General features: G+C 53.6%; 1 protein-coding gene and 2 long non-coding RNA genes across 6 annotated transcripts; 2 read left to right on the forward strand and 1 right to left on the reverse strand.

The window, feature by feature from the left end:
* The first annotated feature begins 34,795 nt into the window (after positions 1-34,795).
* Positions 34,796-36,426, forward strand: LOC129160842 (spectrin alpha chain, non-erythrocytic 1-like). 4 transcript variants are annotated; one of them, XM_054737910.2, is made up of 5 exons: positions 34,796-35,015; positions 35,439-35,531; positions 35,642-35,746; positions 35,822-35,854; positions 36,180-36,426. In XM_054737910.2, the coding sequence occupies exons 2-5, from the start codon at positions 35,466-35,468 to the stop codon at positions 36,255-36,257; spliced, it is 282 nt and encodes a 93-aa protein (XP_054593885.1). In that variant the 5' UTR covers positions 34,796-35,015; positions 35,439-35,465; the 3' UTR covers positions 36,258-36,426. The 4 variants fall into 4 exon arrangements, with proteins under 4 accessions (XP_054593885.1, XP_054593883.2, XP_070406745.1 ...); XM_054737908.2 differs by lacking the exon at positions 36,180-36,426 and having other exon boundaries at positions 35,822-36,077; XM_070550644.1 differs by lacking the exon at positions 36,180-36,426 and adding an exon at positions 35,935-36,048 and having other exon boundaries at positions 35,642-35,854.
* A 262-nt stretch (positions 36,427-36,688) lies between these two features.
* On the reverse strand, positions 36,689-37,811 carry LOC129160843 (uncharacterized). Its single transcript, XR_008561326.2, has 2 exons — positions 37,581-37,811; positions 36,689-36,872 (listed from the first exon to the last, which is right to left on the reverse strand). It is a non-coding gene; the product is annotated as an uncharacterized lncRNA (long non-coding RNA).
* Positions 37,812-39,122: 1,311 nt separating this feature from the next.
* LOC139069616 (uncharacterized) lies at positions 39,123-40,897 on the forward strand. The gene is made up of 3 exons (XR_011520290.1): positions 39,123-39,169; positions 39,954-40,045; positions 40,841-40,897. It is a non-coding gene; the product is annotated as an uncharacterized lncRNA (long non-coding RNA).
* Positions 40,898-70,500: the final 29,603 nt, after the last annotated feature.

Below are 70,500 nucleotides of genomic sequence, written 5' to 3' on the forward strand. Positions count from 1 at the left end.
GGGCATTCAGGAGAGAGGCCCAAGCAATACGCGCCCCGAGGAGCGTCTTGCCACATGTCACCACTGGGTCTGAATGAGCGCCTCCAGGAGAGAGGCCCAACCAAGACGCGCCCCGAGGAGCGTCTTGCCACATGCCAACACTGGGTCTGACTGAGCGCCTCCAGGAGAGCGGCCCAAGCAAGACGCGCCCCGAGGAGCGTCTTGCCACGTGTCAACACTGGGTCTGACTGAGCGCCTCCAGGAGAGAGGCCCAAGCAAGACGTGCCCCGAGGAGCGTCTTTCCACGTGTCACCACTGGGTCTGACTGAGCGCCTCCAGGAGAGAGGCCCAAGCAAGACGCGCCCCGAGGAGCGTCTTGCCACATGTCAACACTGGGTCTGACTGAGCGCCTCCAGGAGAGAGGCCCAAGCAAGACGCGCCCCGAGGAGCGTCTTGCCACATGTCAACACTGGGTCTGACTGAGCGCCTCCAGGAGAGAGGCCCAAGCAAGACGCGCCCCGAGGAGCGTCTTGCCACATGTCAACAATGTGTCTGACTGAGGGCCTCCAGGAGAGAGGCCCAAGCAAGATGCGCCCGAAGGAGCGTCTTGCCACATGTCAACACTGGGTCTGACAGAGGGCCTCCAGGAGAGAGGCCCAAGCAAGACGCGCCCCGAGGAGCGTCTTGCCACATGTCACCTCTGGTTCTGACTGAGCGCCTCCAGGAGTGAGGCCCAAGCAAGACGCGCCCCGAGGAGCGTCTTGTCACATGTCAACACTGGGTCTGTCTGAGCGCCTCCAGGAGAGAAGCCCAAGCAAGACGCGCCCCGAGGAGCGTCTTGCCACATGTCAACAATGGGTCTGACTGAGGGCCTCCAGGAGAGAAGCCCAAGCAAGACGCGCCCCGAGGAGCATCTTGACACATGTCAACACTGTGTCTGACAGAGGGTCTCCACGAGAGAGGCCCAAGCAAGACGCGCCCCGAGGAGTGTCTTGCCACATGTCACCACTGGGTCTGACTGAGCGCCTCCAGGAGAGAGGCCCAAGCAAGACGTGCCCCGAGGATCGTCAGGCCACATGTCACTACTCAGTCTGACTGAGCGCCTCCAGGAGAGAGGCCCAAGCAAGACGCGCCCCGAGGAGCGTCTTGCCACATGCCAACAATGGGTCTGACTGAGGGCCTCCAGGAGAGAAGCCCAAGCAAGACGCGCCCCGAGGAGCTTCTTGCCACATGTCAGCACTCGGTCTGACTGAGCGCCTCCAGGAGAGAGGCCAAAGCAAGACGCGCCCCGAGGAGCGTCTTGACACATGTCAACACTGGGTCTGACAGAGGGCCTCCATGAGAGAGGCCCAAGCTAGACGCGCCCCGAGGAGTGTCTTGCCACATGTCAACACTGGGTCTGACAGAGGGCCTCCAGGAGAGAGGCCCAAGCAAGACACGCCCCGAGGATTGTCTTGCCACATGTCACCACTTGGTCTGACTGAGCGCCTCCAGGAGAGAGGCCCAAGCAACACGCGCCCCGAGGAGCATCAGGCCACATGTCACTACTCAGTCTGACTGAGCGCCTCCAGGAGAGAGGCCCAAGCAAGACGCGCCCCGAGGAGCGTCTTGCCACGTGTCAACACTGGGTCTGATTGAGGGCCTTCTGGAGAGAGGCCCAAGCAAGACGCGACCCGAGGAGCGTCTTGCCACATGTCAACAATGGTTCTTACTGAGGGCCTCCGGGAGAGAAGTCCAAGCAAGACGCGCCCCGAGGAGCTTCTTGCCACATGTCAGCACTCGGTCTGACTGAGTGCCTCCAGGAGAGAGGCCAAAGCAAGACGCCCCCCGAGGAGCGTCTTGACACATGTCAACACTGGGTCTGACAGAGGGCCTCCATGAGAGAGGCCCAAGCAACACGCGCCCCGAGGAGCGTCAGGCCACATGTCACTACTCAGTCTGACTGAGCGCCTCCAGGAGAGAGGCCCAAGCAAGACGCGCCCCGAGGAGCGTCTTGCCACGTGTCAACACTGGGTCTGATTGAGGGCCTTCTGGAGAGAGGCCCAAGCAAGACGCGCCCCGAGGAGCGTCTTGCCACATGTCAACAATGGTTCTTACTGAGGGCCTCCGGGAGAGAAGTCCAAGCAAGACGCGCCCCGAGGAGCTTCTTGCCACATGTCAGCACTCGGTCTGACTGAGTGCCTCCAGGAGAGAGGCCAAAGCAAGACGCCCCCCGAGGAGCGTCTTGACACATGTCAACACTGGGTCTGACAGAGGGCCTCCATGAGAGAGGCCCAAGCAAGACGCGCCCCGAGGAGCGTCTTGCCACATGTCACTACTCGGTCTTACTGAGCGCCTCAGGGAGAGAGGTCCAAGCAAGACGCGCCCCGAGGAGCGTCTTGCCACATGTCAACACTGGGTCTGACTGAGTGCCTCCATGAGAGAAGCCCCAGCAAGACGCGCCCCGAGGAGCGTCTTGCCACATGTCACTACTCGGTCTGTTTGAGCGCCTCCAGGAGAGAGGCCCAAGCAAGACGTGCCCTGAGGAGCGTCTTGCCACATGTCAACAATGGGTCTGACTGAGGGTCTCCAGGAGAGAAGCCCAAGCAAGACGCGCCCCGAGGAGCATCTTGCCACGTGTCAACACTGGGTCTGATTGAGGTTCTTCTGGAGAGAGGCCCAAGCAAGACACGCCCCGAGGAGCGTCTTGACACATGTCAACACTGGGTCTGACAGAGGGCATCCAGGAGAGAGGCCCAAGCAATATGCGCCCCGAGGAGCGTCTTGCCACTTAAACCCACAACCTAGCAATGAGGACAGAGGGACTTTATTTAAATTAATACTTAATGGAAACGATACATAATGATACATAAGAGCCATGTCACACATTCAGCCTAGGAAAAGTAGCATTGTGCACTATTAAAAATATACACATCAATTGCTCGAATCCCATTGTTGCAAAGTAAAACTCTAATAAAACTCTAGTCTGACATCAACAGAGAAGACTTAGTGTATGTACTACAAATACAGCATTAGGATTTCGATTGGACCGTGCACCTTGTGAACCATCAGAGGCTTATGACGCAACATATATTCCAGTTGCTATTAGACAAGTTATAATTCTCGACCATTTTTCGGAACTGGTTTCTTGGGTCCGTGAGTAAATGCCATTAGTACTTAATGGAAACGATACATAATGATACATAAGAGCCATGTCACACATTCAGCCTAGGAATAGTAGCATTGTGCACTATTAAAAATATACACATCAATTGCTCGAATCCCATTGTTGCAAAGTAAAACTCTAATAAAACTCTAGTCTGACATCAACAGAGAAGACTTAGTGTATGTACTACAAATACAGCATTAGGATTTCGAGTGGACCGTGCACCTTGTGAACCATCAGAAGCTTATGACGCAACATATCTTCCAGTTGCTATTAGACAAGTTATAATTCTCGACCATTTTTCGGAACTGGTTTCTTGGGTCCGTGAGTAAATGCCAAATGAGATGATAGTCCTTAAATAAGTTCCTGGCGATCCCATGTCACGCTCTTGCCCATCAGCCGGTGAACGCTGAGACGGAACTCGATGAGAGCGATGTATTTTTTAAGTGCTCCGAATGTACTTCTAACAAGCGTGCGATTCACTTCGTCAGTAAACCGCAGCTGCAGCTGATTCAAACAGTCGAGCCAACTTTCTACATCACAATATTCGTTTTGTAGTTAGTCGAGTTACCTTTTGTGTGGCGCATGCACGGGTCATTAGCATCCAGCTCCCAGCTTAGAGAGTCCTGTATTGACTCAGACGTCAATACATCTCGATGTCATGCAACACACAAAGTCTGTTGCATACAGGTGGGTTAACACATGTACGATACCTTTTGTGTGGCGCATGCACGGGTCGTTAGCGTCCAGCTCCCGGCTTATAGAGAGTCCTGTATTGACACAGACGTCAATACATCTCGATGTCATGCAACACACAAAGTCTGTCGCATACAGGTGGGTTAACACACATGTACGATGTGTGCAATGGCGCGCCCGTTTACAATGGGACACGACGATGATCATTGTTAACCAAATTCTTGTTTCTCACGACAGGTGGTAGCGTTGTCTCCTGCACCTGGTCTTCGTGCACAGAGGGTGTTGTAATGTGCTCGTCATAGTCGCGATCGTTGTCACTCGAATCCGTTGTTCTCACGACAGGTGGTAGCGTTGTCTCCTGCATGTTGTCTTCGCGTGCGGCAAGCGTTGTGCTGTGCTCGTTATAATGGTTGTCTTCGTACAAAGGGGGTGTTGAATACTCCTTCGCAAGTAGTCTAGGAGGTGGTGTGATGGGACGTATCTCAGAGGCGTTATGTGAGCGTACCACCATGGCCTGAGCAACTGCGACTACTGAGAGTACACCCAGTACAGACAGCGAGATCATTTTTTTTCTTGGGTGTTGTAAGGGCGCAAGGGCCTGTGTGTGTGTGTGTGTGTGTGTGTGTGTGTGTGTGTGTGTGTGTGTGTGTGTGTGTGTGTGTGTGTGTGTGTGTGTGTGTGTGTGTGTGTGTGTGTGTGTGTGTGTGTGTGTGTGTGTGTGTGTGTGTGAAACAAATAAAGATAAATATAGCTAGTGCGGCCACGAGCGGTCGTGCAGGGTAGAGGCTGCGCGAAAACGCCTCTAAAAACAAGTGCGTGCCCACGCCCGATCCGTGGAAGCACGTAGACCTAGCAAACGTACTAGCAGAAATCAACGATCGCACACGGGTCATTGAGTGTGTACAGGGTTCGTCTGCGTGTGTGGCATTGGGCAATCTAGCGGCAACCGAGTGGCCTGAAGGCGGAACCGGCCAACCCGTCGCCCTCACCATCGTTGCGCTTCAAGATGAACTATTGCTAAAGATGATCGTCCTCATCAACCACGGCGCTACCAGAGTAGCTCGTAACGAAGACCCTCTCCGCGACCTCGCGGCCAGTGTGCGCAGTGTACAGCAAATGACAAACGATGTTGCGAGCGATATATCGGAAAAACTTTGCACTGACGCGACGGTCGCCACTGCAGGTTGTGTGAGTCTCGCGCAAAGTGCCATATCAAACGTGCGCAAGCTAGTGACAAGCAACTTCACCAGATCCGTAGATTCTGCATACGCTTGGATACGAATGAAAGTATCGAGAGATAACACCGACACAAGTTGCGTGACGGCGCTGGCTGCAGTCGCTCCAACACTGGATTTAATAATCAACGTAATTGTGATCGTAATGGCGTATCGAGTGTGCACCAGAAACTAAAACCAGTTCTACAGAAAACTGGCATGAGGGTCGCGGTCTAACGTTATGTTGGTGTCTCGCATCGACCGTCGACGGCCGTTTGCCAGTGGCTGAAAATGGCACAGTTGACGAAATGGAAACGCCGACCGTCGATAGTGCACTCTCGCAAGTTCCAACCGCACCACCTCAGGAGACAGACCACAGAGTCATATTAGCGGAGGGTAGATAGAAAATGCGCAAACCGCCACAACCGCCCATATACATACTATACGAGTTCAACATAGAGTGGAGTAAGAAGTTACTACCGATTGTAATTCCAACGTGCAAGCAGCTGGTGTGTGACGCTCGACTATACACGTCTTGGCCTACCACGAGTACATGAGCCCACAAGATCCTAAGCGAAGTCGAAGCCGTTGTGTCTACCCAACGCAAATTCAGCACAGCCGTGCGCGCTAAGACAAGTCCCTCTAGACTGCTGGAAACTTTGGAAACGTGGAAGGCTGGCGTGTACGCGCTTTCTACACATCTCAACGGTATGATTGCGATACTCTCGGCCGCACAACAACTAATGGTCATGTGTTCGGAAGGTCTGATCAGGTCTGACATGACCGGTTGTCAATCGACGTCGAGCGTGCACTCACACACGGATATCCTGGCGTACAGTAAAGCGACGGCGACCTCTACGCTCACGTTGATCGCCGATGTTTCGAAGTGCAATCGAGTGTGTTGGCTGACGAAAGCTATGGTGACCGACGGTCGCGTCGACTTTAATGTGCCTCATTGCGACTGGAGAGGCGTATGTGATCCTTTGCAAATCGACAACACCACCGCGGTCGAGTGCGAAGTCACGGTCGGCGGCGTGTTGTCCTTACTGTGCCCCACACAATGTGACGGTCCGTGTCACGGACCGGTGTGTTACGACCCGACTAACGAAACGTACCAGGTGATAACATTGCATCTGCCCATTACAGCGGAGCGAGCGTTTCGCCACACTCCCAAACCAAGGTTAATAGTTGTAGCGCACGCCCTTTCGGACCTCGGTGCACGCAAAACACTGGCGTACACTCACAACATCACGCTCGAGACAGCTCAAGCGTTACGCGAAACAAAGGACGTGTTCAAATCCATAGAGAATATACGGTCTTTAGCGTATGCGTATATAAAGAAGGTCGATGACATTTACAGACCCGGCGGCGTGGGCACCACAGTAGAACAACAAGGTGCTCTCAAGTGCACACAGATACTGACCGCATTATCACTCGCGATGTCTATCCTGACATGCCCGTTTCTGATTTCTATGTATATTAAATTATGACAAGAGCTACGGTGGTTACGATTACACTCTGACCACGTGCCTTAGTTTCTGCTAGTGACCTATAAATACATTTGACCACTTGCTCTCACTGCCATTAAAGCGGCTGTACCCACACGTACAACACCCAAGAAAAAAAATGATCTCGCTGTCTGTACTGGGTGTACTCTCAGTAGTCGCAGTTGCTCAGGCCATGGTGGTACGCTCACATAACGCCCCTGAGATACGTCCCATCACACCACCTCCTAGACTACTCGCGAAGGAGTATTCAACACCCCCTTTGTACGAAGACAACCATTATAACGAGCACAGCACAACGCTTGCCGCACGCGAAGACAACATGCAGGAGACAACGCTACCACCTGTCGTGAGAACAACGGATTCGAGTGACAACGATCGCGACTATGACGAGCACATTAAAACACCCTCTGTGCACGAAGACCAGGTGCAGCAGACAACGCTACCACCTGTCGTGAGAAACAAGAGTTTGGTTAACAATGATCATCGTCGTGTCCCATTGTAAACGGGCGCGCCATTGCACACATCGTACATGTGTGTTAACCCACCTGTATGCGACAGACTTTGTGTGTTGCATGACATCGAGATGTATTGACGTCTGTGTCAATACAGGACTCTCTATAAGCCGGGAGCTGGACGCTAACGACCCGTGCATGCGCCACACAAAAGGTATCGTACATGTGTTAACCCACCTGTATGCGACAGACTTTGTGTGTTGCATGACATCGAGATGTATTGACGTCTGTGTCAATACAGTACTCTCTAAGCTGGGAGCTGGACGCTAATGACCCGTGCATGCGCCACACAAAAGGTAACTCGACTAACTACAAAACGAATATTGTGATGTAGAAAGTTGGCTCGACTGTTTGAATCTGCTGCAGCTGCGGTTTACTCACGAAGTGAATCGCACGCTTGTTAGAAGTACATTCGGAGCACTTAAAAAATACATCGCTCTCATCGAGTTCCGTCTCAGCGTTCACCGGCTGATGGGCAAGAGCGTGACATGGGATCGCCAGGAACTTACTTAAGGACTATCATCTCATTTGGCATTTACTCACGGACCCAAGAAACCAGTTCCGAAAAATGGTCGAGAATTATAACTTGTCTAATAGCAACTGGAAGATATGTTGCGTCATAAGCCTCTGATGGTTCACAAGGTGCACGGTCCACTCGAAATCCTAATGCTGTATTTGTAGTACATACACTAAGTCTTCTCTGTTGATGTCGGACTAGAGTTTTATTAGAGTTTTACTTTGCAACAATGGGATTCGAGCAATTGATGTGTATATTTTTAATAGTGCACAATGCTACTATTCCTAGGCTGAATGTACGACATGGCTCTTATGTATCATTATGTATCGTTTCCATTAAGTACTAATGGCATTTACTCACGGACCCAAGAAACCAGTTCCGAAAAATGGCCGCGAATTATAACTTGTCTAATAGCAACTGGAAGATATGTTGCGTCATAAGCCTCTGATGGTTCACAAGGTGCACGGTCCACTCGAAATCCTAATGCTGTATTTGTAGTACATACACTAAGTCTTCTCTGTTGATGTCAGACTAGAGTTTTATTAGAGTTTTACTTTGCAACAATGGGATTCGAGCAATTGATGTGTATATTTTTAATAGTGCACAATGCTACTATTCCTAGGCTGAATGTGTGACATGGCTCTTATGTATCATTATGTATCGTTTCCATTAAGTACTAATTTAAATAAAGTCCCTCTGTCCTCAGTGCTAGGTTGTGGGTTTAAGTGGCAAGAAGCTCCTCGGGGCGCATATTGCTTGGGCCTCTCTCCTGGATGCCCTCTGTCAGACCGAGTGTTGACATGTGGCAAGACTGTCCTCAGGGCGCGTCTTGCTTGGGCTTCTCTCATGGAGACCCTCAGTCAGACCCAGTGTTGACATGTGTCAAGACGCTCCTCGGGGCGTGTCTTGCTTGGGCCTCTCTCCTGGAGGCGCTCAGTCAGACCCAGTGTTAACATGTGGCAAGACGCTCCTCGGGGCGCGTCTTGCTTGGGCTTCTCTCCTGGAGGCCCTCAGTCAGACCCATTTTTGACATGTGGCAAGACGCTCCTCGGGGCACGTCTTGCTTGGGCCTCTCTCCTGGAGGCGCTCAAACAGACTGAGTAGTGACATGTGGCAAGACGCTCCTCGGGGCGCGTCTTGCTGGGGCTTCTCTCATAGAGGCACTCAGTCAGACCTCAGTGTTGACATGTGGCAAGACGCTCCTCGGGGCGCGTCTTGCTTGGACCTCTCTCCCTGAGGCGCTCGGTAAGACCGAGTAGTGACATTTGGCAAGACGCTCCTCGGGGCGCGTCTTGCTTGGGCCTCTCTCATGGAGGCCCTCTGTCAGACCCAGTGTTGACATGTGTCAAGACGCTCCTCGGGGGGCGTCTTGCTTTGGCCTCTCTCCTGGAGGCACTCAGTCAGACCGAGTGCTGAAATGTGGCAAGAAGCTCCTCGGGGCGCGTCTTGCTTGGACTTCTCTCCCGGAGGCCCTCAGTAAGAACCATTGTTGACGTGTGGCAAGACGCTCCTCGGGGCGCGTCTTGCTTGGGCCTCTCTCCAGAAGGCCCTCAATCAGACCCAGTGTTGACACGTGGCAAGACGCTCCTCGGGGCGCGTCTTGCTTGGGCCTCTCTCCTGGAGGCGCTCAGTCAGACTGAGTAGTGACATGTGGCCTGACGTTCCTCGGGGCGCGTGTTGCTTGGGCCTCTCTCCTGGAGGCGCTCAGTCAGACCAAGTGGTGACATGTGGCAAGACAATCCTCGGGGCGCGTCTTGCTTGGGCCTCTCTCCTGGAGGCCCTCTGTCAGACCCAGTGTTGACATGTGGCAAGACACTCCTCGGGGCGCGTCTTGCTTGGGCCTCTCTCATGGAGGCCCTCTGTCAGACCCAGTGTTGACATGTGTCAAGACGCTCCTCGGGGCGCGTCTTGCTTTGGCCTCTCTCCTGGAGGCGCTCAGTCAGACCGAGTGCTGACATGTGGCAAGAATCTCCTCAGGGCGCGACTTGCTTGGGCTTCTCTCCTGGAGGCCCTCAGTAAGACCCATTGTTGACATGTGGCAAGACGCTCCTCGGGGCGCGTCTTGCTTGGGCCTCTCTCCTGGAGGCGCTCAGTCAGACTGAGTAGTGACATGTGGCCTGACGCTCCTCGGGGCGCGTGTTGCTTGGGCCTCTCTCCTGGAGGCGCTCAGTCAGACCAAGTGGTGACATGTGGCAAGACACTCCTCGGGGCGCGTCTTGCTTGGGCCTCTCTCCTGGAGGCCCTCAGTCAGACCCATTGTTGGCATGTGGCAAGACGCTCCTCGGGGCGCGTCTTGCTTGGGCCTCTCTCCTGGAGGCGCTCAGTCAGACCGAGTGCTGACATGTGGCAAGACGCTCCTCGGGCCGCGTATTGCTTGGGCTTCTCTCCTGGAGGCCCTCAGTCAGACCCATTGTTGACATGTGGCAAGACGCTCCTCGGGGCGCGTCTTGCTTGGGCCTCTCTCCTGGAGGCGCTCAGTCAGACCGAGTGCTGACATGTGGCAAGACGCTCCTCGGGGCGCGTCTTGCTTGGGCTTCTCTCCTGGAGGCGCTCAGAAAGACCCAGTGTTGACATGTGACAAGACGCTCCTCGGGGCACGTCTTGCTTGGGCCTCTCTCCTGGAGGCGCTCAGTCAGAACCAGAGGTGACATGTGGCAAGACGCTCCTCGGGGCGCGTCTTGCTTGGGCCTCTCTCCTGGAGGCCCTCTGTCAGACCCAGTGTTGACATGTGGAAAGACGCTCCTCCGGGCGCATCTTGCTTGGGCCTCTCTCCTGGAGGCGCTCAGTCAGACCCAGTGCTGACATGTGGCAAGACGCTCCACGGGGCGCGTCTTGCTTGGGCCTCTCTCCTGGAGGCGCTCAGTCAGACTGAGTAGTGACATTTGGCCTGGCGATCCTCGGGGCACGTCTTGCTTGGGGCTCTCTCCTGGAGGCGCTCAGTCAGACCCAGTGGTGACATGTGGCAAGACACTCCTCGGGGCGCGTCTTGCTTGGGCCTCTCTCGTGGAGGCCCTCTGTCAGACCCAGTGTTGACATGTGTCAATACGCTCCTCGGGGCGCGTCTTGCTTGGGCTTCTCTCCTGGAGGCCCTCAGTCAGACCCATTGTTGACATGTGGCAAGACGCTCCTCGGGGCGCGTCTTGCTTGGGCTTCTCTCCTGGAGGCGCTCAGACAGACCCAGTGTTGACATGTGACAAGACGCTCCTCGGGGCGCGTCTTGCTTGGGCCTCTCTCCTGGAGGCGCTCAGTCAGAACCAGAGGTGACATGTGGCAAGACGCTCCTCGGGGCGCGTCTTGCTTGGGCCTCTCTCCTATCGGCCCTCTGTCAGACCCAGTGTTGACATGTGGCAAGACGCTCTTCCGGGCGCATCTTGCTTGGGCCTCTCTCCTGGAGGGCCACAGTCAGACCCATTGTTGACATGTGGCAAGACGCTCCTCGGGGCGCGCCTTGCTTGGGCCTCTCTCCTGGAGGCGCTCAGTCAGACCCAGTGTTGACATGTGGCAAGACGCTCCTCGGGGCGCGTCTTGCTTGGGCCTCTCTCCTGGAGGCGCTCAGTCAGACCCAGTGGTGACACGTGGAAAGACGCTCCTCGGGGCGCATCTTGCTTGGGCCTCTCTCCTGGAGACGCTCAGTCAGACCCAGTGTTGGCATGTGGCAAGACACTCCTCGGGGCACGTCTTGGTTGGGCCTCTCTCCTGGAGGCGCTCATTCAGACCCAGTGGTGACATGTGGCAAGACGCTCCTCGGGGCGCGTATTGCTTGGGCCTCTCTCCTGACTGCCCTCTGTCAGACCGAGTGTTGACATGTGGCAAGACTCTCCTCGGGGCGCGTCTTGCTTGGGCTTCTCTAATGGAGGCCCTCAGTCCGACCCATTGTTGACATGTGTCAAGACGCTCCTCGGGGCGTGTCTTGCTTGGGCCTCTCTCCTGGAGGCGCTCAGTCAGACCCAGTGTTGACATGTGGCAAGACGCTCCTCTGGGCGCGTCTTGCTTGGGCTTCTCTCCTGGAGGCCCTCAGTCAGACCCATTGTTGACATGTGGCAAGACGCTCCTCGGGGCACGTCTTGCTTGGGCCTCTCTCCTGGAGGCGCTCAGTCAGACCGAGTAGTGACATGTGGCAAGACGCTCCTCGGGGCGCGTCTTGCTTGTACCTCCCTCCTGGAGGCGCTCAGTCAGACCGAGTAGTGACATTTGGCAAGACGCTCCTCGGGGCGCGTCTTGCTTGGACCTCTCTCCTGGAGGCGCTCAGTTAGACCGAGTAGTGACATGTGGCAAGACGCTCCTCGGGGCGCGTCTTGCTTGGGCCTCTCTCCTGGAGGCGCTCAGTCAGACCGAGTGCTGACATAAGGCAAGACGCTCCTCGGGGCGCGTCTTGCTGGGGCCTCTCTCCTGGAGGTGTTCAATCAGACCCAGTGGTGACACATGGCAAGACGCTCCTCTGGGCGCGTCTTGCTTGGGCCTCTCTCCTGGAGGAGCTCAGTCAGACCCAGTGGTGACACGTGGCAAGACGCTCCTCGGGGCGCATCTTGCTTGGGCCTCTCTCCTGGAGGCGATAAGTCAGACCCAGTGTTGACACGTGGCAAGACGCTCCTCGGGGCGCGTCTTGCTTGGGTCTCTCTCCTGGAGGCGCTCAGTCAGACACAGTTTTGACATGTGGTAAGAAACACTCCTCGGGGCACGTCTTGCTTGGGCTTCTCTCATGGAGGCCCACAGTAAGACCCATTGTTGACATGTGGAAAGAAGCTCCTCGGGGCGCGTCTTGCTTTGGCTTCTCTCCTGGAGGCCCTCAGTCAGACCCATTGTTGACATGTGGCAAGACGCTCCTCGGGGCGCATGTTGCTTGGGCCTCTCTCCTGGATGCCCTCTGTCAGACCCAGTGTTGACATGTGGCAAGACTCTCCTCGGGGCGCGTCTTGCTTGGGCTTCTCTCATGGAGGCCTTCAGTCAGACCCAGTGTTGACATGTGTCAAGACGCTCCTCGGGGCGTGTTTTGCTTGGGCCTCTCTCCTGGAGGCGCTCAGTCAGACCCAGTGTTGACATGTGGCAAGACGCTCCTCGGGGCGCTTCTTGCTTGGGCTTCTCTCCTGGAGGCCCTCAGTCAGACCCATTGTTGACATGTGGCAAGACGCTCCTCGGGGCACGTCTTGCTTGGGCCTCTCTCCTGGAGGCGCTCAGTCAGACCGAGTAGTGACATGTGGCAAGACGCTCCTCGGGGCGCGTCTTGCTGGGGCTTCTCTCATGGAGGCACTCAGTCAGACCCAGTGTTTACATGTGGCAAGACGCTCCTCGGGGCGCGTGTTGCTTGGACCTCTCTCCTGGAGGCGCACAGTCAGACCGAGTAGTGACATAAGGCAAGACGCTCCTCGGGGCGCGTCTTGCTGGGGCCTCTCTCCTGGAGGCGCTCAGTCAGACCCAGTGCTGACATGTGGCAAGACGCTCCTCGGGGCGCTTCTTGCTTGGGCTTCTCTCCTGCAGGCCCTCAGTCAGACCCATTGTTGACATGTGGCAAGACGCTCCTCGGGGCACGTCTTGCTTGGGCCTCTCTCCTGGAGGCGCTCAGTCAGACCGAGTAGTGACATGTGGCAAGACGCTCCTCGGGGCGCGTCTTGCTGGGGCTTCTCTCATGGAGGCACTCAGTCAGACCCAGTGTTGACATGTGGCAAGACGCTCCTCGGGGCGCGTGTTGCTTGGACCTCTCTCCTGGAGGCGCTCAGTCAGACCGAGTAGTGACATGTGGCAAGACGCTCCTCGGGGCGCGTCTTGCTGGGGCCTCTCCCCTAGGAGGCGCTTAGTCAGACCCAGTGTTGACATGTGTCAAGACGCTCCTCGGGCGTTTCTTGCTTGCGCCTCTCTCCTGGAGGCGCTCAGTCAGACCCAGAGGTGACATGTGGCAAGAAGCTCCTCGGGGCGCATCTTGCTTGGGCTTCTCTCCTGGAGGCGCTCAGTCAGACCCAGAGGTGACATGTGGCAAGACGCTCCTCGGGGCGCATCTTGCTTGGGCTTCTCTCCTGGAGGCCCTCAGTCAGACCCAGTGTTGACATGTGGCAAGACGCTCCTCGGGGCGCGTCTTATTTGGGCCTCTCTCCTGGAGGCGCTCAGTCAGAACTGGAAGATATATTGCGTCATAAGCCTCTGATGGTTCACCAGGTGCACGGTCCACTCGAAATCCTAATGCTGTATTTGTAGTACATACACTACGTCTTCTCTGTTTATGTCAGACTAGAGTTTTATTAGAGTTTTACTTTGCAACAATGGGATTCGAGCAATTCATGTGTATATTTTTAATAGTGCACAATGCTACTATTCCTAGGCTGAATGTATGACATGGCTCTTATGTATCATTATGTATCGTTTCCATTAAGTACTAATTTAAATAAAGTCCCTCTGTCCTCAGTGCTAGGTTGTGGGTTTAATACACATTATTATGATCAACCTGTTGAATAGTATAAGCCCCATACAATGTGACGGTCTGTGTGACGGACCGGTGTGTTACGACCCGACTAAGGAAACGTACCAGGTGATAACATTGCATCCGCCCATTACAGCGGAGCGAGCGTTTCGCCACACTCCCAAACCAAGGTTAATAGTTGTAGCGCACGCCCTTTCGGACCTCGGTGCACGTGAAACACTGGCGTACACTCACAACATCACGCTCGAGACAGCTCAAGCGTTACGCGAAACAAAGGACGTGTTCAAATCCATAGAGAATATACGGTCTTTAGCGTATGCGTATATAAAGGAGGTCGATGACATTTACAGACCTGGCGGCGTGGGCACCACAGTAGAACAACAAGGTGCTCTCAAGCGCACACAGATACTGGCCGCATTATCACTCGCGATGTCTATCCTGACATGCCCGTTTCTGATTTCTATGTATATTAAATTATGACAAGAGCTACGGTGGTTACGATTACACTCTGACCACTTGCCTTAGTTTCTGCTAGTGACCTATAAATACATTTGCCCACTTGCTCTCACTGCCATTAAAGCGGCTGTACCCACAAGTACAACGCCCAAGAAAAAAAAAGATCTCGCTGTCTGTACTGGGTGTACTCTCAGTAGTCGCAGTTGCTCAGGCCATGGTGGTACGCTCACATAACGCCTCTGAGATACGTCCCATCACACCACCTCCTACACTACTCGCGAAGGAGTATTCAACACCCCCTTTGTACGAAGACAACCATTATAACGAGCACAGCACAATGCTTGCCGCACGCGAAGACAACATGCAGGAGACAACGCTACCACCTGTCGTGAGAACAACGGATTCGAGTGACAACGATCGCGACTATGACGAGCACATTACAGCACCCTCTGTGCACGAAGACCAGGTGCAGGAGGCAACGCTACCACCTGTCGTGAGAAACAAGAGTTTGGTTAACAATGATCATCGTCGTGTCCCATTGTAAACTGGGCGTGCCATCGCACACATCGTACATGTGTGTTAACCCACCTGTATGCGACAGACTTTGTGTGTTGCATGACATCGAGATGTATTGACGTCTGTGTCAATACAGGACTCTCTATAAGCCGGGAGCTGGACGCTAACGACCCGTGCATGCGCCACACAAAAGGTATCGTACATGTGTTAACCCACCTGTATGCGACAGACTTTGTGTGTTGCATGACATCGAGATGTATTGACGTCTGTGTCAATACAGGACTCTCTAAGCTGGGAGCTGGACGCTAACAACCCGTGCATGCGCCACACAAAAGGTAACTCGACTAACTACAAAACGAATATTGTGATGTAGAAAGTTGGCTCGACTGTTTGAATCAGCTGCAGCTGCGGTTTACTCACGAAGTGAATGGCACGCTTGTTAGAAGTACATTCGGAGCACTTAAAAAATACATCGCTCTCATCGAGTTCCGTCTCAGCGTTCACCGGCTGATGGGCAAGAGCGTGACATGGGATCGCAAGGAACTTACTTAAGGACTATCATCTCATTTGGCATTTACTCACGGACCCAAGAAACCAGTTCCGAAAAATGGTCGAGAATTATAACTTGTCTAATAGCAACTGGAAGATATGTTGCGTCATAAGCCTCTGATGGTTCACAAGGTGCACGGTCCACTCGAAATCCTAATGCTGTATTTGTAGTGCATACACTAAGTCTTCTCTGTTGATGTCAGACTAGAGTTTTATTAGAGTTTTACTTTGCAACAATGGGATTCGAGCAATTGATGTGTATATTTTTAATAGTGCACAATGCTACTATTCCTAGGCTGAATGTATGACATGGCTCTTGTGTATCATTATGTATAGTTTCCATTAAGTACTAATTTAAATAATGTCCCTCTGTCCTCAGTTCTAGGTTGTGGGTTTAATACACATTATTATGATCAACCTGTTGAATAGTATAATAACAATATTCCTGTAAAAGTCATTTAGTAATGAACAACCTCAGTTCTGTGAAAGAACATCATGTCTCTGATGTGTACACAGCAGGCCTGACCGGTCTTGCTTGGGCCTCTCTCCTGGAGGCGCTCAGTCAGACCCAGTGTTGACATGTGGCAAGAAGCTCCTCGGGGCGCGTGTTGCTTGGACCTCTCTCCTGGAGGCGCTCAGTCAGACCGAGTAGTGACATAAGGCAAGACGCTCCTCGGGGCGCGTCTTGCTTGGGCTTCTCTCCTGGAGGCCCTCAGTAAGACCCATTGTTGACATGTGGCAAGACTCTCCTCGGGGCGCGTCTTGCTTGGGCTTCTCTCATGGAGGCCTTCAGTCAGACCCAGTGTTGACATGTGTCAAGACGCTCCTCGGGGCGTGTTTTGCTTGGGCCTCTCTCCTGGAGGCGCTCAGTCAGACCCAGTGTTGACATGTGGCAAGACGCTCCTCGGGGCGCTTCTTGCTTGGGCTTCTCTCCTGGAGGCCCTCAGTCAGACCCATTGTTGACATGTGGCAAGACGCTCCTCGGGGCACGTCTTGCTTGGGCCTCTCTCCTGGAGGCGCTCAGTCAGACCGAGTAGTGACATGTGGCAAGACGCTCCTCGGGGCGCGTCTTGCTGGGGCTTCTCTCATGGAGGCACTCAGTCAGACCCAGTGTTTACATGTGGCAAGACGCTCCTCGGGGCGCGTGTTGCTTGGACCTCTCTCCTGGAGGCGCACAGTCAGACCGAGTAGTGACATAAGGCAAGACGCTCCTCGGGGCGCGTCTTGCTGGGGCCTCTCTCCTGGAGGCGCTCAGTCAGACCCAGTGCTGACATGTGGCAAGACGCTCCTCGGGGCGCTTCTTGCTTGGGCTTCTCTCCTGCAGGCCCTCAGTCAGACCCATTGTTGACATGTGGCAAGACGCTCCTCGGGGCACGTCTTGCTTGGGCCTCTCTCCTGGAGGCGCTCAGTCAGACCGAGTAGTGACATGTGGCAAGACGCTCCTCGGGGCGCGTCTTGCTGGGGCTTCTCTCATGGAGGCACTCAGTCAGACCCAGTGTTGACATGTGGCAAGACGCTCCTCGGGGCGCGTGTTGCTTGGACCTCTCTCCTGGAGGCGCTCAGTCAGACCGAGTAGTGACATGTGGCAAGACGCTCCTCGGGGCGCGTCTTGCTGGGGCCTCTCCCCTAGGAGGCGCTTAGTCAGACCCAGTGTTGACATGTGTCAAGACGCTCCTCGGGCGTTTCTTGCTTGCGCCTCTCTCCTGGAGGCGCTCAGTCAGACCCAGAGGTGACATGTGGCAAGAAGCTCCTCGGGGCGCATCTTGCTTGGGCTTCTCTCCTGGAGGCGCTCAGTCAGACCCAGAGGTGACATGTGGCAAGACGCTCCTCGGGGCGCATCTTGCTTGGGCTTCTCTCCTGGAGGCCCTCAGTCAGACCCAGTGTTGACATGTGGCAAGACGCTCCTCGGGGCGCGTCTTATTTGGGCCTCTCTCCTGGAGGCGCTCAGTCAGTACTGGAAGATATATTGCGTCATAAGCCTCTGATGGTTCACCAGGTGCACGGTCCACTCGAAATCCTAATGCTGTATTTGTAGTACATACACTACGTCTTCTCTGTTTATGTCAGACTAGAGTTTTATTAGAGTTTTACTTTGCAACAATGGGATTCGAGCAATTCATGTGTATATTTTTAATAGTGCACAATGCTACTATTCCTAGGCTGAATGTATGACATGGCTCTTATGTATCATTATGTATCGTTTCCATTAAGTACTAATTTAAATAAAGTCCCTCTGTCCTCAGTGCTAGGTTGTGGGTTTAATACACATTATTATGATCAACCTGTTGAATAGTATAAGCCCCATACAATGTGACGGTCTGTGTGACGGACCGGTGTGTTACGACCCGACTAAGGAAACGTACCAGGTGATAACATTGCATCCGCCCATTACAGCGGAGCGAGCGTTTCGCCACACTCCCAAACCAAGGTTAATAGTTGTAGCGCACGCCCTTTCGGACCTCGGTGCACGTGAAACACTGGCGTACACTCACAACATCACGCTCGAGACAGCTCAAGCGTTACGCGAAACAAAGGACGTGTTCAAATCCATAGAGAATATACGGTCTTTAGCGTATGCGTATATAAAGGAGGTCGATGACATTTACAGACCTGGCGGCGTGGGCACCACAGTAGAACAACAAGGTGCTCTCAAGCGCACACAGATACTGGCCGCATTATCACTCGCGATGTCTATCCTGACATGCCCGTTTCTGATTTCTATGTATATTAAATTATGACAAGAGCTACGGTGGTTACGATTACACTCTGACCACTTGCCTTAGTTTCTGCTAGTGACCTATAAATACATTTGCCCACTTGCTCTCACTGCCATTAAAGCGGCTGTACCCACAAGTACAACGCCCAAGAAAAAAAAAGATCTCGCTGTCTGTACTGGGTGTACTCTCAGTAGTCGCAGTTGCTCAGGCCATGGTGGTACGCTCACATAACGCCTCTGAGATACGTCCCATCACACCACCTCCTACACTACTCGCGAAGGAGTATTCAACACCCCCTTTGTACGAAGACAACCATTATAACGAGCACAGCACAATGCTTGCCGCACGCGAAGACAACATGCAGGAGACAACGCTACCACCTGTCGTGAGAACAACGGATTCGAGTGACAACGATCGCGACTATGACGAGCACATTACAGCACCCTCTGTGCACGAAGACCAGGTGCAGGAGGCAACGCTACCACCTGTCGTGAGAAACAAGAGTTTGGTTAACAATGATCATCGTCGTGTCCCATTGTAAACTGGGCGTGCCATCGCACACATCGTACATGTGTGTTAACCCACCTGTATGCGACAGACTTTGTGTGTTGCATGACATCGAGATGTATTGACGTCTGTGTCAATACAGGACTCTCTATAAGCCGGGAGCTGGACGCTAACGACCCGTGCATGCGCCACACAAAAGGTATCGTACATGTGTTAACCCACCTGTATGCGACAGACTTTGTGTGTTGCATGACATCGAGATGTATTGACGTCTGTGTCAATACAGGACTCTCTAAGCTGGGAGCTGGACGCTAACAACCCGTGCATGCGCCACACAAAAGGTAACTCGACTAACTACAAAACGAATATTGTGATGTAGAAAGTTGGCTCGACTGTTTGAATCAGCTGCAGCTGCGGTTTACTCACGAAGTGAATGGCACGCTTGTTAGAAGTACATTCGGAGCACTTAAAAAATACATCGCTCTCATCGAGTTCCGTCTCAGCGTTCACCGGCTGATGGGCAAGAGCGTGACATGGGATCGCAAGGAACTTACTTAAGGACTATCATCTCATTTGGCATTTACTCACGGACCCAAGAAACCAGTTCCGAAAAATGGTCGAGAATTATAACTTGTCTAATAGCAACTGGAAGATATGTTGCGTCATAAGCCTCTGATGGTTCACAAGGTGCACGGTCCACTCGAAATCCTAATGCTGTATTTGTAGTGCATACACTAAGTCTTCTCTGTTGATGTCAGACTAGAGTTTTATTAGAGTTTTACTTTGCAACAATGGGATTCGAGCAATTGATGTGTATATTTTTAATAGTGCACAATGCTACTATTCCTAGGCTGAATGTATGACATGGCTCTTGTGTATCATTATGTATAGTTTCCATTAAGTACTAATTTAAATAATGTCCCTCTGTCCTCAGTTCTAGGTTGTGGGTTTAATACACATTATTATGATCAACCTGTTGAATAGTATAATAACAATATTCCTGTAAAAGTCATTTAGTAATGAACAACCTCAGTTCTGTGAAAGAACATCATGTCTCTGATGTGTACACAGCAGGCCTGACCGGTCTTGCTTGGGCCTCTCTCCTGGAGGCGCTCAGTCAGACCCAGTGTTGACATGTGGCAAGAAGCTCCTCGGGGCGCGTGTTGCTTGGACCTCTCTCCTGGAGGCGCTCAGTCAGACCGAGTAGTGACATAAGGCAAGACGCTCCTCGGGGCGCGTCTTGCTTGGGCTTCTCTCCTGGAGGCCCTCAGTAAGACCCATTGTTGACATGTGGCAAAACCCTCCTCGTGGCGCGTCTTGCTTGGGCCTCTCTCCAGAAGGCCCTCAATCAGACCCAGTGTTGACACGTGGCAAGACGCTCCTCCGGGCTTTGGCCTCTCTCCTGGAGGCGCTCAGTCAGACTGAGTAGTGACATGTGGCCTGACGCTCCTCGGGGCGCGTCTTGCTTGGGCCTCTCTCCTGGAGGCGCTCAGTCAGACCCAGTGGTGACATGTGGCAAGACACTCCTCGGGGCGCTTCTTGCTTGGGCCTTTCTCCTGGAGGCCCTCTGTCAGACCCAGTGTTGACATGTGTCAAGACGCTCCACGGGGCGCGTCTTGCTTGGGCTTCTCTCCTGGAGGCCCTCAGTCAGACCCAGAGGTGACATGTGGCAAGACGCTCCTCGGGGCGCATCTTGCTTGGGCTTCTCTCCTGGAGGCCCTCAGTCAGACCCAGTGTTGACATGTGGCAAGACGCTCCTCGGGGCGCGTCTTATTTGGGCCTCTCTCCTGGAGGCGCTCAGTCAGAACTGGAAGATATGTTGCGTCATAAGCCTCTGATGGTTCACCAGGTGCACGGTCCACTCGAAATCCTAATGCTGTATTTGTAGTACATACACTACGTCTTCTCTGTTTATGTCGGACTAGAGTTTTATTAGAGTTTTACTTTGCAACAATGGGATTCGAGCAATTGATGTGTATATTTTTAATAGTGCACAATGCTACTATTCCTAGGCTGAATGTATGACATGGCTCTTGTGTATCATTATGTATAGTTTCCATTAAGTACTAATTTAAATAATGTCCCTCTGTCCTCAGTTCTAGGTTGTGGGTTTAATACACATTATTATGATCAACCTGTTGAATAGTATAATAACAATATTCCTGTAAAAGTCATTTAGTAATGAACAACCTCAGTTCTGTGAAAGAACATCATGTCTCTGATGTGTACACAGCAGGCCTGACCGGTCTTGCTTGGGCCTCTCTCCTGGAGGCGCTCAGTCAGACCCAGTGTTGACATGTGAAAAGACACTCCTCGGGGCGCGTCTTGCTTGGGCCTCTCTCATGGAGGCCCTCTGTCAGACCCAGTGTTGACATGTGGCAAGACGCTCCTCGTGGCGCGTCTTGCTTGGGCCTCTCTCCAGAAGGCCCTCAATCAGACCCAGTGTTGACACGTGGCAAGACGCTCCTCCGGGCGCGTCTTGCTTTGGCCTCTCTCCTGGAGGCGCTCAGTCAGACTGAGTAGTGACATGTGGCCTGACGCTCCTCGGGGCGCGTCTTGCTTGGGCCTCTCTCCTGGAGGCGCTCAGTCAGACCCAGTGGTGACATGTGGCAAGACACTCCTCGGGGCGCTTCTTGCTTGGGCCTTTCTCCTGGAGGCCCTCTGTCAGACCCAGTGTTGACATGTGTCAAGACGCTCCACGGGGCGCATCTTGCTTGGGCTTCTCTCCTGGAGGCCCTCAGTCAGACCCATTGTTGACATGTGGCAAGACGCTCCTCGGGGCACGTCTTGCTTGGGCCTCTCTCCTGGAGGCGCTCAGTCAGAACCAGAGGTGACATGTGGCAAGACGCTCCTCTGGGCGTGTCTTGCTTGGGCCTCTCTCCTGGAGGCCCTCTGTCAGACCCAGTGTTGACATGTGGCAAGACGCTCCTCCGGGCGCATCTTGCTTGGGCCTCTCTCCTGGAGGCCCTCAGTAAGACCCATTGTTGACATGTGGCAAGACGCTCCTCGGGGCGCGTCTTGCTTGGGCCTCTCTCCAGAAGGCCCTCAATAAGACCCAGTGTTGACATGTGGCAAGACGCTCCATGGGGTGCGTCTTGCTTGGGCTTCTCTCCTGGAGGCCCTCAGTCAGACCCATTGTTGACATGTGGCAAGACGCTCCTCGGGGCGCTTCTTGCTTGGGCTTCTCTCCTGGAGGCCCTCAGTCAGACCCATTGTTGACATGTGGCAAGACGCTCCTCGGGGCACGTCTTGCTTGGGCCTCTCTCCTGGAGGCGCTCAGTCAGACCGAGTAGTGACATGTGGCAAGACGCTCCTCGGGGCGCGTCTTGCTTGGACCTCTCTCCTGGAGGCGTTCAGTTAGACCGAGTAGTGACATGTCGCAAGACGCTCCTCGGGGCGCGTCTTGCTTGGGCCTCTCTCATGGAGGCCCTCTGTCAGACCCAGTGTTGACATGTGGCAAGACGCTCCTCGGGGCGTGTCTTGCTTGGGCCTCTCTCCTGGAGGCGCTCAGTCAGAACCAGAGGTGACGTGTGGCAAGACGCTCCTCTGGGTGCGTCTTGCTTGGGCCTCTCTCCTGGAGGCCCTCTGTCAGACCCAGTGTTGACATGTGGCAAAACGCTCCTCCGGGCGCATCTTGCTTGGGCCTCTCTCCTGGAGGCCCTCAGTAAGACCCATTGTTGACATGTGGCAAGACGCTCCTCGGGGCGCGTCTTGCTTGGGCCTCTCTCCAGAAGGCCCTCAATCAGACCCAGTGTTGACATGTGGCAAGACGCTCCTCGGGGCGCGTCTTGCTTGGGCCTCTCTCCTGGAGGCGCTCACTCAGACTGAGTAGTGACATGTGGCCTGACGCTCCTCGGGGCGCGTCTTGCTTGGGCCTCTCTCCTGGAGGCGCTCAGTCAGACCCAGTGTTGACATGTGGCAAGACGCTCCACGGGGCGCGTCTTGCTTGGGCTTCTCTCCTGGAGGCCCTCAGTCAGACCCATTGTTGACATGTGGCAAGACGCTCCTCGGGGCACGTCTTGCTTGGGTCTCTCTCCTGGAGGCGCTCAGGCAGACCGAGTAGTGACATGTGGCAAGACGCTCCTCGGGGCGCGTCTTGCTTGGGCCTCTCTCCTGGAGGCGCTCAGTCAGACCCAGTGTTGACATGTGGCAAGACGCTCCACGGGGCGCGTCTTGCTTGGGCTTCTCTCCTGGAGGCCCTCAGTCAGACCCATTGTTGACATGTGGCAAGACGCTCCTCGGGGCACGTCTTGCTTGGGTCTCTCTCCTGGAGGCCCTCAGTCAGACCCATTGTTGACATGTGGCAAGACGCTCCTCGGGGCGCGTCTTGCTTGGGCCTCTCTCCTGGAGAAGCTCAGTCAGACCGAGTGCTGACATAAGGCAAGATGCTCCTCGGGGCGCGTCTTGCTTGGGCCTCTCTCCTGGAGGCGCTCAGTCAGACCTAGTGTTGACACGTGGCAAGACGCTCCTCGGGGCGTGTCTTGCTTGGGCCTCTCTCCTGGAGCCGCTCAGTCAGACCCAGTGTTGACATGTGGCAAGACACTCCTCGGGGCGCGTCTTGCTTGGGCCTCTCTCATGGAGGCCCTCTGTCAGACCCAGTGTTGACATGTGTCAAGACGCTCCTCGGGGCGCGTCTTGCTTTGGCCTCTCTCCTGGAGGCGCTCAGTCAGACCGAGTGCTGACATGTGGGAAGAAGCTCCTCGGGGCGCGTGTTGCTTGGGCTTCTCTCCTGGAGGCCCTCAGTAAGACCCATTGTTGACATTTGGCAAGACGCTCCTCGGGGCGCGTCTTGCTTGGGCCTCTCTCCAGAAGGCCCTCAATCAGACCCAGTGTTGACACGTGGCAAGACGCTCCTCGGGGCGCGTCTTGCTTGGGCCTCTCTCCTGGAGGCGCTCAGTCAGACTGAGTAGTGACATGTGGCCTGACGCTCCTCGGGGCGCGTGTTGCTTGGGCCTCTCTCCTGGAGGAGCTCAGTCAGACCCATTGTTGACATGTTGCAAGACGCTCCTTTGGGCACGTCTTGCTTGGGCCTCTCTCCTGGAGGCGCTCAGTCAGACCGAGTGCTGACATGTGGAAAGACGCCCCTCGGGGCGCGTCTTGCTTGGGCTTCTCTCCTGGAGGCGCTCAGAAAGACCCAGTGTTGACATGTGACAAGACGCTACTCGGGGCGCATCTTGCTTGGGCCTCTCTCCTGGAGGCGCTCAGTCAGACCCAGTGGTGACTTGTGGCAAGACACTCCTCGGGGCGCGTATTGCTTGGGCCTCTCTCCTGGATGCCCTCTGTGAGACCGAGTGTTGACATGTGGCAAGACTCTCCTCGGGGCACGTCTTGCTTGGGCTTCTCTCATGGAGGCCCTCAGTCAGACCCAGTGTGTACATGTGTCAAGATGCTCCTCGGGGCGTGTCTTGCTTGGGCCTCTCACCTGGAGGCGCTCAGTCAGACCCAGTGTTGACATGTGGCAAGACGCTCCTCGGGGCGCGTCTTGCTTGGGCCTCTCTCCTGGAGGCGCTCAAACAGACCGAGTAGTGACATGTGGCAAGACGCTCCTCGGGGCGCGTCTTGCTGGGGCTTCTCTCATGGAGGCACTCAGTCAGATCCAGTGTTGACATGTGGCAAGACGCTCCTCGGGGCGCGTCTTGCTTGGACCTCTCTCCCTGAGGCGCTCAGTCAGACCCAGTGTTGACATTTGGCAAGACACTCCTCGGGGCGCATCTTGTTTGGGCCTCTTTCATGGAGGCCCTCTGTCAGACCCAGTGTTGACATGTGTCAAGACGCTCCTCGGGGGGCGTCTTGCTTTGGCCTCTCTCCTGGAGGCGCTCAGTCAGACCGAGTGCTGACATGTGGCAAGAAGCTCCTCGGGGCGCGTCTTGCTTGGGCTTCTCTCCTGGAGGCCCTCAGTAAGAACCATTGTTGACATGTGGCAAGACGCTCCTCGGGGCGCGTCTTGCTTGGGCCTCTCTCCAGAAGGCCCTCAATCAGACCCAGTGTTGACACGTGGCAAGACGCTCCTCGGGGCGCGTCTTGCTTGGGCCTCTCTCCTGGAGGCGCTCAGTCAGACTGAGTAGTGACATGTGGCCTGACGCTCCTCGGGGCGCGTGTTGCTTGGGCCTCTCTCCTGGAGGCCCTCTGTCAGACCCAGTGTTGACATGTGGCAAGACACTCCTCGGTGCGCGTCTTGCTTGGGCCTCTCTCATGGAGGCCCTCTGTCAGACCCAGTGTTGACATGTGTCAAGACGCTCCTCGGGGGGCGTCTTGCTTTGGCCTCTCTCCTGGAGGCGCTCAGTCAGACCGAGTGCTGACATGTGGCAAGAAGCTCCTCGGGGCGCGTCTTGCTTGGGCTTCTCTCCTGGAGGCCCTCAGTAAGACCCATTGTTGACATGTGGCAAGACGCTCCTCGGGGCGCGTCTTGCTTGGGCCTCTCTCCTGGAGGCGCTCAGTCAGACTGAGTAGTGACATGTGGCCTGACGCTCCTCGGGGCGCGTGTTGCTTGGGCCTCTCTCCTGGAGGCGCTCAGTCAGATCAAGTGGTGACATGTGGCAAGACGCTCCTCGGGGCGCGTCTTGCTTGGGCCTCTCTCCTGGAGGCGCTCAGTCAGAATTAGTAGTGACATGTGGTCTGACGCTCCTCGGGGCGCGTTTTGCTTGGGCCTCTCTCCTGGAGGCGCTCAGTCAGACCAAGTGGTGACATGTGGCAAGACACTTCTTGGGGCGCGTCTTGCTTGGGCCTCTCTCCTGGAGGCCCTCTGTCAGACCCAGTGTTGACATGTGGCAAGACACTCCTCGGGGCGCGTCTTGCTTGGGCCTCTCTCATGGAGGCCCTCTGTCAGACCCAGTGTTGACATGTGTCAAGACGCTCCTCGGGGCGCGTCTTGCTTTGGCCTCTCTCCTGGAGGCGCTCAGTCAGACCGAGTGCTGACATGTGGCAAGACGCTCCTCGGGCCGCGTGTTGCTTGGGCTTCTCTCCTGGAGGCCCTCAGTCAGACCCATTGTTGACATGTGGCAAGACGCTCCTCGGGGTGCGTCTTGCTTGGGCCTCTCTCCTGGAGGCGCTCAGTCAGACGGAGTGCTGACATGTGGCAAGACGCTCCTCGGGGCGCGTCTTGCTTGGGCTTCTCTCCTGGAGGCGCTCAGTCAGACTGAGTAGTGACATGTGGCCTGACGCTCCTCGGGGCGCGTCTTGCTTAGGCCTCTCTCCTGGAGGCGCTCAGTCAGACCCTGTGGTGACATGTGGCAAGACACTCCTCGGGGCGCGTCTTGCTTGGGCCTCTCTCCTGGAGGCCCTCTGTCAGACCCAGTGTTGACATGTGTCAAGACGCTCCACGGTGCGCGTCTTGCTTGGGCTTCTCTCCTGGAGGCCCTCAGTCAGACCCATTGTTGACATGTGGCAAGACGCTCCTCGGGGCGCATCTTGCTTGGGCCTCTCTCCTGGAGGCCCTCTGTCAGACCCAGTGTTGACATGTTGCAAGACGCTCCTCCGGGCGCATATTGCTTGGGCCTCTCTCCTGGAGGCCCTCAGTCAGACCCATTGTTGACATGTGGCAAGACGCTCCTCGGGGCGCGTCTTGCTTGGGCCTCTCTCCAGAAGGCCCTCAATAAGACCCAGTGTTGACATGTGGCAAGACGCTCCACAGGGCGCGTCTTGCTTGGGCTTCTTTCCTGGAGGCCCTCAGTCAGACCCATTGTTGACATGTGGCAAGACGCTCCTCGGGGCGCGTCTTGCTTGGGCCTCTCTCCTGGAGGCCCTCAGTCAGACCCATTGTTGACATGTGGCAAGACGCTCCTCGGGGCACGTCTTGCTTGGGCCTCTCTCCTGGAGGCGCTCAGTCAGACCGAGTAGTGACATAGGGCAAGACGATCCTCGGGGCGCGTCTTGCTTGGACCTCTCTCCTGGAGGCGCTCAGTTAGACCGAGTAGTGACATGTCGCAAGACGCTCCTCGGGGCGCGTCTTGCTTAGGCCTCTCTCCTGGAGGCGCTCAGTCAGACCCTGTGGTGACATGTGGCAAGACACTCCTCGGGGCGCGTCTTGCTTGGGCCTCTCTCCTGGAGGCCCTCTGTCAGACCCAGTGTTGACATGTGTCAAGACGCTCCACGGTGCGCGTCTTGCTTGGGCTTCTCTCCTGGAGGCCCTCAGTCAGACCCATTGTTGACATGTGGCAAGACGCTCCTCGGGGCGCATCTTGCTTGGGCCTCTCTCCTGGAGGCCCTCTGTCAGACCCAGTGTTGACATGTTGCAAGACGCTCCTCCGGGCGCATATTGCTTGGGCCTCTCTCCTGGAGGCCCTCAGTCAGACCCATTGTTGACATGTGGCAAGACGCTCCTCGGGGCGCGTCTTGCTTGGGCCTCTCTCCAGAAGGCCCTCAATAAGACCCAGTGTTGACATGTGGCAAGACGCTCCACAGGGCGCGTCTTGCTTGGGCTTCTTTCCTGGAGGCCCTCAGTCAGACCCATTGTTGACATGTGGCAAGACGCTCCTCGGGACGCGTCTTGCTTGGGCCTCTCTCCTGGAGGCCCTCAGTCAGACCCATTGTTGACATGTGGCAAGACGCTCCTCGGGGCACGTCTTGCTTGGGCCTCTCTCCTGGAGGCGCTCAGTCAGACCGAGTAGTGACATAGGGCAAGACGATCCTCGGGGCGCGTCTTGCTTGGACCTCTCTCCTGGAGGCGCTCAGTTAGACCGAGTAGTGACATGTCGCAAGACGCTCCTCGGGGCGCGTCTTGCTTGGGCCTCTCTCATGGAGGCCCTCTGTCAGACCCAGTGTTGACATGTGGCAAGACGCTCCTCGGGGCGCATCTTGCCTGGGCCTCTCTCCTGGAGGCGCTCAGTCAGAACCAGAGGTGACACGTGGCAAGACGCTCCTCGGGGCGCGTCTTGCTTGGGCCTCTCTCCTGGAGGTGCTCAGTCGGACCCAGTGTTGACATGTGGCAAGACGCTCCTCGGGGTGCGTCTTGCTTGGGCCTCTCTCCTGGAGGCCCTCTGTCAGACCCAGTGTTGACATGTGGCAAAACGCTCCTCCGGGCGCATCTTGCTTGGGCCTCTCTCCTGGAGGCCCTCAGTAAGACCCATTGTTGACATGTGGCAAGACGCTCCTCGGGGCGCGTCTGGCTTGGGCCTCTCTCCTGGAGGCGCTCAGTCAGACCCAGTGTTGACATGTGGCAAGACGCTCCACGGGGCGCGTCTTGCTTGGGCTTCTCTCCTGGAGGCCCTCAGTCAGACCCATTGTTGACATGTGGCAAGACGCTCCTCGGGGCACGTCTTGCTTGGGCCTCTCTCCTGGAGGCGCTCAGTCAGACCGAGTAGTGACATGTGGTAAGACGCTCCTCGGGGTGCGTCTTGCTTGGACCTCTCTCCTGGAGGCGCTCAGTTAGACCGAGTAGTGACATGTCGCAAGACGCTCCTCGGGGCGCGTCTTGCTTGGGCCTCTCTCCTGGAGGCGCTCAGTCAGACCGAGTGCTGACATAAGGCAAGATGCTCCTCGGGGCGCGTCTTGCTTGGGCCTCTCTCCTGGAGGCGCTCAGTCAGACCCAGTGGTGACATGTGGCAAGACGCTCCTCGGGGCGCATCTTGCTTGGGCCTCTCTCCTGGAGGCGCTCAGTCAGACCCAGTGTTGACACGTGGCAAGACGCTCCTCGGGGCACGTCTTGCTTGGGCCTCTCTCCTGGAGGCGCTCAGTCAGACCGAGTGCTGACATGTGGAAAGACGCTCCTCGGGACGCGTCTTGCTTGTTGTAGGGGCTGTTGATTGGAGTACAATAAAACAAACCTGATCTCTCTAGGACATTCAGAAGCCAAGTTATAAGCCCTCAAAGGTGTAACTGGACTACTTCTTTAAATTGACACCAGATCCGGTGACCTTTGGGACATGGTTTGACCCCCTTAGGAAAGTACTATCATCATGAAACGTTCAGATCACTTACAACTCAATAGATTCTACCTTCCTGTAACATTTCAGCCTGATTGGACCTTGTTTTCACACAAATAAACCCAGAATGATGTGAAATTGTGCTTCGTGCAACATAATTCTGGGTGCCATTTAAAAGCCATAAGTGCTAATGACTCCATTCCTTTTTGAGGTTGTAGGGGCTGTTGATTGGAGTACACTAAAACAAACCTGATCTCTCTAGGACATTCAGAAGCCAAGTTATAAGCCCACAAATGTGTAACTGGACTACTTCTTTAATTTGACACCAGATCCGGTGACATTTGGGACATGGTTTGACCCCCTTAGGAAAGTGCTATCATCATGAAACGTTCAGATCACTTACAACTCAATAGAGTCTACCTTCCTGTAACATTTCAGCCTGATTGGACCTTGTTTTCACACAAATGAACCCAGAATGATGTGAAATTGTGCTTCGTGCAACATAATTCTGGGTGCCATTTACAAATCATAAGTGCTAATGACTCCATTCCTTTTTGTGGTTGTAGGGGCTGTTGATTGGAGTACACTAAAACAAACCTAACCTCTCTAGGACATTCAGAAGCCAAGTTATAAGCCCACAAATGTGTAACTGGACTACTTCTTTAAAGTGACACCAGGCCCGGTGACCTTTGGGACATGGTTTTAACCCTATAGGAATGTGCGATCATCTTGAAACGTTCAGATCACTTACAACTCAATAGATTCTACCTTCTTGTATCGTTTCAGCCTGATTGGACCTTGTTTTCCCACAAATGGACCCAGAATGATGTGAAATTGTGCTTTGTGCAACATAATTCTGGGTGCCATTTACAAACCATAAGTGCTAATGACTCCATTCCTTTTTGTGGTTGTAGGGGCTGTTGATTGGAGTATACTAAAACAAACCTGATCTCTCTAGGACATTCAGAAGCCAAGTTATAAGCCCACAAAGGTGTAACTGGACTACTTCTTTAAATTGACACCAGATCCGGTGACCTTTGGGACATGGTTTGACCCCCTTAGGAAAGTGCTATCATCATGAAACGTTCAGATCACTTACAACTCAATAGATTCTACCTTCTTGTAACATATCAGCCTGATTGGACCTTGTTTTCACACAAATGAACCCAGAATGATGTGAAATTGTGCTTCGTGCAACATAATTCTGGGTGCCATTTAAAAAACATAAGTGCTAATGACTCCATTCCTTTTTGAGGTTGTAGGGGCTGTTGATTGGAGTACACTAAAACAAACCTGATCTCTCTAGGACATTCAGTAGCCAAGTTATAATCCTTCAAAGGTGTAACTGGACTACTTCTTTAAAGTGACACCAGGCCCGGTGACCTTTGGGACATGGTTTGACCCCCTTAGGAATGTGCTATCATCATGAAACGTTCAGATCACTTACAACTCAATAGATTCTACCTTCCTGTAACGTTTCAGCCTGATTGGACCTTGTTTTCACACAAATGAACCCAGAATGATGTGAAATTGTGCTTCGTGCAACATAATTCTGGGTGCCATTTACAAACCATAAGTGTTAATGACTCCATTCCTTTTTGTGGTTGTAGGGGCTGTTGATTGGAGAACACTAAAACGAACCTGACCTCTCTAGGACATTCAGAAGCCAAGTTATAAGCCCACAAAGGTGTAACTGGACTGCTTCTTTAAAGTGACACCAGGCCCGGTGACCTTTGGGACATGGTTTGACCCCCTTAGGAAAGTGCTATCATCATGAAACGTTCAGATCACTCACAACTCAATAGATTCTACCTTCCTGTAACGTTTCAGCCTGATTGGACCTTGTTTTCACACAAATGAACCCAGAATGATGTGAAATTGTGCTTCGTGCAACATAATTCTGGGTGCCATTTAAAAACCATAAGTGCTAATGACTCCATTCCTTTTTGAGGTCGTAGGGGCTGTTGATTGGAGTACAATAAAACAAACCTGATCTCTCTAGGACATTCAGAAGCCAGGTTATAAGCCCACAAAGGTGTAACTGGACTACTTCTTTAAATTGACACCAGATCCGGTGACCTTTGGGACATGGTTTGACCCCCTTAGGAAAGTGCTATCATCATGAAACGTTCAGATCACTTACAACTCAATAGATTCTACCTTCCTGTAACATTTCAGCCTGATTGGACCTTTTTTTCACACAAATGAACCCAGAATGATGTGAAATTGTGCTTCGTGCAACATAATTCTGGGTGCCATTTAAAAACCATAAGTGCTAATGACTCCATTCCTTTTTGAGGTTGTAGGGGCTGTTGATTGGAGTATACTAAAACAAACCTGATCTCTCTAGGACATTATGAAGCCAAGTTATAAGCCCTCAAAGGTGTAACTGGACTACTTCTTTAAAGTGACACCAGGCCCGGTGACCTTTGGGACATGGTTTGACCCCCTATAGGAATGCGCGATCATCTTGAAACGTTCAGATCACTTACAACTCAATAGATTCTACCTTCTTGTAGCGTTTCAGCCTGATTGGACCTTGTTTTCACACAAATGGACCCAGAATGATGTGAAATTGTGCTTCGTGCAACATAATTCTGGGTGCCATTTACAAACCTTAAGTGCTAATGACTCCATTCCTTTTTGTGGTTGTAGGGGCTGTTGATTGGAGTACACTAAAACAAACCTAACCTCTCTAGGACATTCAGAAGCCAAGTTATAAGCCCACAAAGGTGTAACTGGACTGCTTCTTTAAAGTGACACCAGGCCCGGTGACCTTTGGGACATGGTTTGACCCCCTATAGGAATGTGCGATCATCTTGAAACGTTCAGATCACTTACAACTCAATAGATTCTACCTTCCTGTAACGTTTCAGCCTGATTGGACCTTGTTTTCACACAAATGAACCCAGAATGATGTGAAATTGTGCTTCGTGCAACATAATTCTGGGTGCCATTTAAAAACCATAAGTGCTAATGACTCCATTCCTTTTTGAGGTTGTAGGGGCTGTTGATTGGAGTACACTAAAACAAACCTGATCTCTCTAGGACATTCAGAAGCCAAGTTATAAGACCTCAAAGGTGTAACTGGACTACTTCTTTAAAGTGACACCAGACCCGGTGACCTTTGGGACATGGTTTGACCAAGCCCCCACAATGCCGCTCAGAAAATGGTCCCATCCCGGAAGTAAGAAAAATTGCAGTTCCACCCTCATCCGCTGGGGGCTGGTGCCAGAAGCGAGCAAATCCTCATTGACTCCCATGTTAAAAATGCCGATTTCACAGCAGAAATAAACATGTTTACAGCCTGGTGCCAAAACATGTTTTTTGTCTAAATTATCTAGTTTATACTCATGACAACTCTGAGGGGGGTGAATTTTTTTCTAACTCTTCTGTTTAAGTGTATTGAAAGCCTAAAATTCTGTATAATTAATGAGCATCCGACACACGTGACCGCCGCCTCAGACCCACGTGACCACAGAGCTAGCTCCGTGGAAAGGCCTCAGTACAGCCTCGGTCTGGCTTGGAAACTGCTCCGGCATTTTGAGTCTCTGTGTTTGTGTATTCTTCTTTGGATATTATTGGTGCAATTGTTGGACAAAATGACTTGCAGTGGTATTAATTGCACTAATAGAGCGTCCAAGGAGTCTCCACTTCATTTTTTTCGGTAAGTTAAAATCTATATTCGTATTTTATGTCACTGCCACCTTTAAACTAGCTGAGTTTACCGAAGTAGCTAGCTAACTATCAGTTTAACATGTAGCATGTACTGTTTAACCATGAAATTTAAATGTAAAATACGGTAAAATAATTAATAGGGCATATTTAGATGGGTAATAGGGTAAAACCCAGTGCATTTAAGATAAAAATGGGTTGAAATATGACGGAGCACTAAGAGGGAGACTTCTGTGTCCATTCTTCCATCCGGTAATCCCCAGCGGTCAGGCCGGGCAGCCTGACCGATCCGGCGCCTACTTGCTGCGCCTAGCTACTGCGCGGTCTGACCGCTCGTGGAGTTTTTCATGTCTGACTTTAACCGCATCTAATACTGTATTACGGCGTGAGCGCAACAGCGACAACTTAATATCGATGTGTAAGCAGCCTGAGTGGTAGGGTGTTTTCATCTGAACCCTTAAAACCTCCAGCAGGCTATGCTGCACTATTGACGTGTTAGCGCGCGGCGCTAACAACTTAGCAACGTGACATGTCTCTGAGAAAGCGTAAAACACGGACGCTTCTTCTGAAGCGGAAAATAACACCTCTTCTTAAGCAGAGCAGGATGTCGCCTCGGCTCGTTCACGGCCGAGCCGGACTGAGCTCGATAACATTGACCAAGCACAGCCACTGGGCCGTTGTAGCTGCCACCAGGCCTGCTGAAGGAACTCCAGCGGGTTTCATCAGACTCGTAAAGTTTCTTGTTTTTGCTGGGGATTTCTGTATTTTACCGCTCCCTCCTGCAGTCTTCCCCTATTAAAATTTAAAATGTGTAACTTTATGTATTGTGATGAATGACTAATATTCATGTTAAACTGAAACGTTAGGCATTTAGGGGAAAAAAACAAAATAATAAACATTATACAGATGTCAAATAACTCAAACTGTAATTAAACTATATATTTTCAAAGTCATATAGACAGCATGATGGTTTGTGTGATCCGCGCGGTTTCACTTACACCCCTTTAATGATCAGGCTGTTTTTTATTATTTTTATCAGCTGATAGCAGTTAAAATTATGGTAAAAAATACTTTTATCTGTTTTTGATAACTTAATGCCCAGGAAGAGCATCTTCCTGGGCATTAAATATAACCCAAATGTTTTATTATGAGCAGATCTGATGAAGGTTTAGACAAGCAGTCTGCAAAGTAAAACTTGTTTAGAGTCCAAACTCTTACTAAAGCTTTTAAAAAGAAAAAATGGTTGAATTTTGAGAAATATCCACAACAGGGGAGCGAGACCTCTGAAAAATGTATATTTTCTCTGAATTCATAGAATAATGTGAAGATTCTGGGAAAAGTTGGGATTCTGAGATTAAAACGTAAATCTTTCTAATCATAATTCTGGCAGTTTTTGTGTCCTTCTGCTGTGGAAAGTCGTGCAACATGAAGATACTGAGAAGATGCTTACAACCTGTATTTTTATTCCATCCATAAATAAAATCATGAGCTATTTTTTTAATCCAAATTTGATACAAAGGGCCATCGTTGGTTCCAGACCCGTTCTAGAACATTCCTCTAATCTTAAAGTCATCATCAGTTTCTTCCTTTTAACAAATATTTATTTGTTCAAATATTTAATATTTATAACTGGAATATTTGTTCCTCCCTTTCCCACTGCAGTTAGTCCTGTCCTGCAACCCTGTTTTTGCAGCTTAGTGAAGCCAACCATCACTAACCTGGGGGTGGTTTTGGACCCAGAGATGCGGATGGACTCCCACATTAGCCAGGTGGTTAGATCCTGCTTTTCCCGGCTTCGCCAGCTACCAAAGATGAAGTCCATCCTGAAAGACGTGTCATATTTTCTCCCCAAGCTGGACCTGACCGTCATGTATCGGTCCAAAATAGTGTGATGATATTGTGTTTTTTGTACATAACAGACTTTTTAACAGACAAATTTGTCGCATTCTCCTACACCTCTTCACGGGCTCGCCACAGTAAATATTCTATTTGGCAAGAGATAAACTTTATTGTATTTATCCTAGTGAATCTATAATTAAACGGGTAAACTAGTATTAGCACATCCAACATCAAAGAAAGTAAAATGTTACTATCAGGAGAGGGAGAATGTTTAAGTGGTTAGCAGCAGTGTGCTAGCCGATGGCCCCCTCCATGAGGCCAACACAGCTCAGCAGAACATCGTTGTAGCTTCTTCTGGGGAGAAAAACACTTGGAGAAAAAATAAAGTTAACAGCTGAAATAGCAGGAAATAATACAGTTAAAGAGCAGATTGTAGAAGAAAGAAACCCCTGGGTTAAACTGGTCTGTCTACTGCATAATGCTGAACTCTAACATGTGTCCTCAGGGAAGGACCTGATTGGTGTCCAGAACCTGTTGAAGAAGCACCAGGCTCTGCAGGCTGAGATCACAGGTCATGAACCTCGCATCAAGGCTGTCACCCAGAAAGGAGAGACCATGGTGGAGGAAGGTAGAGCAGGTCTGGTCCTGACATGTTTCTGAGGTGTCTGCAGGTTCTGGCTCACTTTTTTTGGGTCCAGGTCACTTCGCTGGTGAGGAGGTGAAGACTAAGCTGTCAGAGCTTCATGGACGTTGGGACACGCTAAAGGCCAAGGCGTCCCAGAGGAGGCAGGACCTGGAGGACTCTCTGCAGGCCCAGCAGTACTTTGCGGATGCTAATGAGGCCGAGTCCTGGATGAGGGAGAAGGAGCCCATCGTTGGAAGTCCAGACTAAGGGAAAGACGAGGACTTGGCCGAGGTATGGAAGTCCCTTCCTGAGAAACTCCAATCGCTTTTCTTTGCTCTCTTTCCAGTCCTTCATAATTAGTGTTTCTGTATTTGTCATTTCCTTCGGTTGTCTACCAGACATCGTTGCTCGTTTGAGCGTCTCATGGGTTAGGGGTAGAAGTGCTGGCCTCGCACAGGAAGTGATGACAAACGTGTTCCCGGCGCTCTTATTTCAAACGGTTTACAAGCTGTGATGTGTGTTCCCGCTGCAGAGCAGCCATGACACGTGGCAGCCGGCAGAAGGCTCACGCTTTTCCACTAAACACCCGCAGAGCTGCGTCTGCGGTGAACTGAGCAGGGTTTGTTTTACAGTGGCGGATCCGATTGGACCATCGCTGCGAGAAAGCTCCACTTGTGTCAGACGAGCTGAAGGTTCTGATGTTCTGCTCCACAGGCTCTCCTGAAGAAGCACGAGGCCCTGATGTCGGACCTGTCGGCTTATGGCAGCAGCATCCAGGCCCTGAAGGAGCAGGCCCAGTCCTGCAGGGTGAGTTCAGAGCCCTCGGCCCGTCAGAACATTCTTATCCACCACGTTCTAACACCAGACCTGTTAACCCGACAGCAACAAGATAATCAGCAGGTGCTTTTGTCCTGCAGGACCTGAAGGCCAACGAGTCCCGCCTGAGGGACATCAACAAGGTGGCATCTGAACTGGAGTCAGAAGGTCTGATGGCTGAGGAGGCTCCTATGGTTCAGGCTCAGGTGAGCGTCACCTGTCTGCAGCAGCTGGTCCCTCTCACTTCCTGGTTTGTTAACTCTGCTCGTCTCTGTTTGTAGCAACAAGAACATCTGGGTTCTGCTCCTGGAAAGGTGCATGTTGTCCTCCGCCTCAACCAGAACCAGACGTGGTGTTTTTGTTACCACTCATTTGTTTGTTTGTTTGTTTACAGGATGAAGCCGACTCTTAACACGGCGTCACCCTGGAAGGTGAGTTCATTCAGCTGATCAGAGGTCACCTCTGATGGCAGCAGTCACGGCCGACCGTGCTGACATCACACAGGAATTCAGGTGACCCTGCAGGCACCAGGTGCTGGTGAAAGTGGGGACATGTCAGCTGGTTGCCATGGCTACAGTTATCTTTATGCATCTGTATGACTGCTGACTGGTGTGTGTTTCCTGTGACCTTTGACCTCAGACCGTACGGTTGGGCATTCAGACGACGGCTAACTTTAATTCCATCAAGGTAAGAGGAAGCTCTTCCCTTCCTGTCTGAGCGATCCGTCTCCAGGTTTCCTCGTCCGGCGTCCAGCCCGCTGGCGTCCACCTTCATCTCACCTTCATCTCATCTCACTTCATTTATAGTGCAATACTTTCACATTATCATTTTCCCACACTTCTGTATACCTGTATTTTGTTGTTTTTCAATAAAGAATGACAAATTATTTAAGTTTGGTTTTTGTTGCACACAAATATATATCTGTAAAAAATATCTTCAAAGCTAATGTTTACATAACAAGTATGATTGGGTTTTGCAATACGGCACTCAAGTTTATTTTAGTAAGATTTTCAAACCAAGTAAAGTTAGTAAAGAACACATTTCTATTGTCTGCTAAGAAACTGTTGGGATTTAAAATGGGCCTGTTGTACAAATAACTTGTAAATGATTATTCCTCACTTTTGTCTTAACCAAAGAAATTCCAGTAATTGAGCAAAAACATTTATTTTTAACACTACATTTTATAAAACAGGGCACAGTGTCGGCACATGTATGTATGTCGATGGTCCGCCCCAACCGAACCAGGAGACACAGACGTCAGGGAGGCCAAGGTTGTCTCTGCAGCTCTCTGGGCACCACGCCTCACTCAGCTGTCCCCAATGATCCAAATGGCTATAGAGGAAAAAAAATTTAATAAAAGAATGAAACTTAAAAACTCCCAAACCTCATGTCATATTTACTAATCAGCTATGGCTGATTTATTGTTTGGATCACAGTGAGTTACACTAATTCTAATATATTTTTATTTCTATTATACATACATACTTTTTAACTGTTATTTTCACATGACTGTTATCAGGCTCTTGTTCTGGTTCTGATGATAACTCTGTGTCTTCCAGTAAGTTATCTTGTGCTTACTTCATCTGTATAATGTCTCTTTACTTTTGGTAAATTGTACTGAGTCCAGAATAAAGGCTAGCTGGCTGTACAAGATACAAACAAGTATTACGTTTTGGAAATATATGAAACACCGCCAGCATCTGTTAGAGCCTGTGGCGGGGTGCTGAGGGCCGGCTCCAGCCCAGGAATGAGCTCTACACGCCGGCCGGGAGGGTTTGAAACACCGCCATCCTCTCCTCTGCTGGCTGTTCATTCTGTTATGGTTACCGGTGCTTGTGTTGCAATGTGAAACGCTTGGTCTCGGATTTTGTAAGAAAGATAATAAAATGTCCCCCCAAAATACGACTTAAATATATTTTCTCTTCTTCATGATACATTTAATGGCTGGTGCGACTCAGGAGTGATAGCGCCGAAAAAAACTGTACTGAAAACTTGCTCAAAGCAAAATGTATTCATTACGGAAATAAATTATAAACTTACCGATTTAAAACTTTTTTAATACAGGTACTTCTCACGAACAGGCGCAGAAAACCTCCACCTAAACTCCGTGTGAGGTTCAGGTCGATGGGTGTTCCAGTTAGCTCCGGTTGGGTTGAAGCTAGGTGGCTACATCCGTTAGCTCGGCTCCCACCTCCGCTTTAGCTTTGGGTTAGCCAGGGTTAGCTTCAGGTTAGCTCGTAGCTAGTTCGCCTGGGTGTCGTCACTCGAGCCCAGCCTTACAGCCACATCCTCAGCGCCTCCTCTCTTCCCTTTTATGGAATTGTCTGGGCTGGACGGAACCTGTGACACGGTCAAAATGGTGGTGGTGGACACCTCCCATTATGGACAGATAACGTGTTATTGAAGCCTATGGAATCGAATTGTCCAGTATATGTACAGTCTATGGGTTTGACCCTCTATAGGAATGTGCAATCATCATGAAACGTTCAGATCACTTACAAATCAATAGATTCTACCTTCTTGTAGCGTTTCAGCCTGATTGGACCTTGTTTTCACACAAATGGACCCAGAATGATGTGAAATTGTGCTTTGTGCAACATAATTCTGGGTGACATTTACAAATCATAAGTGCTAATGACTCCATTCCTTTTGTGGTTGTAGGGGCTGTTGATTGGAGTACATTAAAACAAACCTGATCTCTCTAGGACATTCAGAAGCCAAGTTATAAGCCCACAAAGGTGTAACTGGACTACTTCTTTAAAGTGACACCAGGCCCGGTGACCTTTGGGACATGGTTTGACCCCCTTAGGAAAGTGCTATCATCATGAAACGTTCAGATCACTTACAACTCAATAGATTCTACCTTCTTGTAGCGTTTCAGCCTGATTGGACTTTGTTTTCACACAAATGAACCCAGACTGATGTGAAATTGTGCTTCGTGCAACATAATTCTGGGTGCCATTTACAAACCATAAGTGTTATTGGCTGTGTCTCAATTCAGGGTCTGCATCCTATGAGGCCAGAACAGTCTCAATAAGAATTAAGTCACACAACGTTTTCCACAAATGCACACGTTCATTCGGAAATCCACATTCTGTGTTTCACAAATATAATTCGGAGGAACACAAATGCACACGCTCATTCGGAAATTCACACTCTTTGACTCATAAATATAATGTGAAAAAATAAGTCACGCAACATTTTCCACAAATGCACATGCTAATTCTGAAGTTCACACTCTGTGGTTCACAAATATAATTTGTAAGAACACTTGTAATATAAACTCAGATCGTACGAATTGCTGAACGTGCATTTACGAACAGCTTCTCATTTGTGAACCTTTCCGCGTTTGTGAGTGAAATCTGTGTGGTGCATTCACGAACAGCTTCTCATTTGTGAACCTTCCTGCATTCGTGAGAGAAATCGGTGTGCTGAATTTTGAGACTCTCCTAACGTCGCAGGTCAACAAACGTCACCATTGGCTAATGAACCTGTCAATCAAATATATGCTTCTGCCAGGGCTGTTCGCTTTCAGCCAATCATATGGGTCCTTATGTCACAGAACAGATCTGCTGTGCGCATGCGCATTGCAGTTCACACGGCAGAGCAGGATGGACCGGTCACGATCTGTGAGTAATAGTTTTATCTTATTCCCTCGTTGTAATTGATGCAATGTTATAGAATTATGAGTAGAAGCGTTCTTCATGATCAAGTAAAATGTTTTATGTTAAATTCAGTCCAGACGTTACGTGAAGTCTGGTCCATTCTTCATCTAGTTTAACATCAAGCTAAACTCAAGTGAACATTTGTTTAGTTAGCGTATCTAGGTACCATTTTTTTAGGCGACGGTTGTCAAACTCAAGGCCTTGGTCTATTTTTATTTGCTCCGCGAAATCAAATATCAAATATATAATATTAAACTGGCCCGCCGGGCGATTTCGCTAATAAGACTACTAATCCCATAGTGCTTTGCGGCGTTAGCGCGCGAGACGAAGCAAGCCCTCTTTTATGTTTACATCATTAGCATCCATGCTAGTCGAATCAGCGTGTGCAGCGTTACCCTCAGTCTTAAACAACTGAAGATACTCCTCTAAGCACCCAGTTTACTCTGCGAGTTTCCGACTTTGAACGCCTAGAAAGAAGGTATCTGGCTGGAACAGGTGACCATCAGAGTGGAGCGAACTGAGCTTGTAATATTTAATTGCCATGCACTTTTTCTGCTCCAAAGCATGAACGTTAATAACTGAGATATTTTCATAGAAGATAATTGCTATTTTTGGTTTTCACAGGTCTTAACTTATTTAATTATCTAACATGTTATTGTATGGCTGTTGTACCTTTCATTTGGTAATTGATTGTTTTGACCCCTATAAAAATGTGTCATATGAGAGTGTTTGTGCTTGAATTACATAGATCATGTACCTGAAGGTAGCTGACAACAACCGGGCAGACACCCACCTTGCCTTCTTCAGTGAAGCTGTGAATGAGCATGGCTTTCCTCTGAGGTATTCATGTTATTCTCAACTTTACCCTCTGTTACCCTGTTACAAATCTGCTTTTGCCTAAAGTGTGTTATTGACCAAAGATAACATGCCATTTGAGGTCATATAGTAAAATCTATGGGGGGGGGGGTGAACATTTCCCTCTTTCAAAAAAAATTTCCCCAGCAGAGGGTTAATAATGCCACATTGTTTATTGTTTACTCACTTAGTAGCAAGGTACATAAGGAAATTTCTGTGAGACTCAAATTGATGTAGATTGTTATAGATGTGCATTAAAAATGTTTGAAGCAAGATTCTAATGTTTTTTTTTTTTTCATGGTGAGAGGAGATCATGGCGGAGAAAATGTAGGTGTTGCAGAATTAATGTTCTCAGTTCGTGGAACTGACACCAACAGCTTCATTGCAGGAAAAAGTGTACACAATCAACGGTGAGTTTAACCTAATTTGGAAGCTTTGTGTCTGTGCGCGCGTGCCTGTGCCTGTTGACGTGCCCAGGGTGTACCCTTCGTCTCACACTTTGACTGCTAGAGATAGGCACCAGTCCTCCTGCGACCATTCAAAAGATAACTCAAGTTGAAAACGGATGTATGGACATGTAAATTTGTGTGTATATTATAATTTTCTTTTATTTAATCCCCCTCCAAATCCAGGATCGAGCGCCTGTGGCGTGATGTCTTCATGAGTGTTACTGGTCTATATTACAACATCCTGCACTCTCTGGAAGACCAAGACTTGCTCGACATCAGTAACATCCTTCATATGTTTTGTTGCCACTATATTTTCTTGTCTCGCATCCAGGCCAGCCTGGATGTCTTTAGAGATGCATGGGACAACCATCCAATCAGGACAGAGGAAAACATGACACCAAATCAGCTGTGGCATCTGGGCCAGGCTCTGAATCCTGTTTCTGATCCAGGGGCAAATGTATGTTCTGTTAAAATGATTGATCACATGTCAAGTTGATCCTTAACTATAAATCAAATGTTCAACACTTTGATAATCTACCTCTGCTCTATGCTTCTTGGATTCAAGACAAAATGGCTGTTGAAATTACGGTTCTGTTTGTGTGCACCTCTACTGAAGTGGACACTGTCAACTATAATGTCATGACATTACAAAGTCATGACGCATCTGCAAGTTCAAAATGCAAGGCATTAGACCTTCCAGATGTGATATTCTCACTGCTGTTTTAACATAAAATTTGCCCATTAATTTAAAAAAAAATAATTTATGAAATAATGGAGATGCTAGGTTCTGCCTGACATCATTGATGTTAAGTAATTGTTAAAAGGTCATGATAGGGCTTTATTAAATGTGTTTTCTTGAGATTCATTATGCACAATGCTCATACACACTTTCTTTTTCCAGGGTATACCGACACCAGAGATTGAATGGGAGGAGAACGGATACATGACTTAACCTCATCCTGGGATCAGTGTCCCTGTACTGGACAGTCCTCTTTCAGATCATGAAATGTTGGAACTGCAGGACAGCATTAATCCGTTGCAACATTCAGACTCTTTTGGGAGTGGACACATCTTCACACTGTCCAGTATGTTGAGAACTTACTTGAGGCTAGATGATTACATGTGTGAAGAAGGAAGGAGAGAGAAGGAGAGAAGGTAGGGAGTTAGGAAGAAAGAAAAATAATTAATGAGACAGGAAGGAAGAAAGTTAAAAGTGAAGGAGTGGTCCATTTTAAGGTTAATATTCTGTATATTGTTATTCAAGGGATTTGCCGTCGTAAATATGTCTTGCCACATGTCACCTCTGGTTCTGACTGAGCGCCTCCAGGAGAGAGGCCCAAGCAAGACGCGCCCCGAGGAGCATCTTGTCACATGTCAACACTGGGTCTGTCTGAGCGCCTCCAGGAGAGAAGCCCAAGCAAGACGTGCCCCGAGGAGCGTCTTGCCACATGTCAACAATGGGTCTGACTGAGGGCCTCCAGGAGAGAAGCCCAAGCAAGACGCGCCCCGAGGAGCGTCTTGACACATGTCAACACTGGGTCTGACAGAGGGCCTCCACGAGAGAGGCCCAAGCAAGACGCGCCCCGAGGAGTGTCTTGCCACAGTCACCACTGGGTCTGACTGAGCGCCTCCAGGAGAGAGGCCCAAGCAAGACGTGCCCCGAGGATCGTCAGGCCACATGTCACTACTCAGTCTGACTGAGCGCCTCCAGGAGAGAGGCCCAAGCAAGACGCGCCCCGAGGAGCGTCTTGCCACATGTCAGCACTCGGTCTGACTGAGCGCCTCCAGGAGAGAGGCCCAAGCAAGACGCGCCCCGAGGAGCGTCTTGCCACATGTCAACAATGGGTCTGACTGAGGGCCTCCAGGAGAGAAGCCCAAGCAACACGCGGCCCGAGGAGCGTCTTGCCACATGTGTTCCTGGCGATCCCATGTCACGCTCTTGCCCATCAGCCGGTGAATGCTGAGACGGAACTTGATGAGAGCGATGTATTTTTTAAGTGCTCCGAATGTACTTCTAACAAGCGTGCGATTCACTTCGTGAGTAAACCGCAGCTGCAGCTGATTCAAACAGTCGAGCCAACTTTCTACATCACAATATGCGTTTTGTAGTTAGTCAAGTTACCTTTTGTGTGGCGCATGCACGGGTCGTTAGCGTCCAGCTCCCAGCTTAGAGAGTCCTGTATTGACACAGACGTCAATACATCTCGATGTCATGCAACACACAAAGTCTGTCACATACAGGTGGGTTAACACATGTACGATACCTTTTGTGTGGCGCATGCACGGGTCGTTAGCGTCCAGCTCCTGGCTTATAGAGAGTCCTGTATTGACACAGACGTCAATACATCTCGATGTCATGCAACACACAAAGTCTGTCGCATACAGGTGGGTTAACACACATGTACGATGTGTGCGATGGCGCGCCCGTTTACAATGGGACACGACGATGATCATTGTTAACCAAACTCTTGTTTCTCACGACAGGTGGTAGCGTTGTCTCCTGCACCTGGTCTTCGTGCACAGAGGGTGTTGTAATGTGCTCGTCATAGTCGCGATCGTTGTCACTCGAATCCGTTTTTCTCACGACAGGTGGTAGCGTTGTCTCCTGCATGTTGTCTTCGCGTGCGGCAAGCGTTGTGCTGTGCTCGTTATAAAGGTTGTCTTCGTACAAAGGGGGTGTTGAATACTCCTTCGCGAGTAGTCTAGGAGGTGGTGTGATGGAACGTATCTCAGAGGCGTTATGTGAGCGTACCACCATGGCCTGAGCAACTGCGACTACTGAGAGTACACCCAGTACAGACAGCGAGATAAATTTTTTTTCTTGGGTGTTGTACGTGTGGGTACAGCCGCTTTAATGGCAGTGAGAGCAAGTGGGCAAATGTATTTATAGGTCACTAGCAGAAACTAAGGCACGTGGTCAGAGTGTAATCGTAACCACCTAAAGTAGCTCTTGTCATAATTTAATATACATAGAAATCAGAAACGGGTATTTCAGGATAGACATCGCGAGTGATAATGCGGCCAGTATCTGTGTGCGCTTGAGAGCACCTTGTTGTTCTACTGTGGTGCCCACGCCGCCGGGTCTGTAAATGTCATCGACCTTCTTTATATACGCATACGCTAAAGACCGTATATTCTCTATGGATTTGAACACGTCCTTTGTTTCGCGTAACGCTTGAGCTGTCTCGAGCGTGATGTTGTGAGTGTACACCAGTGTTTCGCGTGCACCGAGGTCCGAAAGGGCGTGCGCTACAACTATTAACCTTGGTTTGGGAGTGTGGCGAAACGCTCGCTCCGCTGTAATGGGCAGATGCAATGTTATCACCTGGTACGTTTCGTTAGTCGGGTCGTAACACACCGGTCCGTCACACGGACCGTCACATTGTATGGGGCTTCTACTATTCAACAGGTTGATCATAATAATGTGTATTAAAACCACAACCTAGCACTGAGGACAGAGGGACTTTATTTAAATTAGTACTTAATGGAAACGATACATAATGATACATAAGAGCCATGTCATACATTCAGCCTAGGAATAGTAGCATTGTGCACTATTAAAAATATACACATCAATTGCTCGAATCCCATTGTTGCAAAGTAAAACTCTAATAAAACTCTAGTCTGACATCAACAGAGAAGACTTAGTGTATGTACTACAAATACAGCATTAGGATTTCGAGTGGACCGTGCACCTGGTGAACCATCAGAGGCTTATGACGCAACATATCTTCCAGTTCTGACTGAGCACCTCCAGGAGAGAGGCCCAAGCAAGACCCGCCCCGAGGAGCGTCTTGCCACATGTCACTACTCGGTCTAACTGAGCGCCTCCAGGAGAGAGGTCCAAGCAAGACACGCCCCGAGGAGCGTCTTGCCACATGTCACTACTCGGTCTGACTGAGCGCCTCCAGGAGGGAGGTTCAAGCAAGACGCGCCCCGAGGAGCGTCTTGCCACATGTCACTACTCGGTCTGACTGAGCACCTCCAGGAGAGAGGCCCAAGCAAGACGTGCCCCGAGGAGCGTCTTGCCAAATGTCAACAATGGGTCTGACTGAGGGCCTCCAGGAGAGAAGCCCAAGCAAGACGCGCCCCGAGGAGCGTCTTGCCACATGTCAACACTGGGTCTGACTGAGGGCCTCCAGGAGAGAAGCCCAAGCAAGATGTGCCCCGAGGAGCGTCTTGCCACATGTCAGCACTCGGTCTGACTGAGCGCCTCCAGAAGAGAGGCCCAAGCAAGACGCGCCCCGAGGAGCGTCTTGCCACATGTCAACACTGGGTCTGACTGAGCGCCTCCAGGAGAGAGGCCCAAGCAAGACGCGCCCCGAGGAGCGTCTTGCCACATGTGAACACTGGGTCTGACTGAGCGCCTCCAGGAGAGAGGCCCAAGCAAGACGCGCCCGGAGGAGCGTCTTGCAACATGTCAGCACTCGGTCTGACTGAGCGCCTCCAGGAGAGAGGCCCAAGCAAGACGCGCCCCGAGGAGCGTCTTGCCACATGTCAACACTGGGTCTGACTGAGCGCCTCCAGGAGAGAGGCCCGAGGAGCGTCTTGCCACATGTCACCTCTGGGTCTGACTGAGCGCCTCCAGGAGAGAGGCGCAAGCAAGAAACGCCCGAGGAGCGTCTTGACACATGTCAACACTGGGTCTGACTGAGCGCCTCCAGGAGAGAGGCCCCAGCAAGACGCGCCCCGAGGAGCGTCTTGCCACATGTCACTACTCGGTCTGACTGAGCGCCTCCAGGAGAGAGGTCCAAGCAACACGCGCCCCGAGGAGCGTCTTGCCACATGTCAACACTGGGTCTGACTGAGTGCCTCCATGAGAGAAGCCCCAGCAAGACGCGCCCCGAGGAGCATCTTGCCACATGTCACTACTCGGTCTGACTGAGCGCCTCCAGGAGAGAGGCCCAAGCAAGACGTGCCCCGAGGAGCGTCTTGCCACATGTCAACAATGGGTCTGACTGAGGGCCTCCAGGAGAGAAGCCCAAGCAAGAAGCGCCCCGAGGAGCGTCTTGCCACATGTCAACACTGGGTCTGACTGAGCGCTTCCAGGAGAGAGGCCCAAGCAAGACACGGCCCGAGGAGCGTCTTGACACATGTCAACACTGGGTCTGACTGAGGGCCTCCATGAGAGAAGCCCAAGCAAGACGCGCCCCGAGGAGAGTCTTGCCACATGTCAACACTGGGTCTGACAGAGGGCATCCAGGAGAGAGGCCCAAGCAATGCGCGCCCCGAGGAGCGTCTTGCCACATGTCAACAATGGGTCTGACTGAGGGCCTCCAGGAGAGAAGCCAAAGCAAGACGCGCCCCGAGGAGCTTCTTTCCACATGTCAACAATGGGTCTTACTGTGGGCCTCCATGAGAGAAGCCCAGGCAAGACGCGCCCCGAGGAGTGTCTTGCCACATGTCAACACTGTGTCTGACTGAGCGCCTCCAGGAGAGAGGCCCAAGCAAGACTCGCCCCGAGGAGCGTCTTGCCACGTGTCAACACTGGGTCTGACTTAGCGCCTCCAGGAGAGAGGCCCAAGCAAGATGCGCCCCGAGGAGCATCTTGCCACGTGTCACCACTGGGTCTGACTGAGCTCCTCCAGGAGAGAGGCCCAAGCAAGACGCGCCCAGAGGAGCGTCTTGCCACGTGTCACCACTGGGTCTGATTGAGCACCTCCAGGAGAGAGGCCCCAGCAAGACGCGCCCCGAGGAGCGTCTTGACACATGTCAACACTGGGTCTGACTGAGGGCCTCCATGAGAGAAGCCCCAGCAAGACGCGCCCCGAGGAGCATCTTGCCACATGTCACTACTCGGTCTGACTGAGCGCCTCCAGGAGAGAGGCCCAAGCAAGACGTGCCCCGAGGAGCGTCTTGCCACATGTCAACAATGGGTCTGACTGAGGGCCTCCAGGAGAGAAGCCCAAGCAAGAAGCGCCCCGAGGAGCGTCTTGCCACATGTCAACACTGGGTCTGACTGAGCGCTTCCAGGAGAGAGGCCCAAGCAAGACACGGCCCGAGGAGCGTCTTGACACATGTCAACACTGGGTCTGACTGAGGGCCTCCATGAGAGAAGCCCAAGCAAGACGCGCCCCGAGGAGAGTCTTGCCACATGTCAACACTGGGTCTGACAGAGGGCATCCAGGAGAGAGGCCCAAGCAAAGCGCGCCCCGAGGAGCGTCTTGCCACATGTCAACAATGGGTCTGACTGAGGGCCTCCAGGAGAGAAGCCAAAGCAAGACGCGCCCCGAGGAGCTTCTTTCCACATGTCAACAATGGGTCTTACTGTGGGCCTCCATGAGAGAAGCCCAGGCAAGACGCGCCCCGAGGAGTGTCTTGCCACATGTCAACACTGTGTCTGACTGAGCGCCTCCAGGAGAGAGGCCCAAGCAAGACTCGCCCCGAGGAGCGTCTTGCCACGTGTCAACACTGGGTCTGACTTAGCGCCTCCAGGAGAGAGGCCCAAGCAAGATGCGCCCCGAGGAGCGTCTTGCCACGTGTCACCACTGGGTCTGACTGAGCTCCTCCAGGAGAGAGGCCCAAGCAAGACGCGCCCAGAGGAGCGTCTTGCCACGTGTCACCACTGGGTCTGATTGAGCACCTCCAGGAGAGAGGCCCCAGCAAGACGCGCCCCGAGGAGCGTCTTGACACATGTCAACACTGGGTCTGACTGAGGGCCTCCATGAGAGAAGCCCAAGCAAGACGCGCCCCGAGGAGAGTCTAGCCACATGTCAACACTGGGTCTGACAGAGCGCTTCCAGGAGAGAGGCCCAAGCAAGACACGGCCCGAGGAGCGTCTTGACACATACGCCTCTCCTGGAGGCGCTCAGTCAGACCGAGTGCTGAAATAAGGCAAGACGCTCCTCGGGGCGCGTCTTGCTGGGGCCTCTCTCCTGGAGGTGCTCAATCAGACCCAGTGGTGACACGTGGCAAGACGCTCCTCTGGGCGCGTCTTGCTTGGGCCTCTCTCCTGGAGGAGCTCAGTCAGACCCAGTGGTGACACGTGGCAAGACGCTCCTCGGGGCGCATCTTGCTTGGGCCTCTCTCCTGGAGGCGCTAAGTCAGACCCAGTGTTGACACGTGGCAAGACGCTCCTCGGGGCGCGTCTTGCTTGGGCCTCTCTCCTGGAGGCGCTCAGTCAGACACAGTGTTGACATGTGGCAAGACACTCCTCGGGGCGCGTCTTGCTTGGGCTTCTCTCATGGAGGCGCTCAGTCAGACCCATTGTTGACATGTGGCAAGAGGCTCCTCGGGGCGCATATTGCTTGGGCCTCTCTCCTGGATGCCCTCTGTCAGACCCAGTGTTGACATGTGGCAAGACGCTCCTCGGGGCGCATCTTGCTTGGGCTTCTCTCCTGGAGGCCCTCAGTCAGACCCATTGTTGACATGTGGCAAGACGCTCCTCGGGGCGCTTCTTGCTTGGGCCTCTCTCCTGGAGGCGCTCAGTCAGACCGAGTGCTGACATGTGGCAAGACGCTCCTCGGGCGTTTCTTGCTTGCGCCTCTCTCCTGGAGGCGCTCAGTCAGACCCAGAGGTGACATGTGGCAAGACGCTCCTCGGGCCTCTCTCCTGGAGGCGCTCAGTCAGACCCAGTGTTGACATGTGGCAAGACGCTCCTCGGGGCGCTTCTTGCTTGGGCCTCTCTCCTGGAGGTGCTCAGTCAGACCCAGAGGAGACATGTGTCAAGACGCTCCTCGGGGCCCGTCTTGCTTGGGCCTCTCTCCTGGAGGCGCTCAGTCAGACCGAGTGCTGACATGTTGCAAGACGCTCCTCCGGGCGCGTCTTGCTTGGGCCTCTCTCCTGGAGACGCTCAGTCAGACCCAGTGTTCACATGTGGCAAGACGCTCCTCGGGGCTCGTCTTGCTTGGGCCTCTCTCCTGGAGGCGCTCAGGCAGACCCAGTGTTGACACGTGGCAAGACGCTCCTCGGGGCGGATCTTGCTTGGGCCTCTCTCCTGGAGGCGCTCAGTCAGACCCAGTGTTGGCATGTGGCAAGACACTCCTCGGGGCGCATCTTGGTTGGGCCTCTCTCCTGGAGGCGCTCATTCAGACCCAGTGGTGACATGTGGCAAGACGCTCCTCGGGGCGCGTATTGCTTGGGCCTCTCTCCTGAATGCCCTCTGTCAGACCGAGTGTTGACATGTGGCAAGACTCTCCTCGGGTCGCGTCTTGCTTGGGCTTCTCTCATGGAGTTCCTCAGTCCGACCCAGTGTTGACATGTGGCAAGACGCTCCTCTGGGCGCGTCTTGCTTGGGCTTCTCTCCTGGAGGCCCTCAGTCAGACCCATTGTTGACATGTGGCAAGACACTCCTCGGGGCGCGTCTTGCTTGGGCCTCTCTAATGGAGACGCTCAGTCAGACCGAGTGCTGACATAAGGCAAGACGCGCCCCGAGGAGCGTCTTGCCACGTGTCAACACTGGGTCTGATTGAGGGCCTTCTGGAGAGAGGCCCAAGCAAGACGCGCCCCGAGGAGCGTCTTGCCACATGTCACTACTCGGTCTGACTGAGTGCCTCCGGGGCACATGTCAGCACTCGGTCGGACTGAGCGCCTCCAGGAGAGAGGCCAAAGCAAGACGCGCCCCGAGGAGCGTCTTGACACATGTCAACACTGGGTCTGACAGAGGGTATTCAGGAGAGAGGCCCAAGCAATACGCGCCCCGAGGAGCATCTTGCCACATGTCACCACTGGGTCTGAATGAGCGCCTCCAGGAGAGAAGCCCAAGCAAAACGCGCCCCGAGGAGCGTCTTGCCACATGTCAACACTGGGTCTAATTGAGCGCCTCCAGGAGAGAGGCCCAAGCAAGACGCGCCCCGAGGAGCGTCTTGCCACATGTCATTACTCGGTCTGACTGAGCGCCTCCAGGAGAGAGGTCCAAGCAAGACGCGCCCCGAGGAGAGTCTTGCCACATGTCAACACTGGGTCTGACTGAGCGCCTCCAGGAGAGAGGCCCAAGCACGACACGCCCCGAGGAGCGTCTTGCCACGTGTCAACACTGGGTCTGACTTAGCGCCTCCAGGAGAGAGGCCCAAGCAAGGTGCGCCCCGAGGGGCGTCTTGCCACGTGACACCACTGGGTCTGACTGAGCTCCTCCAGGAGAGAGGCCCCAGCAAGACGCGCCCCGAGGAGCGTCTTGCCTTATGTCAGCACTCGGTCTGACTGAGCGCCTCCATTAGAGAGGCCCAAGCAAGACGTGCCCCGAGGAGCGTCTTGCCACATGTCACTACTCGGTCTAACTGAGCGCCTCCAGGAGAGAGGTCCAAGCAAGAAGCGCCCCGAGGAGCGTCTTGCCAAATGTCACTACTCGGTCTGACTGTGCGCCTCCAGGAGGGAGGTCCAAGCAAGACGCGCCCCGAGGAGCATCTTGCCACATGTCACTACTCGGTCTGACTGAGTGCCTCCAGGAGAGAGGCCCAAGCAAGACGTGCCCCGAGGAGCGTCTTGCCACATGTCAACAATGGGTCTGACTGAGGGCCTCCAGGAGAGAAGCCCAAGCAAGACGCGCCCAGAGGAGCGTCTTGCCACATGTCAACACTGGGTCGGACTGAGGAACTCCATGAGAGAAGCCCAAGCAAGACGCGCCCCGAGGAGAGTCTTGCCACATGTCAACACTCGGTCTGACAGAGGGCATTCAGGAGAGAGGCCCAAGCAATACGCGCCCCGAGGAGCGTCTTGCCACATGTCACCACTGGGTCTGAATGAGCGCCTCCAGGAGAGAGGCCCAACCAAGACGCGCCCCGAGGAGTGTCTTGCCACATGCCAACACTGGGTCTGACTGAGCGCCTCCAGGAGAGAGGCCCAAGCAAGACGCGCCCCGAGGAGCTTCTTGCCACGTGTCAACACTGGGTCTGACTGAGCGCCTCCAAGAGAGAGGCCCAAGCAAGACGCGCCCCGAGGAGCTTCTTTCCACATGTCAACAATGGGTCTTACTGAGGGCCTCCATGAGAGAAGCCCAAGCAAGACGCGCCCCGAGGAGTGTCTTGCCACATGTCAACACTGTGTCTGACTGAGCGCCTCCAGGAGAGAGGCCCAAGCAAGATGCGCCCGGAGGAGCGTCTTTCCACATGTCAACACTGGGTCTGACAGAGGGCCTCCAGGAGAGAGGCCCAAGCAAGACGTGCCCCGAGGAGCGTCTTGTCACATGTCAACACTGGGTCTTTCTGAGCGCCTCCAGGAGAGAAGCCCAAGCAAGACGCGCCCCGAGGAGCGTCTTGCCAAATGTCAGCACTCGGTCTGACTGAGCGCCTCCAGGAGAGAGGCCCAAGCAAGACGCGCCCCGAGGAGCGTCTTGCCACATGTCAACAATGGGTCTGACTGAGGGCCTCCAGGAGAGAAGCCCAAGCAACACACGGCCCGAGGAGCGTCATGCCACATGTCAGCACTCGGTCTGACTGAGCGCCTCCAGGAGAGAGGCCAAAGCAAGATGCGCCCCGAGGAGCGTCTTGACACATGTCAACACTGGGTCTGACAGAGGGCCTCCATGAGAGAGGCCCAAGCAAGACGCGCCCCGAGGAGTGTCTTGCCACATGTCAATACTGGGTCTGACAGAGGGCCTCCAGGAGAGAGGCCCAAGCAAGACGCGCCCCGAGAAGTGTCTTGACACATGTCACCACTTGGTCTGACTGAGCGCCTCCAGGAGAGAGGCCCAAGCAACACGCGCCCCGAGGAGCGTCAGACCACATGTCACTACTCATTCTGACTGAGCGCCTCCAGGAGAGAGGCCCAAGCAAGACGCGCCCCGAGGAGCGTCTTGCCACGTGTCAACACTGGGTCTGATTGAGGGCCTTCTGGAGAGAGGCCAAAGCAAGACGCGCCCCGAGGAGCGTCTTGCCACATGTCACCACTTGGTCTGACTGAGCGCCTCCAGGAGAGAGGCCCAAGCAACACGCGCCCCGAGGAGCGTCAGGCCACATGTCACTACTCAGTCAGACTGAGCGCCTCCTGGAGAGAGGCCCAAGCAAGACGCGCCCCGAGGAGCGTCTTGCCACATGTCAACAATGGGTCTTACTGAGGGCCTCCAGGAGAGAAGCCCAAGCAAGACGCGCCCCGAGGAGCTTCTTGCCACATGTCAGCACTCGGTCTGAATGAGGGCCTCCAGGAGAGAGGCCAAAGCAAGACGCGCCCCGAGGAGCGTCTTGACACATGTCAAAACTGGGTCTGACAGAGGGCCTCCATGAGAGAGGCCCAAGCAAGACGCGCCCCGAGGAGTGTCTTGCCACATGTCAACACTGAGTCTGACAGAGGGCCTCCAGGAGAGAGGCCCAAGCAAGACGCGCCCCGAGGAGTGTCTTGCCACATGTCACCACTTGGTCTGACTGAGCGCCTCCAGGAGAGAGGCCCAAGCAAGACGCGCCCCGAGGAGCGTCTTGCCACGTGTCAACACTGGGTCTGATTGAGGGCCTTCTGGAGAGAGGCCCAAGCAAGACGCGCCCCGAGGAGCGTCTTGCCACATGTCAACAATGGTTCTTACTGACAGCCTCCAGGTGAGAAGCCCAAGCAAGACGCGCCCCGAGGAGCTTCTTGCCACATGTCAGCACTCGGTCTGACTGAGCGCCTCCAGGAGAGAGGCCAAAGCAAGACGCCCCCCGAGGAGCTTCTTGACACATGTCAACACTGGGTCTGACAGAGGGCCTCCATGAGAGAGGCCCAAGCAAGACTCTCCCCGAGGAGTGTCTTGCCAAATGTCAACACTGGGTCTGACTGAGCGCCTCAGGGAGAGAGGTCCAAGCAAGACGCGCCCCGAGGAGCGTCTTGCCACATGTCACTACTCGGTCTGACTGAGCGCCTCAGGGAGAGAGGTCCAAGCAAGACGCGCCCCGAGGAGCGTCTTGCCACATGTCAACACTGGATCTGACTGAGTGCCTCCATGAGAGAAGCCCCAGCAAGACGCGCCCCGAGGAGCGTGTTGCCACATGTCACTACTCGGTCTGTTTGAGCGCCTCCAGGAGAGAGGCCCAAGCAAGACACGCCCCGAGGAGCGTCTTGACACTTGTCAACACTGGGTCTGACTGAGGGCCTCCATGAGAGAAGCCCAAGCAAGACGCGCCCCGAGGAGCGTCTTGCCACATGTCAACTCTGGGTCTGATTGAGGGCCTTCTGGAGAGAGGCCCAAGCAAGACGCGCCCCGAGGAGCGTCTTGCCACATGTCAACAATGGGTCTTACTGAGGGCCTCCAGGAGAGAGGCCCAAGCAAGATGCGCCCGGAGGATAGTTTTGCAACATGTCAACACTGGGTCTGACAGAGGGCCTCCAGGAGAGAGGCCCAAGCAAGACGCACCCCGAGGAGCGTCTTGCCACATGTCACCTCTGGTTCTGACTGAGCACCTCCAGGAGAGAGGCCCAAGCAAGACGCGCCCCGAGGAGCGTCTTGCCACATGTCAACACTGGGTCTGACAGAGGGCCTCCATGAGAGAGGCCCAAGCAAGACGCGCCCCGAGGAGCGTCTTGCGACATGTCACTACTCGGTCTAACTGAGCGCCTCCAGGAGAGAGGTCCAAGCAAGACGCGCCCCGAGGAGCGTCTTGCCACATGTCACTACTCGGTCTGACTGAGCGCCTCCAGGAGAGAGGCCCAAGCAAGACGTGCCCCGAGGAGCGTCTTGCCACATGTCAACAATGGGTCTGAGTGAGGGCCTCCAGGAGAGAAGCCCAAGCAAGACGCGCCCCGTGGAGCGTCTTGCCACATGTCAACACTGGGTCTGACTGAGCGCCTCCAGGAGAGAGGCCCAAGCAAGACGCGCCCCGAGGAGCATCTTGCCACATGTCAACAATGGGTCTGACTGAGGGCCTCCAGGAGAGAAGCCCAAGCAAGACGCGCCCCGTGGAGCGTCTTGCCACATGTCAACACTGAGTCTTATTGAGGGCCTTCTGGAGAGAGGCCCAAGCAATACGCGCCCCGAGGAGCGTCTTGCCACATGTCAACAATGGGTCTTACTGAGGGCCTCCAGGAGAGAGGCCCAAGCAAGATGCGCCCGGAGGAGCGTCTTGCCACATGTCAACACTGGGTCTGACAGAGGGCCTCCAGGAGAGAGGCCCAAGCAAGACGCGCCCCGAGGAGCGTCTTGCCACATGTCACCTCTGGTTCTGACTGAGCGCCTCCAGGAGAGAGGCACAAGCAAGACGCGCCCCGAGGAGCGTCTTGCCACATGTCAACAATGGGTCTGACTGAGGGCCTCCAGGAGAGAAGCCCAAGCAAGACGCGCCCCGTGGAGCGTCTTGACACATGTCAACACTGGGTCTGACAGAGGGCCTCCAGGAGAGGGGCCCAAGCAAGACGCGCCCCGAGGAGTGTCTTGCCACATGTCACCAATGGGTCTGACTGAGCGCCTCCAGGAGAGAGGCCCAAGCAAGACGCGCCCCGAGGAGCGTCAGGCCACATGTCACTACTCAGTCTGACTGAGCGCCTCCAGGAGAGAGGCCCAAGCAAGACGCGCCCCGAGGAGCGTCTTGCCACGTGTCAACACTGGGTCTGATTGAGGGCCTTCTGGAGAGAGGCCCAAGCAAGACGCACCACGAGGAGCGTCTTGCCACATGTCAACAATGGGTCTTACTGAGGGCCTCCAGGAGAGAAGCCCAAGCAAGACGCGCCCCGAGGAGCGTCTTGCCACATGTCAACACTGGGTCTAATTGAGCGCCTCCAGGAGAGACGCCCAAGCAAGACATACCCCGAGGAGCGTCTTGCCACATGTCACTACTCGGTCTGACTGAGCGCCTCCAGGAGAGAGGTCCAAGCAACACGTGCCCCGAGGAGCGTCTTGCCACAGGTCAAAAATGGGTCTGACTGAGGGCCTCCAGGAGAGAAGCCGAAGCAAGAAGCGCCCCGAGGAGCGTCTTGCCACATGTCAACACTGGGTCTGACTGAGTGCCTCCAGGAGAGAGGCCCAAGCAAAACACGCCCCGAGGAGCGTCTTGACACATGTCAACACTGGGTCTGACTGAGGGCCTCCATGAGAGAAGCCCAAGCAAGACGCGCCCAGAGGAGAGTCTTGCCACATGTCAACACTGGGTCTGACAGAGGGCATCCAGGAGAGAGGCCCAAGCAATACGCGCCCCGAGGAGCGTCTTGCCACATGTCAACAATGGGTCTGACTGAGGGCCTCCAGGAGAGAAGCCAAAGCAAGACGCGCCCCGAGGAGCTTCTTTCCACATGTCAACAATGGGTCTTACTGAGGGCCTCCAGGAGAGAAGCCCAAGCAAGACGCGCCCCGAGGTGTGTCTTGCCACATGTCAACACTGTGTCTGACTGAGCGCCTCCAGGAGAGAGGCCCAAGCAAGACGCACCCCGAGGAGCGTCTTGCCACGTGTCAACACTGGGTCTGACTTAGCGCCTCCAGGAGAGAGGCCCAAGCAAGATGCGCCTCGAGGAGCGTCTTGCCACGTGTCACCACTGGGTCTGACTGAGCTCCTCCAGGAGAGAGGCCCAAGCAAGACGCGCCCAGAGGAGCGTCTTGCCACGTGTCACCACTGGGTCTGATTGAGCACCTCCAGGAGAGAGGCCCCAGCAAGACGCGCCCCGAGGAGCGTCTTGCCTTATGTCAGCAATCGGTCTGACTGAGCGCCTCCAGGAGAGAGGCCCAAGCAAGACGCGCCCCGAGGAGCGTCTTGCCACATGTCACTACTCGGTCTGACTGAGCGCCTCCAGGAGAGAGGCCCAAGCAAGACGTGCCCCGAGGAGCGTCTTGCCACATGTCAACAATGGGTCTGACTGAGGGCCTCCAGGAGAGAAGCCCAAGCAAGACGCGCCCAGAGGAGCGTCTTGCCACATGTCAACACTGGGTCTGACTGAGCGCCTCCAGGAGAGAGGCCCAAGCAAGACACGCCCCGAGGAGCGTCTTGACACATGTCAACACTGGGTCGGACTGAGGGCCTCCATGAGAGAAGCCCAAGCAAGACGCGCCCCGAGGAGAGTCTTGCCACATGTCAACACTCGGTCTGACAGAGGGCATTCAGGAGAGAGGACCAAGCACTGAGCGCCCCGAGGAGCGTCTTGCCTTATGTCAGCACTTGGTCTTACTGAGCGCCTCCAGGAGAGAGGCCCAAGCAAGACGCGCCCCGAGGAGCGTCTTGCCAAATGTCAACAATGGGTCTGACAGAGGGCCTCCAGGAGAGAGGCCCAAGCAAGATGCGCCCGGAGGAGCGTCTTGCCACATGTCAACACTGGGTCTGACAGAGGGCCTCCAGGAGAGAGGCCCAAGCAAGACGCGCCCCGAGGAGCGTCTTGCCACATGTCACCTCTGGTTCTGACTGAGCGCCTCCAGGAGAGAGGCCCAAGCAAGACGCGCCCCGAGGAGCGTCTTGTCACATGTCAACACTGGGTCTGTCTGAGCGCCTCCAGGAGAGAAGCCCAAGCAAGACGCGCCCCGAGGAGTGTCTTGCCACATGTCAACAATGGGTCTGACTGAGGGCCTCCAGGAGAGAAGCCCAAGCAAGACGCGCCCCGAGGAGTGTCTTGCCACATGTCACCACTGGGTCTGACTGAGCGCCTCCAGGAGAGAGGCCCAAGCAAGACGCGCCCCGAGGAGCGTCAGGCCACATGTCACTACTCAGTCTGACTGAGCGCCTCCAGGAGAGAGGCCCCAGCAAGACGCGCCCCGAGGAGCATCTTGCCTTATGTCAGCACTCGGTCTGACTGAGGGCCTCCAGGAGAGAAGCCAAAGCAAGACGCGCCCCGAGGAGCTTCTTTCGACATGTCAACAATAGGTCTTACTGAGGGCCTCCATGAGAGAAGCCCAAGCAAGACGCGCCCCGAGGAGCGTCTTGCCACGTGTCAACACTGGGTCTGACTTAGCGCCTCCAGGAGAGAGGCCCAAGCAAGATGCGCCTCGAGGAGCGTCTTGCCACGTGTCACCACTGGGTCTGACTGAGCTCCTCCAGGAGAGAGGCCCCAGCAAGACGCGCCCCGAGGAGCGTCTTGCCTTATGTCAGCACTCGGTCTGACTGAGCGCCTCCAGGAGGGAGGTCCAAGCAAGACGCGCCCCGAGGAGCGTCTTGCCACATGTCACTACTCGGTCTGACTGAGCGCCTCCAGGAGAGAGGCCCATGCAAGACGTGCCCCGAGGAGCGTCTTGCCACATGTCAACAATGGGTCTGACTGAGGGCCTCCAGGAGAGAAGCCCAAGCAAGACGCGCCCAGAGGAGCGTCTTGCCACATGTCAACACTGGGTCTGACTGATCGCCTCCAGGAGAGAGGCCCAAGCAAGACACGCCCCGAGGAGCGTCTTGACACATGTCAACACTGGGTCGGACTGAGGGCCTCCATGAGAGAAGCCCAAGCAAGACGCGCCCCGAGGAGAGTCTTGCCACATGTCAACACTCGGTCTGACAGAGGGCATTCAGGAGAGAGGCCCAAGCAATGAGCGCCCCGAGGAGCGTCTTGCCTTATGTCAGCACTTGGTCTTACTGAGCGCCTCCAGGAGAGAGGCCCAAGCAAGACGCGCCCCGAGGAGCGTCTTGCCACATGTCAACAATGGGTCTGACTGAGGGCCTCCAGGAGAGAGGCCCAAGCAAGATGCGCCCGGAGGAGCGTCTTGCCACATGTCAACACTGGGTCTGACAGAGGGCCTCCAGGAGAGAGGACCAAGCAAGACGCGCCCCGAGGAGCGTCTTGCCACATGTCACCTCTGGTTCTGACTGAGCGCCTCCAGGAGAGAGGCCCAAGCAAGAGGCGCCCCAAGGAGCGTCTTGTCACATGTCAACACTGGGTCTGTCTGAGCGCCTCCAGGAGAGAAGCCCAAGCAAGACGCGCCCCGAGGAGTGTCTTGCCACATGTCAACAATGGGTCTGACTGAGGGCCTCCAGGAGAGAAGCCCAAGCAAGACGCGCCCCGAGGAGCGTCTTGACACATGTCAACACTGGGTCTGACAGAGGGCCTCCAGGAGAGAGGCCCAAGCAAGACGCGCCCCGAGGAGTGTCTTGCCACATGTTACCACTGGGTCTGACTGAGCGCCTCCAGGAGAGAGGCCCAAGCAAGACGCGCCCCGAGGAGCGTCAGGCCACATGTCACTACTCAGTCTGACTGAGCGCCTCCAGGAGAGAGGCCCAAGCAAGACGCGCCCCGAGGAGCGTCTTGCCACATGTCAGCACTGGGTCTGACTGAGCGCCTCCAGGAGAGAGGCCCCAGCAAGACGCGCCCCGAGGAGCGTCTTGCCACATGTCAGCACTGGGTCTGACTGAGCGCCTCCAGGAGAGAGGCCCAAGAAAGACGCGCCCCGAGGAGTGTCTTGCCACATGTCAACAATGGGTCTGCCTGATTGCCTCCAGGAGAGAGGCCCAAGCAAGATGCGCCCGGAGGAGCGTCTTGCCACATGTCAACACTGGGTCTGACAGAGGCCCTCCAGGAGAGAGGCCTAAGCAAGACGTGCCCCGAGGAGCGTCTTGTCACATGTCAACACTGGGTCTTTCTGAGCGCCTCCAGGAGAGAAGCCCAAGCAAGACGCGCCCCGAGGAGCGTCTTGCCAAATATCAGCACTCGGTCTGACTGAGCGGCTCCAGGAGAGAGGCCCAAGCAAGACGCGCCCCGATGAGCGTCTTGCCACATGTCAACAATGGGTCTGACTGAGGGCCTCCAGGAGAGAAGCCCAAGCAACACGCGGCCCGAGGAGCATCATGCCATATGTCAGCACTCGGTCTGACTGAGCGCCTCCAGGAGAGAGGCCAAAGCAAGACGCGCCCCGAGGAGCGTCTTGACACATGTCAACACTGGGTCTGACAGAGGGCCTCCATGAGAGAGGCCCAAGCAAGACGCGCCCCGAGGAGTGTCTTGCCACATGTCAACACTGGGTCTGACAGAGGGCCTCCTGGAGAGAGGCCCAAGCAAGACGCGCCCTGAGAAGTGTCTTGACACATGTCACCACTTGGTCTGACTGAGCGCCTCCAGGAGAGAGGCCCAAGCAACACGCGCCCCGAGGAGCGTCAGACCACATGTCACTACTCATTCTGACTGAGCGCCTCCAGGAGAGAGGCCCAAGCAAGACGCGCCCCGAGGAGCGTCTTGCCACGTGTCAACACTGGGTCTGATTGAGGGCCTTCTGGAGAGAGGCCCAAGCAAGACGCGCCCCGAGGAGCGTCTTGCCACATGTCACCACTTGGTCTGACTGAGCGCCTCCAGGAGAGAGGCCCAAGCAACACGCGCCCCGAGGAGCGTCAGGCCACATGTCACTACTCAGTCTGACTGAGCGCCTCCTGGAGAGAGGCCCAAGCAAGACGCGCCCCGAGGAGCGTCTTGCCACATGTCAACAATGGGTCTTACTGAGGGCCTCCAGGAGAGAAGCCCAAGCAAGACGCGCCCCGAGGAGCTTCTTGCCACATGTCAGCACTCGGTCTGAATGAGCGCCTCCAGGAGAGAGGCCAAAGCAAGACGCCCCCCGAGGAGCTTCTTGACACATGTGAACACTGGGTCTGACAGAGGACCTCCATGAGAGAGGCCCAAGCAAGACGCGCCCCGAGGAGTGTCTTGCCAAATGTCAACACTGGGTCTGACTGAGCGCCTCAGGGAGAGAGGTCCAAGCAAGACGCGCCCCGAGGAGCGTCTTGCCACATGTCAACACTGGATCTGACTGAGTGCCTCCATGAGAGAAGCCCCAGCAAGACGCGCCCCGAGGAGCGTGTTGCCACATGTCACTACTCGGTCTGTTTGAGCGCCTCCAGGAGAGAGGCCCAAGCAAGACACGCCCCGAGGAGCGTCTTGACACATGTCAACACTGGGTCTGACTGAGGGCCTCCATGAGAGAAGCCCAAGCAAGACGCGCCCCGAGGAGCGTCTTGCCACATGTCAACACTGGGTCTGATTGAGGGCCTTCTGGAGAGAGGCCCAAGCAAGACGCGCCCCGAGGAGCGTCTTGCCACATGTCAACAATGGGTCTTACTGAGGGCCTCCAGGAGAGAGGCCCAAGCAAGATGTGCCCGGAGGAGCGTTTTACCACATGTCAACACTGGGTCTGACAGAGGGCCTCCAGGAGAGAGACCCAAGCAAGACGCACCCCGAGGAGCGTCTTGCCACATGTCACCTCTGGTTCTGACTGAGTGCCTCCAGGAGAGAGGCCCAAGCAAGACGCGCCCCGAGGAGCGTCTTGCCACATGTCAACACTGGGTCTGACAGAGGGCCTCCATGAGAGAGGCCCAAGCAAGACGCGCCCCGAGGAGCGTCTTGCGACATGTCACTACTCGGTCTAACTGAGCGCCTCCAGGAGAGAGGTCCAAGCAAGACGCGCCCCGAGGAGCGTCTTGCCACATGTCACTACTCTGTCTGACTGAGCGCCTCCAGGAGAGAGGCCCAAGCAAGACGTGCCCCGAGGAGCGTCTTGCCACATGTCAACAATGGGTCTGACTGAGGGCCTCCAGGAGAGAAGCCCAAGCAAGACGCGCCCCGTGGAGCGTCTTGCCACATGTCAACACTGGGTCTGACTGAGCGCCTCCAGGAGAGAGGCCCAAGCAAGACGCGCCCCGAGGAGCGTCTTGCCACATGTCAACAATGGGTCTGACTGAGGGCCTCCAGGAGAGAAGCCCAAGCAAGACGCGCACCGTGGAGCGTCTTGCCACATGTCAACACTGGGTCTTATTGAGGGCCTTCTGGAGAGAGGCCCAAGCAATACGCGCCCCGAGGAGCGTCTTGCCACATTTCAACAATGGGTCTTACTGAGGGCCTCCAGGAGAGAGGCCCAAGCAAGATGCGCCCGGAGGAGCGTCTTGCCACATGTCAACACTGGGTCTGACAGAGGGCCTCCAGGAGAGAGGCCCAAGCAAGATGCGCCCCGAGGAGCGTCTTGCCACATGTCAACAATGGGTCTGACTGAGGGCCTCCAGGAGAGAAGCCCAAGCAAGACGCGCCCCGTGGAGCGTCTTGACACATGTCAACACTGGGTCTGACAGAGGGCCTCCAGGAGAGGGGCCCAAGCAAGATGCGCCCCGAGGAGTGTCTTGCCACATGTCACCAATGGGTCTGACTGAGCGCCTCCAGGAGAGAGGCCCAAGCAAGAAGCGCCCCGAGGAGCGTCAGGCCACATGTCACTACTCAGTCTGACTGAGCGCCTCCAGGAGAGAGGCCCAAGCAAGACGCGCCCCGAGGAGCGTCTTGCCACGTGTCAACACTGGGTCTGATTGAGGGCCTTCTGGAGAGAGGCCCAAGCAAGACGCACCACGAGGAGCGTCTTGCCACATGTCAACAATGGGTCTTACTGAGGGCCTCCAGGAGAGAAGCCCAAGCAAGACGCGCCCCGAGGAGCTTCTTGCCACATGTCAGCACTCGGTCTGACTGAGCGCCTCCAGGAGAGAAGCCAAAGCAAGACACGCCCCGAGGAGCGTCTTGACACATGTCAACACTGGGTCTGACAGAGGGCCTCCCTGAGAGAGGCCCAAGCAAGACGCGCCCCGAGGAGTGTCTTTCCACATGTCAACACTGGGTCTGACTGAGAGCCTCCAGGAGAGAGGCCCAAGCAAGACGCGCCCCGAGGAGCTTCTTGCCACGTGTCACCACTGAGTCTGACTGAGCGCCTCCAGGAGAGAGGCCCAAGCATGACGCGCCCCGAGGAGCGTCTTGCCACGTGTCACCACTGGGTCTGATTGAGCGCCTCCAGGAGAGAGGCCCCAGCAAGACCGGTCAGGCCTGCAGTGTACACATCAGAGACATGATGTTCTTTCACAGAACTGAGGTTGTTCATTACTAAATGACTTTTACAGGAATATTGTTATTATACTATTCAACAGGTTGATCATAATAATGTGTATTAAACCCACAACCTAGCACTGAGGACAGAGGGACTTTATTTAAATTAGTACTTAATGGAAACGATTCATAATGATACACAAGAGCCATGTCATACATTCAGCCTAGGAATAGTAGCATTGTGCACTATTAAAAATATACACATCAATTGCTCGAATCCCATTGTTGCAAAGTAAAACTCTAATAAAACTCTAGTCTGACATCAACAGAGAAGACTTAGTGTATGCACTACAAATACAGCATTAGGATTTCGAGTGGACCGTGCACCTTGTGAACCATCAGAGGCTTATGACGCAACATATCTTCCAGTTGCTATTAGACAAGTTATAATTCTCGACCATTTTTCGGAACTGGTTTCTTGGGTCCGTGAGTAAATGCCAAATGAGATGATAGTCCTTAAGTAAGTTCCTTGCGATCCCATGTCACGCTCTTGCCCATCAGCCGGTGAACGCTGAGACGGAACTCGATGAGAGCGATGTATTTTTTAAGTGCTCCGAATGTACTTCTAACAAGCGTGCGATTCACTTCGTGAGTAAACTGCAGCTGCAGCTGATTCAAACAGTCGAGCCAACTTTCTACATCACAATGTTCGTTTTGTAGTTAGTCGAGTTACCTTTTGTGTGGCGCATGCACGGGTCGTTAGCGTCCAGCTCCCAGCTTAGAGAGTCCTGTATTGACACAGACGTCAATACATCTCGATGTCATGCAACACACAAAGTCTGTCGCATACAGGTGGGTTAACACATGTACGATACCTTTTGTGTGGCGCATGCACGGGTCGTTAGCGTCCAGCTCCCGGCTTATAGAGAGTCCTGTATTGACACAGACGTCAATACATCTCGATGTCATGCAACACACAAAGTCTGTCGCATACAGGTGGGTTAACACACATGTACGATGTGTGCGATGGCACGCCCAGTTTACAATGGGACACGACGATGATCATTGTTAACCAAACTCTTGTTTCTCACGACAGGTGGTAGCGTTGTCTCCTGCACCTGGTCTTCGTGCACAGAGGGTGCTGTAATGTGCTCGTCATAGTCGCGATCGTTGTCACTCGAATCCGTTGTTCTCACGACAGGTGGTAGCGTTGTCTCCTGCATGTTGTCTTCGCGTGCGGCAAGCGTTGTGCTGTGCTCGTTATAATGGTTGTCTTCGTACAAAGGGGGTGTTGAATACTCCTTCGCGAGTAGTGTAGGAGGTGGTGTGATGGGACGTATCTCAGAGGCGTTATGTGAGCGTACCACCATGGCCTGAGCAACTGCGACTACTGAGAGTACACCCAGTACAGACAGCGAGATCTTTTTTTTTACTTGGGTGTTGTACGTGTGGGTACAGCCGCTTTAATGGCAGTGAGAGCAAGTGGTCAAATGTATTTATAGGTCACTAGCAGAAACTAAGGCACGTGGTCAGAGTGTAATCGTAACCACCGTAGCTCTTGTCATAATTTAATTAACATAGAAATCAGAAACGGGCATGTCAGGATAGACATCGCGAGTGATAATGCGGCCAGTATCTGTGTGCGCTTGAGAGCACCTTGTTGTTCTACTGTGGTGCCCACGCCGCCGGGTCTGTAAATGTCATCGACCTTCTTTATATACGCATACGCTAAAGACCGTATATTCTCTATGGATTTGAACACGTCCTTTGTTTTGCGTAACACTTGAGCTGTCTCGAGCGTGATTTTGTGAGTGTACGCCAGTGTTTCGCGTGCACCGAGGTCCGAAAGGGCGTGCGCTACAACTATTAACCTTGGTTTGGGAGTGTGGCGAAACGCTCGCTCCGCTGTAATGGGCAGATGCAATGTTATCACCTGGTACGTTTCGTTAGTCGGGTCGTAACACACCGGTCCGTGACACGGACCGTCACATTGTATGGGGCACAGTAAGGACAACACGCCGCCGACCGTGACTTCGCACTCGACCGCGGTGGTGTTGTCGATTTGCAAAGGATCACATACGCCTCTACAGTCGCAATGAGGCACATTGTAGTCGACGCGACCGTCGGTCACCATAGCTTTCGTCAGCCAACACACTCGATTGCCCTTCGAAACATCGGCGATCAACGTGAGCGTAGAGGTCGCTGTCGCTTTACTGTACGCCAGGATATCCGTGTGTGAGTGCACGCTCGACGTCGATTGACAACTGGTCATGTCAGACCTGATCAGACCTTCCGAACACATGACCATTAGTTGTTGTGCGGCCGAGAGTATCGCGATCATACCATTGAGATGTCTAGAAAGCGCGTACACGCCAGCCTTCCACGTTTCCAAAGTTTCCAGCAATCTAGAGGGACTTGTCTTAGCGCGCACGGCTGTGCTGAATTTGCGTTGGGTAGACACAACGGCTTCTACCTCGTTTAGGATCTTGTGGGCTCATGTACTCGTGGTAGGCCAAGACGTGTATAGTCGAGCGCGGTGACGCCCCGAACACTTGACCCGGTTTTGTTGTGGCGATATGCGTGTCCAGTAATGCGGCAAAGTCCGCGTGTCTAGCGTGTATTGATTTTACAGCTCGCTCATACCCCAACAGTACGGTCCGTAGAAGTTCGTTCACTTGTTTCCATGCGCTCGTGGAACACAGGACATCGCAACCTCTGTGATAATCAAGTAAAGCGTCACACACCAGCTGCTTGCACGTTGTAAATACAATCGGTAGTAACTTCTTACTCCACTCTATGTTGAACTCGTATAGTATGTATATGGGCGGTTGCGGCGGTTTGCGCATTTTCTATCTACCCCCCGCTAATATGACTCTGTGGTCTGTCTCCTGAGATGGTGCGGTTGGAACTTGCGAGAGTGCACTATGGACGGTCGGCGTTTCCATTTCGTCAACTGTGCCATTTTCAGCCGCTGGCAAACGGCCGTCGACGGTCGATGCGAGACACCAACATAACGTTAGACCGCGACCCTCATGCCAGTTTTCTGTAGTACTGGTTGTAGTTTCTGGTGCACACTCGATACGCCATTACGATCACAATTACGTTGATTAATAAATCCAGTGTTGTAGCGACTGCAGCCAGCGCCGTCGCGCAACTCGTGTCGGTGTTATCTCTCGATACTTTCGTTGGTATTCAAGCGTATGCAGAATCTACGGATCTGGTGAAGTTGCTTGTCACTAGCTTGCGCACGTTTGATATGGCACTTTGCGCGAGACTCACACAACCTGCAGTGGCGACCGTCGCGTCAGTGCAAAGTTTTTCCGATATATCGCTCGCAACATCGTTTGTCATTTGCTGTACACTGCGCACACTGGCCGCGAGGTCGCGGAGAGGGTCTTCGTTACGAGCTACTCTGGTAGCGCCGTGGTTGATGAGGACGATCATCTTTAGCAATAGTTCATCTTGAAGCGCAACGATGGTGAGGGCGACGGGTTGGCCGGTTCCGCCTTCAGGCCACTCGGTTGCCGCTAGATTGCCCAATGCCACACACGCAGACGAACCCTGTACACACTCAATGACCCGTGTGCGATCGTTGATTTCTGCTAGTACGTTTGCTAGGTCTACGTGCTTCCATGGATCGGGCGTGGGCACGCGCTTGTTTTTAGAGGCGTTTTCGCGCAGCCTCTACCCTGCACGACCGCTCGTGGCCGCACTAGCTATATTTATCTTTATTTGTTTCACACACACACACACACACACACACACACACACACACACACACACACACACACACACACACACACACACACACACACACACACACACACACACATACACACACACACACACACACGCACGCACGCACACACACACACACACACAGGCCCTTGCGTGCAAACCCCGGTCAGGCCTGCAGTGTACACATCAGAGACATGATGTGCTTTCACAGAACTGAGGTTGTTCATTACTAAATGACTTTTACAGGAATATTTTTATTATACTATTCAACAGGTTGATCATAATAATGTGTATTAAACCCACAACCTAGCACTGAGGACAGAGGGACTTTATTTAAATTAGTACTTAATGGAAACGATACATAATGATACATAAGAGCCATGTCATACATTCAGCCTAGGAATAGTAGCATTGTGCATTATTAAAAATATACAGATCAATTGCTCGAATCCCATTGTTGCAAAGTAAAACTCTAATAAAACTCTAGTCTGACATCAACAGAGAAGACTTAGTGTATGTACTACAAATACAGCATTAGGATTTCGAGTGGACCGTGCACCTTGTGAACCATCAGAGGCTTATGACGCAACATATCTTCCAGTTGCTATTAGACAAGTTATAATTCTCGACCATTTTTCGGAACTGGTTTCTTGGGTCCGTGAGTAAATGCCAAATGAGATGATAGTCCTTAAGTAAGTTCCTGGCGATCCCATGTCACGCTCATGCCCATCAGCCGGTGAATGCTGAGACGGAACTCGATGAGAGCGATGTATTTTTTAAGTGCTCCGAATGTACTTCTAACAAGCGTGCGATTCACTTCGTGAGTAAACCGCAGCTGCAGCTGATTCAAACAGTCGAGCCAACATTCTACATCACAATATGCGTTTTGTAGTTAGTCGAGTTACCTTTTGTGTGGCGCATGCACGGGTCGTTAGCGTCCAGCTCCCAGCTTAGAGAGTCCTGTATTGACACAGACGTCAATACATCTCGATGTCATGCAACACACAAAGTCTGTCGCATACAGGTGGGTTAACACATGTACGATACCTTTTGTGTGGCGCATGCACGGGTCGTTAGCGTCCAGCTCCTGGCTTATAGAGAGTCCTGTATTGACACAGACGTCAATACATCTCGATGTCATGCAACACACAAAGTCTGTCGCATACAGGTGGGTTAACACACATGTACGATGTGTGCGATGGCGCGCCCGTTTACAATGGGACACGACGATGATCATTGTTAACCAAACTCTTGTTTCTCACGACAGGTGGTAGCGTTGTCTCCTGCACTTGGTCTTCATGCACAGAGGGTGTTGTAATGTGCTCGTCATAGTCGCGATCGTTGTCACTCGAATCCGTTGTTCTCACGACAGGTGGTAGCGTTGTCTCCTGCATGTTGTCTTCGCGTGCGGCAAGCGTTGTGCTGTGCTCGTTATAATGGTTGTCTTCGTACAAAGGGGGTGTTGAATACTCCTTCGCGAGTAGTCTAGGAGGTGGTGTGATGGAACGTATCTCAGAGGCGTTATGTGAGCGTACCACCATGGCCTGAGCAACTGCGACTACTGAGAGTACACCCAGTAGAGACAGCGAGATTAATTTTTTTTCTTGGGTGTTCTACGTGTGGGTACAGCCGCTTTAATGGCAGTGAGAGCAAGTGGGCAAATGTATTTATAGGTCACTAGCAGAAACTAAGGCACGTGGTCAGAGTGTAATCGTAACCACCTAAAGTAGCTCTTGTCATAATTTAATATACATAGAAATCAGAAACGGGTATGTCAGGATAGACATAGCCAGTGATAATGCGGCCAGTATCTGTGTGCGCTTGAGAGCACCTTGTTGTTCTACTGTGGTGCCCACGCCGCCGGGTCTGTAAATGTCATCGACCTTCTTTATATACGCATACGCTAAAGACCGTATATTCTCTATGGATTTGAACACGTCCTTTGTTTCGCGTAACGCTTGAGCTGTCTCGAGCGTGATGTTGTGAGTGTACACCAGTGTTTCGCGTGCACCGAGGTCCGAAAAGGCGTGCTCTACAACTATTAACCTTGGTTTGGGAGTGTGGCGAAACGCTCGCTCCGCTGTAATGGGCAGATGCAATGTTATCACCTGGTACGTTTCGTTAGTCGGGTCGTAACACACCGGTCCGTCACACGGACCGTCACATTGTATGGGGCTTATACTATTCAACAGGTTGATCATAATAATGTGTATTAAACCCACAACCTAGCACTGAGGACAGAGGGACTTTATTTAAATTAGTACTTAATGGAAACGATGCATAATGATACATAAGAGCCATGTCATACATTCAGCCTAGGAATAGTAGCATTGTGCACTATTAAAAATATACACATCAATTGCTCGAATCCCATTGTTGCAAAGTAAAACTCTAATAAAACTCTAGTCTGACATCAACAGAGAAGACTTAGTGTATGTACTACAAATACAGCATTAGGATTTCGAGTGGACCGTGCACCTGGTGAACCATCAGAGGCTTATGACGCAACATATCTTCCAGTTCTGACTGAGCGCCTCCAGGAGAGAGGCCCAAGCAAGACCCGCCCCGAGGAGCGTCTTGCCACATGTCACTACTCGGTCTAACTGAGCGCCTCCAGGAGAGAGGTCCAAGCAAGAAGCGCCCCGAGGAGCGTCTTGCCAAATGTCACTACTCGGTCTGACTGTGCGCCTCCAGGAGGGAGGTCCAAGCAAGACGCGCCCCGAGGAGCATCTTGCCACATGTCACTACTCGGTCTGACTGAGTGCCTCCAGGAGAGAGGCCCAAGCAAGACGTGCCCCGAGGAGCGTCTTGCCACATGTCAACAATGGGTCTGACTGAGGGCCTCCAGGAGAGAAGCCCAAGCAAGACGCGCCCAGAGGAGCGTCTTGCCACATGTCAACACTGGGTCGGACTGAGGAACTCCATGAGAGAAGCCCAAGCAAGACGCGCCCCGAGGAGAGTCTTGCCACATGTCAACACTCGGTCTGACAGAGGGCATTCAGGAGAGAGGCCCAAGCAATACGCGCCCCGAGGAGCGTCTTGCCACATGTCACCACTGGGTCTGAATGAGCGCCTCCAGGAGAGAGGCCCAACCAAGACGCGCCCCGAGGAGTGTCTTGCCACATGCCAACACTGGGTCTGACTGAGCGCCTCCAGGAGAGAGGCCAAAGCAAGACGCGCCCCGAGGAGCTTCTTGCCACGTGTCAACACTGGGTCTGACTGAGCGCCTCCAAGAGAGAGGCCCAAGCAAGACGCGCCCCGAGGAGCTTCTTTCCACATGTCAACAATGGGTCTTACTGAGGGCCTCCATGAGAGAAGCCCAAGCAAGACGCGCCCCGAGGAGTGTCTTGCCACATGTCAACACTGTGTCTGACTGAGCGCCTCCAGGAGAGAGGCCCAAGCAAGATGCACCCGGAGGAGTGTCTTGCCACATGTCAACACTGGGTCTGACAGAGGGCCTCCAGGAGAGAGGCCCAAGCAAGACGTGCCCCGAGGGGCGTCTTGTCACATGTCAACACTGGGTCTTTCTGAGCGCCTCCAGGAGAGAAGCCCAAGCAAGACGCGCCCCGAGGAGCGTCTTGCCAAATGTCAGCACTCGGTCTGACTGAGCGCCTCCAGGAGAGAGGCCCAAGCAAGACGCGCCCCGAGGAGCGTCTTGCCACATGTCAACAATGGGTCTGACTGAGGGCCTCCAGGAGAGAAGCCCAAGCAACACACGGCCCGAGGAGCGTCATGCCACATGTCAGCACTCGGTCTGACTGAGCGCCTCCAGGAGAGAGGCCAAAGCAAGACGCGCCCCGAGGAGCGTCTTGACACATGTCAACACTGGGTCTGACAGAGGGCCTCCATGAGAGAGGCCCAAGCAAGACGCGCCCCGAGGAGTGTCTTGCCACATGTCAACACTGGGTCTGACAGAGGGCCTCCAGGAGAGAGGCCCAAGCAAGACGCGCCCCGAGGAGCGTCTTGCCACGTGTCAACACTGGGTCTGATTGAGGGCCTTCTGGAGACAGGCCCAAGCAAGACGCGCCCCGAGGAGCGTCTTGCCACATGTCACCACTTGGTCTGACTGAGCGCCTCCAGGAGAGAGGCCCAAGCAACACGCGCCCCGAGGAGCGTCAGGCAACATGTCACTACTCAGTCTGACTGAGCGCCTCCTGGAGAGAGGCCCAAGCAAGACGCGCCCCGAGGAGCGTCTTGCCACATGTCAACAATGGGTCTTACTGAGGGCCTCCAGGAGAGAAGCCCAAGCAAGACGCGCCCCGAGGAGAGTCTTGCCACATGTCAACACTCGGTCTGACAGAGGGCATTCAGGAGAGAGGCCCAAGCAATACACGCCCCGAGGAGCGTCTTGCCACATGTCACCACTGGGTCTGAATGAGCGCCTCCAGGAGAGAGGCCCAACCAAGACGCGCCCCGAGGAGTGTCTTGCCACATGCCAACACTGGGTCTGACTGAGCGCCTCCAGGAGAGAGGCCCAAGCAAGACGCGCCCCGAGGAGCGTCTTGCCACGTGTCAACACTGGGTCTGACTGAGCGCCTCCAGGAGAGAGGCCCAAGCAAGACGCGCCCCGAGGAGCGTCTTGCCACAGTTGAACACTGGGTCTGACTGAGCGCCTCCAGGAGAGAGGCCCAAGCAAGACGCGCCCGGAGGAGCGTCTTGCAACATGTCAGCACTCGGTCTGACTGAGCGCCTCCAGGAGAGAGGCCCAAGCAAGACGCGCCCCGAGGAGCGTCTTGACACATGTCTCCTCTGGGTCTGACTGAGCGCCTCCAGGAGAGAGGCCCAAGCAAGACGTGCCCCGACGAGCATCTTGCCACATGTCAACACTGGGTCTGACTGAGTGCCTCCATGAGAGAAGCCCCAGCAAGGCGCGCCCCGAGGAGCGTCTTGCCACATGTCAACACTGGGTCTGACTGAGCACCTCCAGGAGAGAGGCCCAAGCAAGAAGCGCCCCGAGGAGCGTCTTGCCACATGTCAACACTGGGTCTGACTGAGCGCCTCCAGGAGAGAGGCCTGAGGAGCGTCTTGCCACATGTCACCTCTGGGTCTGACTGAGCACCACCAGGAGAGAGGCGCAAGCAAGAAACGCCCGAGGAGCGTCTTGACACATGTCAACACTGGGTCTGACTGAGCGCCTCCAGGAGAGAGGCCCCAGCAAAGACGCGCCCCGAGGAGCGTCTTGCCACATGTCAACAATGGGTCGGACTGAGGAACTCCATGAGAGAAGCCCAAGCAAGACGCGCCCCGAGGAGAGTCTTGCCACATGTCAACACTCGGTCTGACAGAGGGCATTCAGGAGAGAGGCCCAAGCAAGAAGCGCCCCGAGGAGCGTCTTGCCACATGTCAACACTGGGTCTGACTGAGCGCCTCCAGGAGAGAGGCCTGAGGAGCGTCTTGCCACATGTCACCTCTGGGTCTGACTGAGCTCCACCAGGAGAGAGGCGCAAGCAAGAAACGCCCGAGGAGCGTCTTGACACATGTCAACACTGGGTCTGACTGAGCGCCTCCAGGAGAGAGGCCCCAGCAAAGACGCGCCCCGAGGAGCGTCTTGCCACATGTCAACAATGGGTCTGACTGAGGGCCTCCAGGAGAGAAGCCCAAGCAAGACGCGCCCTGAGGAGCGTCTTGCCACATGTCAACACTGGGTCTAATTGAGCGCCTCCAGGAGAGAGGCCC

Source organism: Nothobranchius furzeri, chromosome 4, assembly GCF_043380555.1.
Source record: "Nothobranchius furzeri strain GRZ-AD chromosome 4, NfurGRZ-RIMD1, whole genome shotgun sequence".
NCBI lineage: Eukaryota > Metazoa > Chordata > Actinopteri > Cyprinodontiformes > Nothobranchiidae > Nothobranchius > Nothobranchius furzeri.

What these genes read in the sequence shown, in the direction of transcription:
- LOC129160842 (XM_054737908.2), top strand. Translation starts at nt 35,466, where the DNA reads ATGTCGGACCTGTCGGCTTATGGCAGCAGCATCCAGGCCCTGAAGGAG. An exon ending in AGCAGGCCCAGTCCTGCAGG is followed by an intron (nt 35,532 to 35,641) that starts GTGAGTTCAGAG and finishes TTTGTCCTGCAG; the next exon opens with GACCTGAAGGCCAACGAGTC. An exon ending in CTCCTATGGTTCAGGCTCAG is followed by an intron (nt 35,747 to 35,821) that starts GTGAGCGTCACC and finishes CTCTGTTTGTAG; the next exon opens with CAACAAGAACATCTGGGTTC.